Raw genomic sequence first — 62,453 nt, 5'->3', positions numbered from 1 at the left:
GGGATAAAGGCCTTGACTCAAATGCAGATGTGGAATCCATCAATGCCAGGTGCAGTGTTGTAAGTGGTACAGCTCTTTCTCCTCTCTTTATAATTGCCTCAACAATCTCTGTTTAATCTCCACAGCTCATCCATCAGTGGAATGAGATCTGGGGATAAAGCAAGGATATGCACCACCAAATTTGAGCCATTTGTAATAAACCCTCTGCTTGCACTCCGGCCCGGTGTACATAAATCTCTGGGTTTGTGGTGGTGGTTGTTTTTAAAAAGCCCACAAAGACACACAGAAACATGCAGGCTTTCTCGCAAATATCAGGCTTTTAATAAAATCTTGCCCATCAGCTCTGAACAGAAGGGATTTTTGCCATCTGTTGAGCTGCAGACGCAAAGATTGACAAGGTTATTATTGCTGAGACAGAAATATTCGCTCTTTGTCCTTTATCTTTTCTGTATCTTCTAGCCAAGGGGGAAAAAATACAAGGGGTGTTTTATTGCTGAAATACATCTTATTTAATGCTGCTTGCCTCAAATCAGCAGCAATCATGAGAAATTGCAAGGTCAGGAAGAGTGGAAAGCGAGATGAAAAGAGGAATTTATGGCAATGGAAGCTTGTGCTGAAGAGGCGAGGGACTAGACTGTTTGGGCGAGATGTTTATTAAGAGCCCAGCACCTCCAGTGCCCTCAGGATACAAAGGGGAACAGATTTCTGCTGCTTAGAAAGAAAGAAGGCAATAAGATTCCAGCAATTGAAGCTGCTATGGGCTGTTTAAAAGTCCACCATCAAGATATACAGAAGCAACAACAAAGGGACAAACAGAAATTACTCACAGGATGCAGAGGAGCTTGAAAGGGGGAGCAGAAAAGCATGCCAAAGGCTGCCGTAATTAGAATTAATCAGACATATTAATTTCATACAAATGATATTAGTAAATTCCTGGGTGCCTGAAGAGCACAACTAGAATACTGTGTCCAGTTCTGGGCACCACAATTTAAGAAGGATATTGACGAGCTGGAACGTGTGCAGAGGAGGGCAGCCAAGATGATCATTCCCAGAATTTGCTGATGAAAACCGTGAGAATAAAAAAAAAATGAAAACAAAACCACAATAAGGTTTTTAGTGTGGGTATGCCCAGGGGCGTAGAAAGGGGGGTGCAGGGGGTGCGGCCCACCCTCGTGTCATCCCTGAGGGGGGTGACAAAATGGCACACCACAGGGGGGGGTTGGCACTTACCCGAGGCATGCGTCCCTCCTGGGAGTGACACAGTGGCTCGGGGCCCTGCGCTGCCCCAAATGGCAGCGTGGGGCTTCCATCCACCAGGCGGACTCTGTGGGAAGCTCGCTATGGCTCCCCCGTGGGCGGATCACCCTTCCCCCGCGACTCCGGATGTCGGAGCAGCTAGCTACGCCCCTGGGTATGCCCTCCTGAGATCATGATTTTGCTATGCTAGTGTCAGGGTCCGTGCTGAGGAGGGCTGCACTGAGGAGGAATGTTCGGAGCTCCCCCCCCCCCCCCGGATCCTTAATCTTCCCAGGAGCAGAAGGACAGTATAGATTTGGAACAGTGGTTTGCAGAGGGGCATAGTTCAGAAGGCAGAAGCTAGGAAATACTGGATGGGGAACAGCTATGAGAAGATGCACCGGGAGAGAGAGGGTTAACAGATTCGCTTTCTCTGGAAAGCATCCATCCGCTCAGCCCAAGGTCAAGAAGAGCAGATAAGGTGGCAGCGCAGAAAGCACAGTGGTTACAAGCTCAGGTTACAAAACGTGGGTGAGTAGGGAGGAAGTGGGTGAAACCCTTATTTGGGAGCACCGCCATTCCTAGGAAGGGATTCATTGTTCTCTCGCTGTGATCATTAAAGTTTCTAACTGGTAAGAGGACGCCTTTTCCTTTGTTCTGCTTATCTCCTGCCAATGGGGGGGGGGTGCGGGGAGGGGGGAGCCAATTCCCTGAAGCCTGACAGCTAAAGTCTGTCAGCAGGCAGCATTTTGAAAAGTCACATGGGCAAGGAAGGTGCTTTCTCCCACCCAATCCTCTATTTGGAGGTGAGACAAAAGCGAGGCATTCCTAGTCCACAGAGCTGGATCCTGAACATAAGGTTAGCTGCAGTGTCCATCCCAGTGTGTAAACAAGAAGGCTGAGCCTGTCCCCGTTAAGAGACCAACCCACAAGTCTTATCATCACTGTCAATGAACTTGGGATGGGTGTGGACAGAGTAGGTCTTCAAGGACAGCTTCTTCCGGCGTTCATGCTCTGCTTCTTTCTCAGGATCACGGTCTCCCCTGAGGATGGCAATTCGGTCTGCCGTGCCCCTGGGTTGCGGGCACAAAAGATAGTCGTATAGCATCATGGCTACAATGGCACCAGCTAGCGGCCCGATCCAGAAAATCTATGCAGAGAGAAAGAAAGGATGCTTTGGTCAAAGCTAGGGCTAGGACTTGGCCAGCAGCTGCTGCTTGGGTCTAGCTGCAAGGGCCTCACTTTGAAAGATGCTTCTCCAGCAAGGCGCACCCCATCTCTTTCAGAACAGAGGCAAATCTTCTCTTACCCAGTGGTTAGCAAAGTTCCCCATGACCAGAGCTGGGCCAAAGGATCTAGCCGGGTTCATAGAGCAGCCAGTGTAGTAGATCTAGGGAAACACAAAGAGGCAGCTGAGAGGAGGGAAAGAAACAAAATACAGTGGTACCTCTACTTACGAATAACTCACGAATGTTTCTACTTACGAATAGAGCTCCGTCCGCCATCTTGGATGCAGTTTAGATAGGATTTTTTCTACTTACGCATTTCTAGATAGGGTTGCTTCTACTTACGAATTTTTTCTCCCAATGCATTCCTATGGGATTCGACTTACATTTTTTTTCGACTTACGAATGTACGTTCGGAACGCATTAAATTTGTAAGTAGAGGTACCACTGTACATGGCCTCCAACATTTCTCCAATGGAAATAAGGACGTCCTCTTCCATAATAATAATAATAATAACAACAACAACAACAATAGTGGCAATTTTATTATTTATACCCCGCCCCTCTGACTGGGCTGCCCCAGCCACTTTGGGTGGCTTCCAACATGTATAAAAGCATAATAAAACATTAAACTTTTTTTAAAAAAAAACCCTATATAGTACAGGGCTGCCTTCAGATGTCTTCTAAAGGTTGTACAGTCGTACCTTGGAAGTTGAACGGAATCTGTTCCGGAAGTCCGTTCGACTTCCAAAATGTTCAGAAACCAAGGCACAGCTTCTGATTGGCTGCAGGAAGCACCTGCAGCAAATCGGAACCCGCGTCGGACGTTTGGATTTCAAAAGAACGTTCAAAAACCGGAAACTCCCTTCCGGGTTTCAATCGTTTGGGAGCTGATTTGTTCGGGAGCCAATGCGTTCAAGATCCAAGGTACGACTGTATAGTTATTTATCTCCTTGGCTCGGGGATCGCATACCCTCCAACATTTCTCTCATGAAAAAAGGGATGTCCTAAGGGAAAGCAGGACATACCGGGATCAAATCACAAACCAGGATGGCTTCTGTAAATCTGGGACTGACCCTGGCAAATAGGGACACTTGGAGGGTCTGCAAGCAGTTTTCACTGCATGTGACTAGTTGCGCTTTGCTTTTGTGGTTTTCTGCCCCAGCTGAGCGGAGAACCTGACGCAGCCAAATTTCCTGTTGTTCATGTCCTCATGTAATATTCTCCAGCATCCAGTACCCATTGCAGCCTAACGCAACCCCAAAAGCAGGCATGGAACTAGCCAGAACTTGCTCCCAACTGTAATCTTTTCATTTGATTTCATTTCACTTTTAATTTGTACACTGCCTTTCTATATTACTATACACAAGGCGGTATACGTCAACAAAATACACAACAAAGAACGCACACCTTATAATCTGATCCAATACAAAAAGTCATAATAAAACATAACTGCTAAAACATGAACTAATGCAATGTGCTCTAGGTATGGCTACCTTTGAAGGTGGCCTGGAAACTACAACTAATCCAGAATGCAGCAGCCAGACTGGTGCCTAGGACCAGCCGCCAAGACCATATAACACCGGTCCTGAAAGACCTACATTGGCTCCCAGTACGTTTCTGAGCACAATTCAAAAAGTGTTGGTGCTGACCTTTAAAGCCCTAAATGGCCTGAAGGAGCGTCTCCACCCCCATCGTTCTGCCCAGACACTGAGGTCCAGCTCCGAGGGCCTTCTGATGGTTCCCTCCCTGCGAGAAGTGAGGTTACAGGGAACCAGGCAGAGGGCCTTCGAGTAGTGGCGCCCACCCTGTGGAATGCCCTCCCACCAGATGTCAAGGAGGTAAAGAACTATTTGACTTTTAGAAGACATCTACCGGTAAAGGCAGTCCTGTTTAGGGAAGTTTTTAATGTCTGATATTTTATCATGTTTTTAATATTTTTTTGGAAGCCGCCCAGAATGGCTGGGGAAAACCAGCCAGATGGGCAGGGTATAAATAAATTAAAATTACTACTACTACTACTACTACTACTACTACTACTACTACTACTACTACAAAAATCCATGTAAAATTACATAATTCATGTCATATGGTTCCTCTTGTGCCTGCCATAGCTAGGGCTTTCCTGTTTACTCAGTTTCCCTGATGAGCATGATCGACAACAGCTATCAGTCCGTCAATCACCCATTTCCACCACCCTTCTGAGTGATACCCCCCCCCTTTCCCTACATAAGCGCCTGGGGACTTCTGCTTCAGTGTATCTGAAGAAGTGTGCATGCACACGAAAGCTCATACCAAAATAAAAACTTAGTTGGTCTTTAAGGTGCTGCTGGAAGGAATTTTTTTATTTTGTTTCGACTACGTCAGACCAACACGGCTACCTACCTGTAACTAAAGCATGATTGAAGTCAGTGATTCCCAACTGGTGATCTGCGGACCCCCACATAACCCACCTGGGGGGCCTGTGACACCATACACACACACACACACACACACACACACACACACACACACGACCCTGTATGCCAAGGTCAGTGTTGATAAGACACCCTGGACTGGAGTTGCCACAAAACACAGCCTAAAATGTGAGATCAAATTGCAAGTTTACAACTGAGGATCTTTGAGGGAAGAGCTAAGCATTTTGATATAAGCAGTTGATTTTCGCAAGAGGGACCCGTGTGTGTCTCTCTCTCTCTCTCCCCCTGGTACCCACCCCTATCAGGTGTCCTGCAGTGACTGACAATCCAATGGACAATGCCGGGAAGCCAACGCTGTCCGTCCTGCGGCTGTCGGTGGACGCAAAGACGCAGAGCACCAGCTGGAGAGTGAGGAACATCTCAATGGTCACAGCCTGTCCTGCCGACGTGGTATTCTGGAGCTGGAAAAGAAGGGGACGTTGGTGAGAAATGTCCCGAATTGCACTTCCCTTTGGAGGCTGAAGGTCTTTTGAGTGGTGGGCTTTTGAGTGGGTCACACCAGCTGCATCGGTTGCGAGGGGCTGACACGGTGAACCCCTTCCACAACGTAGCGCCATCTGCAGTGAGGGCATGGGGTACGGCAGAGGTGTCCAACTTCCAAGAGACTGCAATCTGCTCCCACTATAAATAAACTGGCAGTGATCTACCCATTGGATTGACCAAGGTTTTTGAGCATTTGGGGGGGGGGAGGATGACCAGGGTTGTTGAGCTTTTTACAGGGAGAGAACAGAGTTGTTAAGCTTTTCTTCTTTTGGTCTATCACTGAAGATCAGGCGATCCACCAGGATTGACCAGGGACAGCCCGTGATCAACCGGTTGGACAGGCCTGGGGTAGAGGAATAGGGCCCAAGGTTTCAAGGAAGTGGCCCTCAAAATCACATTTTGCATTTGGGAAACGTTGCCAAACTTTGAATTTGTGTGAAATGTGCTTGAATGGGAGGAAGGGAAGTCTAACTGTTAGAAATAGGTGGTATCTTAGAGGTGGAAGGAACAAGGAAGAGACAGGCCCGACCAGAGAAGAATGGCAAACCGAGTTGAAGGACTAGGCTGACATGGTAAAATTAACTGGGAAGCTCAGAAATCAAGAAGCCAAGAACTTTAAAAAAAGAATGGGGAAAGTTTTTAATTTATATACGAGATCATTGTAAGCAGGTTAAAACATGGGCAGGATTTTAACCACACTTGTAACAGAATGTAGGGATAATTTAGAAAGACAAAAAACTGGAGAAGTATTGATATGCAGTTGAAAATATTATCGAGAGGACCCATGGGGAGTGGGGAGTCAGGAGATTCAGAGTAATCTCGATATTTGGATTCTGTATTGGTTTTTGATGTATGTTTATATTTTTGAAAATCAAATAAAATTTTATTTACAAAAAAGAAGAAAAAGAAAGAGGTGGTATATTGACACCACGAATGGGCTAATCGGCCCGTTTTAATTTCTCTCAATTTCTCAATTTCCCAGTCTTAAACTCAGTTCTCCACATTTCTGCATTTATTTATCAAGTCAATAAACAAAAAAAAGGACTTAACTAAAAGTAGAAATGATCAGAATATTTGAAATCAAAATGCTTGCTGAGGTCACCTGGATGATATTGTGACTCATTACTCTTCTTGCAGAGAGTGAAGACTTGGCTAAGGTTGAAAGTGACAGGGCAGCATCTCAATGCATTGGGGAAAAGGAGGAATTTGAGAAGGAAGTGCTGAAAAAGTTTTCAGCAAATCCAAGAAAACTTGTTTTAGTTTAGATTAAATAATAATGTTGATGATGATGATGAAAAAAGGTGTGCTCTTTGTAATTTTTCCAATTATACTTGTTAAGTACTCCCCGGTGTTTTTATTTAACTTCCTAGTTTTCAAATGACTGAAGATTTTGACCAATTTTTCTGAGCACTTGGGGTCAAAAGAAAGCAATTCAAAACCACTGTTGTCGAGACGTTTCATTCCAAATCTGCTAGACAGAGCCAGACGGAGGATTATGGTGACAGGTGGGTGTCCTGCCCCCACCCCACCCTCAAATCCTGGCTATGCCCATGGTCACAGAGTACTGCAGTTCTCAGCAAAGAGAATCTGAGTTGAAGTGAATGGAAATTGAACAGGAGGGGGGGAATCAGGGAGCCAGGGCAGGGCATGGGAGGGGCCAGGCTTGCCTTGCATAACTGGGCAAGAGGACAAGAGGCGACGCTGGTATTAGTGAGAGCCGAGACAAAAATATACCGGTACCAAAGATTTCGGGGTCAGAGATCACTGGCGGTGAAGTAACCTTCCGACTGGGCCCTCTGTGACTTCTCTGCAAAACAACAAAGCCGATGCAAGAGAGTTCTGTTTCATTTTAACTTCGCCCAGCATTTAGAATTGCCTCCTCCAGGCAGATTCTGCCGACAGACTGATACCGGTAATTCAGTCTCATAACAGACTTCCAGAAAAACAAGCCAGTGGCTGAGGTTAACCGAAGGGACTTGAGAGAGAGAGAGAGAGAGAGAGAGAGAGAGAGAGAGAGAGAGAGAGAGAGAGAAGGCCGTACGGTAATTTGAAATGTTTAAAAGTTCCGCTGTTTGATCAGATCGGTTCCAAAGGCTTAAATCTGAGGCACAGTTTAGTACTATTATCAATTAATTAAATTTGTATAAAATCACGACATAAAATCACAATATAATATGACAACATGAAATCAAATAACAACAACAATTGATTTATATCCGGCCTTTTTCCTTGACAGGGACTCAAGGCGGCTTACAGGAAAAATAAGAACAGCTAAAAACATAGGGAAACCATTAAAAAAAATTAATAGAATTAAAACTATTGATCTATGGTCTATTAAGAACATAGATAATTACAACAAAGACTGTTAAAAGGTGTCAGTTCCCAAAAGTCTTCTGGAATAAGAAAGTCTTTAGCAGCCAATGGAAGGACAACAAGGTGGGAGCTAGTCTAACTTCTCTAGGGTGTTCCAGAGTCTGGGAGCAGCCACCGAGAAGGCCCTGTCCTGCTTCTCTACGGTACCAATTGTGCCTATAAGGGTGGCGGGACCGAGAGAAGTGCCTGCCCCAAAGATCTCACAACCAGGGCAGCTTTGGATGAGGGAATGCGGTCTATCAGATTTTACCAGGGCTCTCTGGCCTCCCCCCAACATAAACCTGCGTTTAATGCAAGGATGCAGTCCCAGAACACACAAAGCAATGGTAAAAGGAGTGTCTCTGAACATGTGTAAAGCACATTTCTCTTACCATTCAGCAACGTCCTCCCCACTACACTGCACATTTCACAGGGGCAGAGACAGCAGTTTGCAGGAGAGGCTATATTTTAGTAGATCTTTTAATTTCCAGATTTTGACACCAGACCTTTCAAGAGTCCCCGTTTTCCAGGGACAGTCCCGGATTTACAGAAGCCATCCCTGTTTCTGATTGGACCCCGGAATGTCCTGCTTTTCCTTAGGATGTCCCTATTTTCATCAGAGAAATGTTGGAGAGTATGATGTCCCTATTTTCATCAGAGAAAAGTTGGAGGGTATGGAGTTATGTGACCAAGGAGATAAGTAAATATACAACCTTTAGAACACACCTGAAGGCAGCCCTATATGGGGATGTTTTTAAAGAAACGTTTAATGTTTTATTATGTTTTTATACATGTTGGAAACCGCCCTGAGTGAATGGGGCAACAGTCAGATGGGTGGGGTATAAATAGAATAATAATAATAACAACAACAACAACAATAATAATAGGGCAATCCAGTCAGATGGGTGGAGTATAAATAGAATGGTAATGATGATAATAATAATAATAATAATAATAATAATAATAATAATAATAATAATAATAATAATTGTTGTTGTCTTTGTCCATGGAGTTTTCTTGGCAGGGATACTGGAGTGGCTTGCCAGTTCCTTCTGATCGCCGAAGAATTGATGCTTTTGAATTATGGTGCTGGAGGAGCCTCTTGAGAGTCCCATGGACTGCAAGAAGATCAAACCTATCCATTCTTAAGGAAATCAGCCCTGAGTGCTCACTGGAAGGACAGATCATGAAGCTGAGGCTCCAATACTTTGGCCACCTCATGAGAAGAGAAGAATCATTGGAAAAGACCCTGATGTTGGGAAAGATTGAGGGCACTAGGAGAAGGGGATGGCAGAGGACGAGATGGTTGGACAGTGTTCTCGAAGCTACGAACATGAGTTTGACCAAACTGCGGGAGGCAGTGCAAGACAGGAGTGCCTGGCGTGCTATGGTCCATGGGGTCACGAAGAGTCGGACACGACTAAATGACTAAAAACAACAATTGTTGTTGTTGTTGTTGATTAGGGTATAAATAATAAAATTATTATTGCTGTTATTATGGAATAGGACGTCCCTATTTTCATTGGAGAAATCTTGGAGGGAATGTGACACTAACCCTATACCTGGTACACACACATCACCATCATCCCCGATCTTAGGAGAATTAAATGTCCAAGAATCTCCCGTCATTCCTAAGCATATTAATAAATGCACACACACGAGCTCTTTCACTGAAACACACCAACAGAGTCTCAAACTGCTGTGCAGGGAATGAGAGACAGTCAATGAAGGGAGCTTCTGCTGTTGCTACCAAGGGGAAAGGATTCTGGCAAAGCAATAATAGCAAAGAAGAAACACAGCTCCTTTCTCCATGGATTTGGCTGCTCAAAGGCACCCAAAGCCCCGCTTTGTGACCCATCAAGTGTCTCCAAAATCTGCAGAAGAAAATACGTACTTCTTTTATTTTAAATTCACAGCAGGGTTGAAAGGGCAGGGGCGTGTGCAGGAATGCCAGAATTCAGCGAAGTTTTCAATTAGATGGACGAAATTCAAATTCAAGCCCATATGAATAACTGCAAAACATAAAGAGGTTGCTGTGGCAGCATCCCAAAAAAGGATCGGAAAAGGTAAGCTTTGGTTTTCAAGAAAGATGGAAAACGACTGGGGCAGCCAAATAAATCCAGAGGTCCTTTGGACTCTGTGGTTATATAGTAGTACCTCGGTTTTCGAGCATCTCGGAAGCCAAACGTTTTGGAATGCTTCCGTTTTGGAATGCACCTCAGAAGTCAAATGGCTTCCACTGCGTGTTTTTCAATTTTCTCCGTTGAACTTTAAATAATCCCTTTGTGCCTCGGTTTTCGAACGTTTCAAAGGTCAAACATTCTTCCAGAACAGATTACGTTCGAGAACCGAGGTACCACTGTATGTTGTCATTCATCCTACAAAGCACATTTCCTTTGCACACTGCCTGGCAATCATCTTTTGTAGCCTATTCATCACCATCATCAACAACAACAACTATTATTATTATTATTATTATTATTATTATTATTATTATTATACTATTTATACCCCACGCAATCTGACTGGGTTGCCGCAGCCACTCTGTGAGGCTTCCAACATGTATAAAAACATAATAAAACATTAAACATTTTTTTTTAAACTTCCCTATATGTACAGGGCTGCCTTCAGATGTCTTCTAAAGGTTGTAGAGTTACTCATCTCCTTGGCTTGGAGGTCACATAACTCCATACCCTCCAACATTTCTCCAATGAAAATAGGGATGTCCTAAGGAAAAGCGGGACATTCCAGAATCAGATCAAAAACCGGGACGGTGTCTGTAAATCCGGGGTTGTCCCTGGAAAACAGGGGCACTTGGAAGGTCTGAGCTCCCCATCAGTGATCATTGTCGGACTCACCCCATTGACCCCCAGGCTTCCGTGGACCTCACTGGGGGTCAACTCATACAGAAGAGCGGCTCCCACCACGGCTCCGAGGAGCTGAGCGAGGACGTAGGAAGCAGCTCTGCACAGGGAGATGCGAGAGCCCAGCAGGAATGCGGTGGTCACTGCAGGGTTGAGATGGGCGCCACTGACATGGCCCAAGCACTGGGCCAAGGTGCTGATAGCCAGGCCAAAGGCGAGAGAGACCTGCAGGATCGAAGGGGAGGCCAGGGGCCAGGGCAGGGCAGAGCCCAGGCCGACGAACACAAAGACCGTTGTGCCAATGAATTCGGCCAGGAAGGTATGAGTCAAGGCCCTTGAGCACAGTTCCCGCTTCATCGTGGCAGATGTGCAGAAGGCTGCAGGAATCCACGCTTGCCTCTGAGCCCGCAGGCAGGAGAGAGAGCCTGGGAAGCCTTTATATGTCTCCTTGCCCCAGGCAGGACGAACCTGGCCCAGCCTCGTAAGAACCAGGTGGAACACTTTCAGAGTGTCACCCCAAACACCGCATAGCATGGGAATGAGTCAGGCGGGGGCCTGTCTGAGCCTGTGATGTACCCTCCCATCCACGGGGATTTTTTTTTAATAAAACACGGGCTGTCAGCTTCTGAACTGATGTTTCCTGCCAAGGGAAGCCGCTATCCAAAACCCGAAGGGAGCTAATTGTGCCGCACCCGAGTCCCATTTGTCATTTTTTTAATGCAACTGTATCCCGTCCGCCCTCCGAGGAAACCAGAACCTTATAGAGGGAGTTATGCCGTTCCCCTGCTTCGCTATTTCCTTGTGAAATAGGCTGGGCTGAGAAATTTGCAATCTGCCTCTGGCCATCATCAGTGAGATTCGCGACTGAGATCCTACAGCCGTGATCCTGTGCTCACTTACGTTATAAGACTGCTCCTTTTCCCTTATGAGGTATCCAAGAGCCTGTATAGAGTCCTTAAGTGGGTTCCCTATCAGTAGCAGAAAATAACAGAGGCCGACCAGAGTATATTGAGAAGCGAAACGACTAGTAAGCCTGATCTTTTTTGCAGTAGAAAAGTTGCAACAGGGTCCCCACTTCCCACACACAGGAGGGAGGAGAACCCTGAACAATGGTGTGCTAGCCCTTATATAAGGGGTCAGCAAAGTTTTTGTAGCTTGGGCCGGTTCACAGTCCCACAGATGCCGTGGTGGGCTTGAGTGTGTGTGTGTGTGCACACATGCATCTGCAAACGCTCTTTCCGGCACTCTTTCTGGCGCAGAGGAGGCGTGTGCAGGAGCTTCCTGCAGCCAATGGGAAGCCGGCCAGCGTCGTAGAAGGCGGTCCCCGCTCTGCTCCGCGCCGGTTTAGAGCAGCGCACAGGAGCAGACCGAGCGGGCACCGGGGGTCCATGGGCTGGTTAAATGACCCCCAGGGGGCGCTTGTGGCCCATGGGCCTTAGGTTGGCGACCCCTGCCTTATATAGACTTTCTGAAATTGCCCACCCTGTAGCCCAAGACCACGCCTCAAAACATCATACATACACCACAGAAGGAGGCTGTCTGCAGCAGAAATCCTGTCTGGCAGAATACCTGACAATGGTCGCTGATTGCATTACCTGGGCAACCCTGGCCATTCTTTTGTGATGGTTAATACCAGGCATCCCCAAACTTCGGCCCTCCAGATGTTTTGAACTACAATTCCCATCTTCCCCGACCACTGGTCCTGTTAGCTAGGGATCATGGGAGTTGTAGGCCAAAACATCTGGAGGGCCGAAGTTTGGGGATGCCTGGTTAATACTTTAGTTCCTGAATCCAGATCACAGGCTCAAACTATACATACACAAATACGCCCTTAAGACAGGATTTGTAAGCAAAAAGACAATGGGAAGGCTCTCCTCATTTGCCTCCCTTACTGCAGAGGAATATTTGAGGTCAATGGGAAGAGATAAAATGGCTTCAGGATTGCTCTCCCATACTATTTCAGACACATGGTTTACATACCTATGTGCTTGCCTTGTACATTTATGAACATTTAATTTATATTTGAGACCTTAAAAGGTAAAGGACCTCTGACAGTTAAGTCCAGTCGCGAATGACTCTGGGGTTGCGGCACTCATCTCGCTTTACTGGCCGAGGGAGCCGATGTTTGTCCGCAGACAGTTTTTCTGGGTCATGTGGCCAGCAGGACTGGTTTCTGGCAAAATCAGAGCAGCGCACGGAAATGCTGTTTACCTTCCCGCTGGAGCGGTACCTATTTATCTACTTGCACTTTGACGTGCTTTCAAACTGCTAGGTTGGCAGGAGCTGGGACCGTGCAACGGGAGCTCACCCCGTCGCGGGGATTCAAACCACTGACCTTCTGATCGGCAAGCCTTAGGCTCAGTGGTTTAGACCACAGCACCACCCGTGTCCCTATCTGTGACCTTAGCATTCTTAGAACACTTAAATAGAAGTAAGCCTCCTAGAGTAAAATGGGGCTTACTTCCACATAAGCACGGCTAGGACTGTGCTGCAGGTCTCCCCAGTCCAATCCACTGTGCCACATCATCCCATCATCCCAATGACATGCATTCTCTCTTATCTAGAGTGTCAAAGGGCTAAGCCAGCAGTGATACGAAATGAATCCTTCTTGCATTTTAAATCATGCATGCTTTCTTAAAAAGAAGCAGCAGCAAATATCATCCTTGGGACTGGAGGTGGCGCCTCATGCCTGTGATAATTATCAGGGTTGTAGTGGGCCTGGAGGGGGGATTTAACCCTTTCCTCCCCTCCTGCGATCCTGAAACGAAGCACCCTCCCCACGGAGCTGCTATTTGCAGCAGGAGGAAATCCCCAGCGACTGCCAGTTCTCATCCATGCAGGCATATGGCTCACGATCCAGGGACAAAGTGGACTGGGACCTGTATATAACCTGTTTTTACCGGGACCTCCTTAAATCATTAGAAGGTATTGACAGACGTTGGCGGGGGAAACTGAAGCAGAAGAAAGCATGAAAGTAATATGGCACTTTTTAGTAGATGGGAGCTCTGAATTAGCTCTGCCTAGGGCAGTGATGGCGAACCTATGACACGCGTCTCAGACGTGACACGCAGAGCCCTCACTGCTGGCATGCGCCCCATCGGCCCATTCACGCTGTTGTTGTTGTCCTGCCCCCCCAATTGTTCTCCCACTCCTCCTACAGCTTGTCTCCACTAGAGCTTGTCTCGCTGTTGCTGGTAGCCAGAGATTGCTTTTTTAACCCTTTCTGTGCTGTTTTTTTTGCGCTTTGGCAGACTATGATTGGGTTAACAGCGTTCATTTTTTAACCCGTTCTGTGCTGGGTTTTTTGGCACTTTGGCAGACTATGTCGGTGCTGCGTGTTAGTTCCAACGAATGTATTATTCGTCATTTATTTCTGTTCTCTCCCCCCCCCCAAAAAAAGCACAGCGGCTTTGGGGTATCCCCCACAAAAAAGAAGCAAAGCAACTTTTGCACCCCCCCAAAAGAAACCTCCAAAACTTTGGTTAGCAGCTCCCCCAAAAAAGCTCAACAACTCTGAGCACTTTGTGATAAATAAGGGGTTTTGGGTTTGGTTAAATAATTAGTTTTTGGTTTATTAAATACAGTTATATATTACAATTATACATTTTTTGTTATTTAAACTATAAATATCGCAAAATTATGGTTTTTTTCTCGAAGTGACACACCACCCGAGTTATGCTTGGTTTTTTGGCGAATTTTGACACACCAAGCTCAAAAGGTTGCCCATCACTGGCCTAGGGAGTAGTTGGGATAATGCCTAGGGATCTGAAACGTTTTAAGGACATTCCCTCCCATCGCACCCATAAGGGCTATTGGTCCTGTTTCCTTTTAGGTAACAACAGGATTCTTCACAATGGGAAGAAGTATGGCACCACCTATTGGTAAATACACAGCACAGTCCAATGCTCCTCACTGTATGTGCTGCTGATAGGCTGGGAGAAGATTGATGGCAGAAGATCTCCCCATGTGTGCGTATTTGCAGTGGGGTTGTTGATATTGATCAGAGAAGCAGCACTGGGGGGGAGAGGAGGGCATTACCTTCCACCACCCTCCCTATGAGGCATATGTAAACAGCAATCCCTAAAGCAGCTTATTATCTAAAAATGTGTGTGTTTCTTTTTCGGAAGCATTGTGTGAGAGAAGGGGGGTGCTTCTTTTAAGAGGGTGATATTTACCCACATTTAAAAAACAAATAAATTTTATTCAGGTTTATAAAGAAAAATACAAACCTTGATACCCCCCTTTTTTATTCTTCTTCTTTTCTTTACCAAACCAGGACAGTTATCTAGATACAGTGGAACCTCGGGTTTTGAACATAATCTGTTCTGGAAGACCATTCAACTTCTGAAAAGTTTGAAAACCGAGGTGCAAAGGGCGGCCTGCAATTTCAATGGAGAAAATTGAAAAAACCTCAGCGTAAGCCGTTCTACTTCTGAGGCACAGGGCCGGCGCATCCATTAAGGCGAACTAGGCATCTGCCTAGGGCGCCAAAATGGAGGGGCGCTGGCTGGCCTGCCCCCCCCGGGCTGCCTGGGGCTGCCTCCACTGCGCCTGTCACTGTTGAGCGGCTTCAGGCCACTATCCTGAGGCTCGTGCATGCGTCCGGAGAGTGACCTGAAGCTGCTCAACAACAGCTGACAGGCGCAGTGGAGGCGGCCCCAGGCTCGCGCTTCCCACGCGAAGCTCCGGAGGCGCGTGGGGTGCACGAGCCTGGGGCCACCTTGCCATGCCTCTCAGCTGTTTTTTATTTTATTTTCATTTTTATTTTATTTTTTCTACTTGTTCTTTTTTTCTATTTTTTCTATTTTCTATTTTTATTTATTTATTATTAATTGGGGGGGGGGCAGAAGGTGCCTAGGGCACAAAAAACCCTAGCACCGGCCCTGCTGAGGCACGTTCGAAAATGGAAGCAATTTCTTCCGGGTTTTCGACGTTCGAAAACCGAAACGTTCAGCTTCCGAGACGCTTGAAAACCGAGGTGCCACTATACAATAGAAACACAAATGGGGGGGGAAATAAATAGAGATAGAGAAAGAGAAATAGAGAAAGAAAGAAAGAAAGAAAGAAAGAAAGAAAGAAAGAAAGAAAGAAAGAAAGAAAGAAAAGAGATTAAAAGAAAAAGATAGAAAAATAAGATTCAGAAATTAAAGAAATTTCTGAAGTACGGTATATACCCACAATGTTGGTGTTAAGATAATTACATTTAAAATAAAATAAAAAATCTGCCTGATTAACTGGGGACCTCTTTAGTAAATCATAAGTGCATAAATTGATTTATCAACTGAACACAGTCCCAGTGTATGCATCCATGAATCAACCCATAGCAGGTTGCTGTTGGGTATATCCATCATCATCTGCTTATTTGTATCTACAGCATAGCAGCCTGGCCTTTTCATTCAGTGCAAGTATATCCACTTTGTAAATAGCCAAGATGGACTGAACAAAGTCTCCCCCCCAAAGGAAATTATCGCATTTCTCTTCTGTGCACTAGAGCTGTTTGTTTCCACTTGAGCCTGGGGGCAATAGCACAGTCAAGTTGGAACAAAGCCAGATCCAGTTGGTTGGAGGCCCTGGTGCCAGAGACACCCGATTACTCCCAAGATTGAGGGTGCCTGGCACATGTTGTGTGTGTGTGATGTCACACAAAGTTGTGACATCTGGAGGAGGCCGATCTTTCTGGTGGAGCCGGCCTCCAAAGCTGTGATGCCCAATGTGTGTGACGTCATGCGTGCGCCGTGCATGCCAGGCCCCCTCAACATGGAAGGGGCACGGTCCCCTTCTGACAAAATTGAGGGGGCTGAAGATACCTCAGGCCCCTAGAGTTGGTGTGCCTGCCTGGTGCAGTTCCCAAAATAGGGACCCCCTTCTCCAAAAAAGAATGCATGAAGTAAGGTTGTTTTAAATGCCAACCAATTTAACTTTCATGCACTACAAAAATGAATGAATCAATCAATACTCTGAGCACATGCAGTTTCGCAACGCTCAGCAAAACACAACAAAAAACTTTTCAGCAACCCTAATCAAATGGTTGGCTTATTTTACAGAAATAATTTAGAAAGGAGCCTGCACATTTTGCTTTATAACTTTCCTTCCACCAGGACTAGAGGCTTACTATTTTTTATTAAGAAATCTTAGAGTCTGGTCTCTTGCAGGCATGGGCCCTGCTGCAATTGCTCCCAAGAGAGGTTTCAGGCAAAGTGTCCTTCTCTAGCTTTGGAGATGAGAGAGAAGAGTAGCTACCCGGTGCAGTGGATTCACTGATGAAAGCCCCACAGGGTAGGCGCCACTACCAAGAAGGCCCTCTGCCTGGTTCCCTGTAACCTCACTTATCACAGTGAGGGAATCGCCAGAAGGCCCTTGGAGCTGGACCTCAGTTTCCGGGCTGAACAATGGGGGTGGAGATGCTCCTTCAGGTATATTGGGATGAGGCCATTTAGGGTTTTAAAGGTCAGCAGCACCAACACTTTGAATTGTGCTCAGAAACATACTGGGAGCCAATGTAGGTCTTTCAGGACCGGTGTTATATGGTCTCGGAGGCCACTCCCAGTCACCAGTCTAGCTGCCGCGTTCTGGATTAGTTGTAGTTTCCGGGTCACCCCTCAAAGGTAGCCCCACATATAGCGCATTGCAGTAGTCCAAGCGGGAGATAACTAGAGCATACACCACTCTGGCGAGACAATCTGCAGGCAGGTAGGGTCTCAGCCTGCGTACCAGATGGAGCTGATAGACAGCTGCCCTGGACACAGAATTGACCTGCGCCTCCATGGACAGTTGTGAGTCCAACATGACTCCCAGGCTGCGCACCTGGTCCTTCAGGGGCACAGTTACCCCATTCAGGACCATGGAGTCCTCCACACCTACCTGCCCCCTGTCCCCCCAAAATAGTACTTCTGTCTTGTCAGGATTCAACCTCAATCTGTCAGCTGCCATCCATCCTCCAACCGCCTCCAGACACTCATACAGGCCCTTCAGCACCTTCACTGATTCTGATTTAAAAGAGTTGTAGAACTGGGTATCATCTATAATCAGAAGCCCCTGGTGCCATGGCAAATGATGCAGAAGATGAGCCCGGTGTTGCTGACCATCCTTGGACCAGGCTATTTCCTAACCCTACAGCCCCTTCACTGGAAAACAGGCAAGCAAAGGAAAGTTGTCATGCCAGTTAAAGGGATAGGATGGAGCACAGGGTTGCAGGTTCCTTAGGTCCAGGAGGATGCACATTTGACCTTTGATTGACACCCTGCACAGGTGTGCCCTCCTGGGAAAACAATGGGACTGGCTTTCATCCACATCAGAGCTCTGATCCAGGATTCCATTCCCCTTGCAATCCATTCCCTCCTACCCTTGGCCTTTGTTCCCCAGAGAGCCCATCCCAGGGAGGAACGGTAGTTTCTGGAGTTCGAATCAGTGCAAATCACTGCCTGTCATCCATTCAGCCCATCCCCTGCGAGGAACTTGTTGCCCATGAGGCAGGCAGAAGAGTTCACAGCGGGGGCAGTGGATCAGGCAGGGGCAAAGCTGGCAGGCACCCACACTCTGCTTACCTGAGTACTTGTCCAACTTGCGATGCTTGGAAGTGGGCCCGTTTAATGCACGGCCACAGCAAGTGCTCTGTGGTGTTCTGTTCCCTTTCAAAATGTAGATACCCAATGCCCCCGTGTGATTGCTGATCAATGTGATCCATTGCTACACCCAGCATGCGCAGGTAAGGCTGTCCCAGAGCAATTATTCAGTGCCTGTGTCGTTGTTGTTCGGCTCTGTAATAATAGTGGAACATGTTCCAAATCAGGGGTGAATCTTTGACCATCCAGATGTCGCCGAACTATCATTTTTGACAAAAAGTGGAAAGATTTTATTCATTGAGTTTGCATACTGCCCTATACCCAGAGGTCTCAGGGCGGTTCACAGAAAAGATCACAACATATATAATCAGAATAAAAACAGCAACCCAATAACTAACACACACACACACACACACAGAGAGAGAGAGAGAGAGAGAGAGAGAGAGAGAGAGAGAGAGAGAGAGAGAGAGAGAGAGAGAGAGAGAGAGAGAAAAGAGTCACATTTTCAAAGGGTATAGGACGTCAAACCGATCAACCCAAGGCCTGGTTAAAAAGGAACGTTTTTGCCCGGCGCTTAAAGGTGTATATTGAAGGCGCCAGACGAACTTCCCTGGGGAAAGCATTCCACGGACAGGGAGCCACTGCAGAGAAAGATGGAGCAAGGCATTGAGGTAAGAAGACATAGCGAACCCACTGCTCTTCCCCACTCTCCCTAGCTCTTCCCAAGATTGCTTGACCCTCAAAATAAACAGATATACTCAAAGACACACAACATGCTCATGCCATTGGGCTGAAAGTTTTACATCTCACACAGATGGCTGCTGCACACTCTGGGCCTGTCCACATTTCTCCCACAACTTTAGGTTTGTGTAATCAAAGCGCTCTGCCATCCTGGCACAATGATCCTACTATAATAATAAGACGCCACCTCTACAATCAGACTTTTTGCAGCTTGGAATTTACAGGGAAATGCATTTTAAAAATGGGGAAGGAACAAATGAATTAACTGGAAGCTGTATAAGCACCCAGCAAACAGGATGAATGTTCCTTGCCATGTAACTGCTACGTAAATGAATTGAAATGAAAGCTCAACAATTGGACATCATCTCATAATAATCATAACCCCTGTGTAAATTTTGTGCAAGGTAATCAGACTGAATGCTGTACAAACAGGTCTTCCAGCGAGAACTAACCCCAGAAACTCATGAGGCACACTTCTTCCTTTACGCTGGCAATCTCTGTAAAGGTAAAGTAAAGGGACCCCTGACCATTAGGTCCAGTCGTGACCGACTCTGGGGAATGCCGTTTACCTTCCCTCTGTAGCGGTTCCTATTTATCTACTTGCATTTTGACATGCTTTCGAACTGCTAGGTTGGCAGGAGCTGGGACCAAGCAACGGGAGCTCACCCCGTCACAGGGATTCGAACCGCCGACCTTCTGATCAGCAAGCCCTAGGCTCAGTGGTTTAACCACAGCGCCACCTGGGTCTGTACTTCCCTGTAAATTCAAAGAGAAGAGGGCAGCTGCAGAACTGCTTTATCCCTCTTGCTTTCATAAGGCCAGATTAGATATTCATAAAGTGCTTTGGCGATGATCTGCAAGGGGCATTATCATCAACGCAGATCCCCCGCCGTGAGAATGAGCCGGGAGGCTGAGTGGGGGCAGCTTTTCTCTGAGAGAATCATGCCACATTGATTCTCCAAGGAGGCCATCCTCGGAATATCACGTCCTTAATACAGGGTCTACTGCTGGCCTTCTTATCTCCCCATAAGCTGGGATGTTATTGCTACTTTCTTTGTCACGAATCCCCGCAATTAACACCGAGGGCCTTGTAATGTGCCGTTTAGCCCAGTTTCGCTTTAGTGCTGAACAATGATTTCCACAGTAATTATGCCTTTGAAAGAATGGCAATAATTAAAAAGTATAAATGTAATGAGGCTAGCACGCTGCGATGAGAGGAGAAGGCCAGGAGGGGAGAGCGGCGGGAGAAGTTATTGAAATGAGAACTGCTCATGTCGCTGCTGTTTAGGCTGAGTTAGATGAGAGAGCTGTGTAGAGTAACTTGTAAATACTTTGCTTTGGCTTTGCTCTGCTGTATATAATAAAAGCAACTGGAGCTCAAGCTACTGTTCCCGAAGTTCTGTTCCTGAACCAGTGCACTGGGCTGCAGAGTCTTGCAGGGTGTCCGCTGCGGGAGGATCGGCGTAAGACCCACCAATACTTAATTTGTGGTGCCCAGAATTGGACACAGTATTCCAGCTGGATAGGCCAATTGTGTGACTCAGCGTAAGGCAGTTTCCTGACTTCCTATTCCATGTGTGAAAGCTGACCAGATGGGCACTTGAATCTGACTTTGGTGCTAGCAACAATGGGACAGTGTCCTTTGATGTGTCTGAGGACAGCAGGCCAGTTTCAGGGGCACAGGCCAGGCCATGTGGTGCAAACAACATTCCTCACCCCTCAGTACGTGCCGCCTGAGGTGGCTGCCACATTCTGCCTCATGGCCACTGATTCCCCATCCCTAAGATGAGGCAAAGAAAAAGAATGACCCACGTTTTGTTTAGAATCCATTCAAGAAGCTATGTACACTATACCTTTAAAACACACAAGCTGATTAAGTAAATGGAAAACATAAGGAAGTTAGGATATGGTATAGAATCAAAATGATTAGGAAAAGCCTAGTAAAATTGTATGTGAGAGAGAACCGAATTTAAATGTTTGGAAGTTAATATTTTTTTAATCTGTAATTTTGATTTTGATGTTGTTTTTTCTTTGTTTCTTACCTTTGCCCTTTTTATTTTTTCTTCTTTTGTCTTTTTCTTCTTTTTGTCCTTTTTTATCATTTTTGAAAATTATGTTTGATTATATCTGATTATGTTCAATTATGTTTGATTATGTTACGTTCTACATTATATTATGTTTTGTTGGTTTTAACCTGAAATGAAATAAAGTTATTAAAACACACACACACACACACACACACCCATCCAAGAATTCTGGGAACTGTAGTTTACCACACATGCAGAAGGATTTCACAGCACCCTTAAACTACAGTTCCGAGGCCAGGGTTTTTTTTGGTGGGGGGGGGGGGGAGATGCGCTTTAATGTATGGTGCAAATGCATCCTTGGCTGTAGCGGCCCCATGTTTTTCTCTTGAAGGCCATCCACAATTACCTCAGTACTCAAGTAAATTGTGAGCAAGCATTATATTCAAAGCCACCCACCTGAATGTAAAAAGCAGGTTTCGGAAGGGGAAAAATACAACTGGGGTGGGGGATGAGGAGAAATGATGAGTGAGAAATGGTTTTGTCTCCTGTTCACAGCCACAGAGAGCGATCCTGCTCTCTTTCTCCCTGGCAACGTTGCAATCGAGGCATGATAGAGATTACGCTGGTGTGAAGACCTTTAAGGAGATACTAGTCTTTGTTTAAAAAACTCGAGGGAGGCCTGCAATTTGTAAAGACGGCAGGGTAGGAAAGAAAGCGAGGCTTGCGAAGATGCGCGGCGTCTCTTCTGGCATGTGTGATCAATGCCGGCATGGAATTGAAATGCCAATACCATTTATTAGAGGGAAGGGATTTCGATAGTTTTGCTTTCACATTGTGATTCTGCAGCTCGCACTGCTCAGCACCGGGCACGATAGGTTAGCAAACAGGACTAATCTCTCCTGTGGTGATCTAAGAGGACCCAAAAGTCAATGGGGGTGTGTGTGCAATTTGTACTCACATGGGGCAGGCTGAAGGGTGGTGGATGTCTTGCGAGAGGAGGGGGGGGGTATGAGAGGAAGCTGCTGGATTTGCATATGCTAATTAATTCACACACTTGCACATGGTGGCTTCTTATCGATTAAATGAATGGTTTGGAAACCACTCAGGTGACAACTGTTTTAAAGGCAAAGTTATCTCTCTCTTCCCCCCCCCCCCCAAGAAACGCTTTAATGAGTTGTTTCTTTGGTTATCGTCTCACCCCACCTTGCATCTTCCCTTCGGTAGCCCACAGAGAGAATTCAAACTATTAACTATTGACAAATCCCTTGCCTCTTAATTAAAGGAAATGTCAGTTATAGATGGCTGGTGTTGTATAATGAAGTAGCTCAGGACGTGAGTGGTGAAATCTCTTGGCTTAAAGTTAAACAATGCTGCCGCCATCGAATCACTAGTGGACCCCTGGCAAGGCAGGATCTAGCAAGGAAACTTTTGAAAACTCATTGACCCGTCCTCCGGAACGCCACAGAACAGGTGTGGGGAACCATTGGCCATCCAAATGTTGCTGGCCTACAACTCCCAGCATTCCTGATCATTGGCCACATTGGCTGGTCCCAATGGGAGTTGTAGTTCAGCAACAATTGGTGGGGCAAAGGGCCGACAAGGAGAACAGGTCGCTCATGGGATCAGAGAAAGAGAGCCACACACTTGGCTAACTTACAGTTAGGCTGCCAGTAACTAACTGCCAGTAACACATTTTTTTTAAAAAAAAACGTTTCAGAAAAATGCATTGTAAACCTCATAGTGGGAAATCACGTTGCCGGAAAATGGAACTCTATAACGGCATCTGGTGTCACAGCTTTATAAAGCATTTAAAATCCTTTCTTTTCTTTTCTTAAAAAAAAGTAGCTGATTCCTCTGTTTCTTTATTAAGGAAGCAGAACAGAGAACATACAGACATCTAAGGCAGGCATTCCCAAACTTTGGCCCTCCAGATGTTTTGGCCTACAACTCCCATGATCCCTAGCTAACAGGACCAGTGGTTGGGGAAGATGGGAATTGTAGTCCAAAACATCTGGAGGGCCGAAGTTTGGAGATGCCTGATCTAAGGGTTGCTCCTGTCTAGCAGAAGCAGTTGTCCGAACTGGCTTGTAACTCCCCCTTCGCTCCCTAGCCCTCTGGGTCAAGCCCCTCCCTCTGTTTACCACAGTTTAGCCCCTCCCAAACTTATTTGGCCTACTGCCCTCTTTTTAGAAATTTATTTTTACTCGGCACCCCCTGGAAATCTACTGTCTTTAAGCAAAGGGGCAGGGCAGCACAGCAGCCCTCCTGCCAATGGCCAAATAGGCAGGCAAGCTACCATCCACTTCCTGGGCCTTGGTGAAGCTGAAAAGGGTTCACGCGAGCCCAGGAAAACCCCTTGCCTCCAGCACAACTGCCGGATCCAGGGGGGGGGCATTGTTGCCATCCCTCAATTCTATGCGCCCCAATTGCACCTGAGGCCACTACTGCAATGGCTTGGACTACTGCCATGCACTCTACATGGGGCTACTTTTGAAGGTGACCCGGAAACTACAACTAAGCCAGAATGCGGCAGCTAGGCTGGTGCCTGGGAGCAGCCGCCGAGAAGACATAACACCGGTCCTGAAAGACCTACCGTGTTTCTCATATTATAAGACATGTCTTATATTTATTTTTTCCTCAAAAAAACACACTATGGCTTATTTTCAAGGGATGTCTTATTTTTTTCCTCCTCCTCCTGCCGCGGCCGGCATTGCTGCTGCTCCTATCACTATGTCTTATTTTCGGGGTATGGCTTATATTCCTTGAATGCTTAAAAATCCTGCTATGGCTTATTTTATGGGGATGCCTTAAAATATGAGAAACAGGGTACTGGTACCTTGGCTCTCAGTATGTTTCCAAGCACAATTCAAAGTGTTGGCGCTGACCTTTAAAGCCCTAAACAGCCTCCGCCCAGTATACCTGAAGGAGCGTCTCCACCCCCATCGTTCAGCCCGGACACTGAGATCCAGCGCCGAGGGCCTTCTGGCAGTTCCCTCGCTGCGAGAAGCCAAGTTACAGGGAACCAGGAAGAGGGCCTTCTCGGTAGTGGCATCCGCCCTGTGGAACACCCTCCCAGCAGATGTCAAGGAAATAAACAACTAACTGACTTTTAGAAGACACCTGAAGGCAGCCCTCTTTAGGGAAGTTTTTAATGTTTGATGTTTTATCACGTTGTTGTTGTTGTTGTTGTTGTTGTTGTTGTTGTTGTTGTTGTTGTTGTTGTGCTCTGAAGCCAACTGAGAGCTCCCCGGTAGGCTCCACCCCGTTTTATGCTTAAAGAGCGGACCCAACCCTTACTTGGTCCGCTCCCCTGGCTATGCCTCCCCAGTCGTGATTGGTTATTTGAACCAAGGGGTCATTTTTGGATGTCACACTTCCCTGTGCTGCTTATGTTGGTATGGAGTTAGGCAGAGTTGTTCAGGCTGCCACTCTGGTCAATGTTTGATCCCTTTTATTTTGAGGAGCTCTGTCTATACTAGGTAGAAAAGCTTATTATAGACGGAGCTCGCTCACATTCTTTGGTTGCTGCTGCTGCTGCTGCTGCCATCATTTAACAAAAGAAACGAAATCTCCGTGGATAGCAGTAACCTTTTCACCGCTGTGATAAAACAAATTTGAACAATGTGCTCTGTGCAATCTACATTTCCACCAGTCTCCTGTCACTGTAATAAAATGCTGCCTGATACAGAAATTTATCTTTCTTTGTGCGTATACACAGGAGTCCGCTTAAGGCATGGGTCGGCAAACTAAGGTCCGCGGGCCAGATCAGGCCCAATCGCCTTCTGGATCTGACCCGCGGACGGTCCGGGGATCGCCATGGGGATCGCCAGCGCGTGCATTCTTTTCCTCTCCTTCCCTGTCCCTCACATGGCAGCAGTGGTGGCGCCTCCTCCCTCCCTCCTTCTGGCTTCTCCCTGCCCTGCCTAGAGGAGGAAGGGGGCTGGGCTTTGTTGAGCCATGGTTGGCTGAGCACCCCTCTTGAGCGGCCACCATTTAAAGCAGCCCCTCTCCAGAGCCAGCCCTTTTGCGCGACGCTCATTGTCGCCCCCCCCCCCGCTGACGCCGCCAGCCCCTGCCATTCACAAGACACAGGCAAGCCTGCCTGGTGCTCTTGCATCATCCCCCCCCCCGCAAAAAATTATAATCCAGCCCACCACAAGGTCTGAGGGACAGCGGACCGGTCCCCTGCAGAAAACATTTGCTGACCCTTAAAGGTAAAGGTTCCTGCCAACCTAGCAGTTCGAAAGCACGTCAAAATGCAAGTAGATAAATAGGAACCGCTACAGCGGGAAGGTAAACGGCGTTTCCATGTGCTGCTCTGGTTTGCCAGAAGCGGCTTTGTCATGCTGGCCACATGACCTGGAAGCTATACGCCGGCTCCCTCGGCCAATAATGCGAGATGAGCGCGCAACCCCAGAGTCGGACACGACTGGACCTAATGGTCAGGGGTCCCTTTACCTTTACCTTTAAAGGTAAAGGTAAAGGGACCCCTGACCGTTAGGTCCAGTTGCGGATGACTCTGGGGTTGCGGCACTCATCTCACTTTACTGGCCGAGGGAGCCGGCATACAGCTTCCGGGTCATGTGGCCAGCATGACTAAGCCGCTTCTGGCAAACCAGAACAGCATGCGGAAACGCCGTTTACCTTCCCGCCGGAACGGTACCTATTTATCTACTTGTACTTTGACGTGCTTTTGAACTACTAGGTTGGCAGGGACCGAGCAACAGGAGCTCACCCCGTCACGGGGATTTGAACCACTGACCTTCTGATCGGCAAGCCCTAGGCTCTGGGGTTTAACTCACAGTGCCACCCACATCCGTTGCTGACCCTTGGCTTAAGGCAAAATGAGAAATGCTGCCCTGGCTTGCCACTGCTGCTGCTGCAAGCCACAAACCTGCTGTTGCCACAACCTGAACGACTCAGTCTACCACAACCAGAGCTGGTGGGAAAGTGTTGCCACCATCACCGCCTATTTCAGGCAAGGTCAGACCGATTTAGGGTGAGATCTCACAGGAAGTAGTGTGAGCTCAGCAAGGTATCGTGCAGTTTCAGGGAAGATCTCGCCCCAAACGGATGCGATCTCATTCGTGCCAGTGCCGCCTTTTCTCCCTGGTGGAAGTGTTAAGGCAGACAGGACATCCTCAGGCAGCAGAAGCTTCCGAGGCGGCACCATAGCTGCCAAGTTATCCCTTTTTTTAAGGGATTTCCCCTTATGCTGAATAGGCTTCCTCGCGAGAAAAGGGAAAACTTGGCAGCTATGGTGCCGCCTCGGAAGCTTCTGCTGCCTGAGGCAGCGGGCTCACCCTGCCTAATGGCTGGGCCGGCCCTACACACACACAAAAGGCTACTGCTTATTCTTAAGTTCATAATAAGCTACACAGGGACGTTTTAAGCATATCTGGCGCCCTGGCGCCGTGGTGCGAAGATCCCTCCAGCGCCCCCCCCCCCGGTTTCCAAGCGCGGCCGTCTGGCGGGCCGGCGCCCTGGCGCCCTGCACCACCCAGCCTTGCCGTACGGCCGGCCCTGAAGCTACATCCTGATGGTCTTCAAGAAGCTGTTCACCACTGCCAGACCTCCAGGGTTGACCTGAAGTCTCCAGGCTTCCCTGGGTGTCTCCAGGTGGCAAGGGAGGGCCTAAATCACTAGGTGGGTGAGAGTGCCTTAATTCCTTCTTTGAAGAAAATTATGCATGCAGTTTGCAAGCTTCAGCCTGGCAGTAGCCAGCTACAAATTATTACATAGACTCTTTAGGGCAGCGGTCAGCAAACGTTTTCAGCAGGGGACCAGTCCGCTGTCCCTCAGACCTTGTGGGGGGGCAGACTATATTTTGGGTGGGAAATAAACGAATTCCTATGCCCCAGAAATAACCCAGAGATGCATTTTAAATCAAAGCACACATTCTACTCATGTGAAAACATGCTGATTCCTGGACCGTCCGTGGGGTGCATTTAGAAGGCGATTGGGAATGCCTGCCCTAATGCATTCCTAGGGATCATGGGAGTTGTAGGCCAAAACATCTGGAGGGCCGCAGGTTGGGAATGCCTGCCCTAATGCATTCCTACCTTGTCTAGTAGCCAGAACAACGGGAAGATAGAACTGGTGTGGTAACCTCTCTCAATTTGCCAAAATGGCTGGACAACCCATGAACCACAGGGTAAAAAGTGGTGACCAATGGCCAAGCATCATTTATCTAGGCACCCCCTGCCATGTTAGTGACTAGGAAGGGTTGTTTAAGATGGCTTTGAGTGCCTGGAAGTGGTACATGCTCTAGTTATCTCCTGCTTGGACTACTGCAACACGCTCTACCCGGGGCTACCTTTGAAGGAGACCCGGAAACTACAACTAATCCAGAATGCAGCAGCTAGACTGGTGACTGGGAGAGGCCGCTGAGACCATATAACACCGGTCCTGAAAGACCTACATTGGCTCCCAGTACGTTTCTGAGCACAATTCAAAGTGTTGGTGCTCCTGACCTTTAAAGCCCTAAATGGCCTCGGTCCAGTATACCTGAAGGAGCGTCTCCACCCCCATCGTTCTGCCCAGACACTGAGGTCCAGCTCCGAAGATCTTCTGGCGGTTCCCTCACTGCGAGAAGTGAGGTTACAGGGAACCAGGTAGAGGGCCCGCCCTGTGGAATGCACTCCCATCAGATGTCAAGGAAATAAACAACTATCTGCATAGCTGCCAAGTTATCCCTTTTTTACAGGGATTTTCCCTTATGCTGAATAGGCTTCCTCGCGAGAAAAGTGAAAACTTGGCAGCTATGACTATCTGACTTTTAGAAGACATCTGAAGGCAGCCCTGTTTAGGGAAGTTATTAATGCTTGATGTTTTATCGTGTTTTAATATTCTGTTGGGAGCCGCCCATAACGGCTGGGGAAACCCAGCCAAATAGGCGGGGTATTATTATTATTATTATTATTATTATTATTATTATTATTATTATTAGGATTTGGGGGAGGTGGGAGCAGCCTGTATGTGATGCTGTATCCTTAGTATTCCTTTTTCTGCACCTACTTTCATATGCAGGCAACATTGTACAACTTGGAGGGAAAAGGGGCCTCCATGACCTTCTGAAATGAGAATGCCATGTGCCATCTAACTGGGGCAAGTAAGGGACTGAATAATACAGAGCAGATAATGGGAAATGAATAAAAATTACTTAAAATAAAATAAAATAATACAGAGCAGAATCTGGTTATGTAACCAGCAGGTTTTGCAATGCTCTGTGTAGAAAGAGAGCGAAGTTCCAGATACATTTCATACAGGACAAAGGAACAGCAAAAGAACAGCAAAAGGAGCTGGGCTTCGCTGTTGCATCCTGTCCATGTAGGGAAGCTACCCCAAAGCAGGTTTAGGATCAAGATCACTATCACCACCTGGGTTAGGGCCATAGCTGCCAAGTTTTCCCTTTTCTCGCGATGAAGCCTATTCAGCATAAGGGAAAATCCCTTAAAAAAAGGGATAACTTGGCAGTTATGGTTAGGGCTCTCTGTCAGGGCCTCTCTTTGCTCTCTAACATGTGTTCTAGGCTCTCCAACATATGTTCTAGGTCACTCTGCCATTCCACAGGTTGATTGAAGGCTCCACAATGAGGAAAATGCAACAGGCAACCTGTCTACCACTGCTTATCTTCCCTTGCAATCATTGGTGTGTGGTCAGTAGCCTAGGGGAACTAAATGTCCCCTGGCGTCTCTTTTCCAAAGCCCGGGAAGCTTCTGCCCAGTTTAAGGAGGGAGGTGTGATGCTTGGACAGGGTCCAAAAGCCCTCCTGCCACCTTCCCAAAGCCTGCCCAGTTTTGGGAAGAAGGCAGGAAGGCTCCAACATCCTATCAGAGGCCTGGCACCTCCTTCCCAAAGCCCGGGTTAGGGAGGGAGGCTGCAACTACAACTCCCATCTTCCCTGGTCATTGGCGACAGTTGCTGCAGCTGCTGGGAATTGTTATCCAGCAACATCTGGAGGGCCAGAGGTTCCCACCCCTGCAGGAGAGACACACAAAATCAGAAATGGCTAGGAAGAGTAAGAAACCTTACTTAATACAAACCTGAGAAGGCAGCTGGGAAACGCAACAATCAGCCCGTTTCAAGCAATCCAATAGTTCATTGCACAAAGATCCTGATGCAGCTCATCATGATGACATGTCCAAAACCAATGGAACAAGTTAAGACACGAGTTATTACAGACCCACTATTTTCAGCTGGATTCAGCCACCTTAATCTGGATTGGAGCTCTTAGCAGAGAATTCTCCATGGGAGTGCACCATTGACCAATGCCTTGTCCTTCAGATCAGCCTCCATAGGTTGGAGGAAAATAGGGACACTTTGAGGGTCTGGCATTGGTGTTTCCTGATTACCAGAGCAAGGGCTATTGTGCTAACCTAAAGGAAAAAATAATGGTTGCACAATATGAAATCCAGCTCTCAACAGTTGCCCTGGTGGAAGTTGGTTGTGCAACTGGAAATATCAGGGCTGCAGCAATCTGTTGAGCAACCTCCTATGAGAACCCGTGCTTTCTTCCTGCACCATTTCTTGTGCAAGCCTTAATGCGCTGCTAAGGGACTTCGTAAACTAGCACTTCACTGAAATCCACCCATGATGGTTTCTAACTCCAGTTAAATTAGCCAAAATGTATAAAACGCAGGAAAGCAAGTGTTGGAAATGTAAAACAACAGAAGGGACATTTTTTTCACATGCGGTGGGATTGTAAAATTATAAAGGAATATTGGGAAATGATTTATAATGAAATGAAGATGTTTAAAATAACCTTTGTTAAAAAACCAGAAGCTTTCCTATTAGGTATCACAGGAGTGGATTTACCAAGATCACAAAAGAACTTATTTATGTACTGTATGCAACTACAGCTGCACGGACATTATTAGCCCAACATTGGAAAGAAGAAGGTGTCCCAGCTAAAGAAGATTGGCAACTTAAATTAATGGAATATGCTGAAATGGCAAAACTGACAATGAAACTAAGAGGAAGAGATGACAATGAGTTTAAGGAAGAATGGAAGATGTTTATTTCATATATTCAGAAGCATTGTAATACATTAGCAGGGTTTTAGAAATACTTCTAATTTGATTAGGAATGGATAATAGGTTATACAAATGGATTACAAATTTAACAATGAACATGTGGTATGTTGATTAATAATGGAACCAAGGAAGGGACTAGGGGGAAGTCAATTTGTTTTGTTTTGTTTTTGTTGTTTTTGGAAAATTAATAAAATGTTATCAAAAGGGGGGGGGAGAAACCCACCCATGAAATTGAAAGCACTCATGCACAAAGGTGCACAAATGCGCTCATGGAAACAGCCACCCCACGTAGACACGAATGCCCTCGTGTGGACACAGCATTGTTGAGGAATATTTGGCGGTTGTTGAATCCATCTCCCATAGCTGAGATCATTTGAATGACCTGATTCAGGGGCAGCATCACTCGGACAACTTGATCCAAGCCCTGGGTGGGCAGAGGTTGCTCTGATAACCTCACCATGTAGTTGTTGTTGTTGATGGTGGTGGTGATCATTGAGGTTTGAAGCCAAGACGTGGTCTATCTAGTTCAGGCATCCCCAAACTTCGGCCCTCCAGATGTTTTGGACTACAGTTCCCATCATCCCTGACCACTGGTCCTGTTAGCTAGGGATCATGGGAGTTGTAGGCCAAAACATCTGGAGGGCTGCAGTTTGGGGATGCCTGATCTAGTTCTTCCTATATATCCTTTGCATGGCCCTCTTGCACTCTTTTTAACCTCGGCACTCTAATGACTAGTTTGCTTTCTGCAGGCAACAAGGGGAATAAAAGCCCTAGGGGGAGAAAAATATAATTAATCACTGTAATTATTACTTAATCCATTGGCTCCTCTAATGGCTTTCGTGACTGATAATTAGTCAAAGCAGAACCCCGCGTAATTGCCACGTAACCACTAAACAAATGGCGAAATGGGGGAAGCTGGCTGGCAGCTCCCCAAGAGACACAGGGAACGGCAGGTTGAGGCGCACAGAGAATTATTGCACAACTGTAATTATATGACCCATCTGATTTCGGTGTGTTGTTACAACACAATGCAGAATTTCAGGGCAATTAATTGTTTCCAGCTCCCTCCCCCCCCCCCATTTCTGCCAAGACTGAACAATCCTACCTGATCTCACCTTATTCTTGTGTTTTGTTTTTTAAAGATATAGAACGACAAAATAGCAATTCCTTTCCATTATAACTTAGTTCCGTTACAAGACCTTGCTTGGGCTAGCTGCATTTGGACAGGAGCCTAATGCAATTTGTTCTCCCGTGGTATGTTTATTATCAGGACCTGCATACAACGTGCTACAGAATCTAAGTGATATATGAATGCAATTAAGCTCAGATTGGCTGGAGATTCATTTATTTGTCATATTTTTAAACCTCCCTTCTGCCGAGGTTCGCAGGGCGGGCTACAAATCATAATAAAAAACACGGAGTGAAACATCCATCACGAAACCATAGGAATGCAATTATCTTAAAACCAGCAACGGCAGAGCATGAAATCCCATAGGAGTGGGAAGTGCGAACCCTCTTATGAACCTCCAATGTCCTGATGGAACAAAGATGTCTTCAGTAAACGATGAAGAGAGGCCAAGAAGTGGGCAACATATCTCTAATGGGATGGAATCTCCAAGCAGAGAGCCACAACAAGAAGACCCTGCCATGATGAGGCTCAGGAGGCCTCAGTGGTCCAGAGTGCCTTCCATCAGCTTTGGTTGGTGGCCCAGCTACGTCCCTATCTGGACAGGGATAGCCTAACTACTGTTGTCTATGCAAGGTTAGATTACTGCAATGCGTTATACGTAGGGCTATCTCTGAAGACAGTTTGGAAACTTCAGCGAGTGCAGAATTCAGCGGCCAGGTTGCTCACAGGAGCAAGACTGTTTGAACATATTGCACCAATCCTGGTCCGCCTGCACTGGCTACCGATTAGTTTCCGGGCCCAATTCAAAGTGCTGGTTTTGACCTATAAAGTAGGGTTACCAGATGCCCCTGTTTCCCGGGGACAGTCCCCGGATTTGCGAATATGTCCCCGGACAAATTCCATTCCCGGAATGTCCCCAGATTTCATCTAATGTCCCCAGGAAACGCAGCAGCGGCAGCCTCAGCAGCCTGGAGACGTTGGCTCTGGCTGGCTTCAGGAGCTGCTCAGAAGTTCCCATACGATGGTGGTGCAGGGGCTCTAAGACGCAGCTTCCAGGCTGCCTCCACCTTCCCCCAGCAACTAAGCTGGGAAGGGAGGCTTCATGCTGCCTATCAGAGCTTGCTTGCAAGCAGGAGGGGGCAGGGATCTCTCCGTTAGGCAACGGGGAAGCCTCCCTTCCCAGCTGAGGGATCCCCGCCCCCTCCTGCTTGCATGCAAGCAGGAATGGGATTGGGGCTGGGAAGGGAGGCGGCATCGCGCTGCCCGAGCCTCGCCGCCACCGCTCTCGGCCCTCCTTCTCCGCCTTCCATGCCTGACCCACCGCACACTGCTTCCCCACCCCCACCACCAAAGAACCAACAACTCGGGCTCATGGAGAAAGGATATAGAAGCCCCGGAGGAAGGGGAAACGTGGCGGTTGAGGTCAAGGCGGCAGCCACCCCTCTGCCACCGCCATCGCTGCACCATCAACATCCCGAACGTGTAGTATTGTTGTTATTTTATTTTATTTTTCTATCTATTTATTTATTTTGCCCACAGATTCATTGAAAAAAAAATCTGGTAACCTTTACTATAAAGGCTCAGGACAGCAATACTTCAAGGACCACCTATTTCCATATGAACCCACCCGGACCCTGAGATAATCTTCTGAGGCCCTTCTTCGTGTGCCTTCTCCTGGCAACATGAGAATGGGCCTTCTCTGCAGTGGCTCCCCATCTGTGGAATGCTCTCCCCAGGAAAGTTCACCTAGGCGCCAGGCAAAAACGTTCCTTTTTAACCAGGCCTTTGGTTGATCTGATTTACATCCTATGCCCTTTTAAAATGTGGGTTTTTTGTGGGGGGAGCTATTGGGTTGTTGTTTTTGTTTTTATTTTGCATTTTGTGGTTTTATATCTTGATTTTATTCCGTGAACTGCCCTGAGACCCCCAGGTATAGGGCGGTATATAAAATTAAATGAAGAAGAGGAAGAGGAAGAGGAAGAGGAAGAGGAAGAGGAAGAGGAAGAGGAAGAGGAAGAAGAAGAAGAAGAAGAAGAAGAAGAAGAAGAAGAAGAAGAAGAAGAAGAAGAAGAAGTTGTCATTACATCTCTGGCAGGTACAGAAAGAACTGCTCCTTTAAGTACTCAAGTGTTTTACGCACCTCGATGAGCACCTTAAATGCCACCCCGTGGCAAACAGTGCAACTCTTTCAACAGTGGTGTCACATTATCACACCTAGTTCTGTGGCTCAACCATCTGTCGGCAACATTTCGCACCCAACCGTCTTCAAAGGCGAGCACACTGTAGTAGCAGTCTAAATGGGAGGTCGCCAGTGCATGTATTATTGTAGCAAGACTACCCTGGTCCAGGAAAGGGCAGTGGCTGGTGAACCTTCTCCAACTCCTTATCCCACTCATCGCGAAGATCCTGAACATCCACTTTACGATATTCCAATAAATATTTATAAAGACCAAGTACAGACCTGCCGTTCTTTAAATATCCAATTATTCCCTCTAGCAATCTAGGAGATACTGAAGCACTCAAAGCTGACCATCCATAAATAGACACCCAAAGACTGTAAATTTGAAGATATTGCCATTCAGCACTTGCGGATTGGTGGTTTCTTAACAGCGATACTGATACTAATGACAAAATAAAAATAAAAAATACTCCATCCAATCCTATTAACTGGTCTGATGCATAAATACCACTTTCAGTCCGTTTCTCAAACAGGTCTTCCTCTCTGTCTTCAAATCTGGGTTACCCCATAGACTTAATTTAGCATGAACACATAGGTCAAAATATAACTGACGAAGCAATATAATCAATGCCTTTCCAGCTGCTAAAACTGCAGGGGGAAATACTCCTTTCCTTTTTATATACATAGATTCTAGCGCCATCCATCCATAAAGTGATGTACATCATTTCTGTGATCAGGTCTTTGCAGGGGGGGGGGGACACTTACCAATCACTTGTATGAGCAAAAATATATTCCTTATGGTAGAAGGAATATAACCCTAAAGGCTTTCATCTGATGCCGCTGGGCAGGTGTCCCAGACTCTGAGCTTTCAACAATAAAAAAAGGAAAGTATATAGACCTAAGAGAAACTTTTGGGGCAAAATGTTCAAAATCTAAGTGATGTCTGTGAAATGAGAGCGAGTGTGATGTAATCACCTTGTGAATTTTTCCTGATACTGAGCAATGCTCCATGTTGCCTTTAGACAGCAACAACATCAGTGTGCCTGTGCGTGTGTAAAATCAATATTTTTGTGATCCCCACAGTCTTGACTAGCAGGACATAGCTGGCTTGCAATGGTAAGCATGTTGTTGGGGGTGCCTGTCTCTGTAATTTTGTATTATGCCCTGTACCCCATGGCAGCCATTTTGTGTTATGCCCTCTCTCAAAATTCCAAATGTGCCCACTGGTCTAAAAGGTTGGTAACCTTGGTATGAACTAAGATAGCGAATATTAATTCCTCATTTCAATATGGAGAGCTGCATTTTTAAAGAGAGAAAAAATGAGGTGGAGAAGTCCCTCAAATACACTTCTGAAATACCGTGTTAAATTTTTGAAAATATACTTGGGGAATGTATAAAAGAATACCACATAATTTTTCCATGGCAGGATATTCATATTGTGTAGTAACCATACTCCAAATACTAAGCCTAAATAACAGCCACCTTACTAAACTGAGAAATATCTCTGCCATCAATCTGTTTAGATTCGATTTGATCATTCGAGGACCTGAATCATCTCTAGGAACCAAAATACCCATGCTTTCGTTGGCTACTTGTGGCAAACTCTCTCCATACTAAACCTTGACATTTTTCTTCCTCTTCACTCTAACATGGCTGCTTTGACCTTTTGCACCCACAAGGACATCGAGGTCGCTCCATTTGGCCCTTTCACAATGTGAAATGCATTTGGCCGGGGCGTTCCCACAGAGGGACTTAATGGACGTGATTTGTTGCTTTCGCTAAAACAACAGCACGCAAGGGCCTCGTGCCAAAAGCAGAGCTGAATTCTGTGCCAAAGGCTTCAGGCTGTGACCCTATACTCGCTTCCCTGGGAGTGAGTTTCACTGAACTTGGTGCGGCTCACTTCTAAGCCTAATTCAAAATAATCCAAATAGGATTTGGCTATTACAGTGGTACCTCGGGTTAAGAACTTAATTCGTTCCGGAGGTCCGTTCTTAACCTGAAACTGTTCTTAACCTGAGGTACCACTTTAGCTAATGGGGGCCTCCCATCGCCACCGCCACCGCCACCGCCACCACCACCGCGTGATTTCTGTTCCCATCCTGAGGTAAAGTTCTTAACCCTGAGGTACTATTTCTGAGTTAGCGGAGTCTGTAACCTGAAGAGTCTGTACCCCGAGGTACCACTGTACAGTGGTACCTCTACTTACTAATTTAATGCGTTCCAAACGCACATTTGTAAGTAGAAAAAATTTGTAAGTCGAATCCCATAGGAATGCATTGGGAGAAAAAATTCGTAAGTAGAAAAAACCCTATCTAAAAATTTGTAAGTAGAAAAAATCCTATCTAAACCGCATCCAAGATGGCGGACGGAGCTCCATTCGTAAGTAGAAACATTCGTAAGTAGAGTTATTCGTAAGTAGAGGTACCGCTGTATATCCCTGTAGCGTTCCTGCTCACCTGTGGGTGCCCTCCAAGCACCCAGATCTACGCACTAGACTTCCTTTCACACAGCGGATGAATGCATGGTGACTGAGGTTGGGGCTAGCAAGTGCACTATGGGGCTGAGGGCTAAGGAACACAATCCCACTGCCCCCAACATGGCAACTGAAGATGAGGCAGGGGGCAGAAGTCCCCCCAGCAGTGCAGCAACAAAACTGCTAGCATACCCCTCAACTGTCCTGTTTTGAACAGGGCATCCCAGAATTACAGAAGCCACCCTGGCTTCTGATTGGATACTGGGATGCCCCCTTTTGATCCCCATGAGAACATGACCTCAAAAGACACCCATTTTGGGGGGCTGTGCTCTCTTGAGGGTCACCTGGCTGCCACAAGAGTGCAGCCCCGAAAAATGTGCATCCCAATTTTCCTCTGCAACATTTTGGAGGGTCTGTTATGCTAGAACATGGATAGGCAAAGTAAGGCCTGGATCCGGCCCAATCGCCTTCTAAATCCAGCCCAGGGGAGGTCTGGGAATCAGTGTGCTTTTGCATGAGTAGAATGTGTGTTTTTATTTAGAATGCCTCTCTGGGTTATTTGTGGGGCATAGGAAATTCATTCATTGTTATTTTTTCAAAATATAGTGCGACCCCCCCACAAGGTCTGAGGGACAGTGGACTGGCCCCCTGCTGAAAAAGTTTGCTGACTAGAAGGATTCCTTCTGATTATACCACTGACTCCTATCAAAGACTTAAAACTGTGGGGGGGGGGGGACAGGAACCTTCGGAGTCTATCTGAAAAACAAACAAACGTAAAACAGGTAAACAAAATCAGTCTGGATGCAGAGTATGGCCAGATGGACCGGGAATAATAATAATAATAGTCATCATGCAAAATTTAGCAGTCCTTGCACAATTATTTCCAGACTCTCGGAGCGCTCACAGACTGTTGCTATTTTCAGGTGGGTTTCAACCTGGCAAATTTGGGTTGTGCAATTATAATGGATTGGAGCTCTTGTGCAACAAACCCACTCCCCTCCTTGCCCAAATCAGACTGTTTGCTGGAAGGAAAGTAATGGAGAAATGCACTGGAATGCGCACATAATGTCTGCTTGGTCCAATGCCATCTAACTTCCCCCATAAACCAATCAGGAAGAATGCTTGAAAAACAACAAGAAACAGGTGGCCTGGAAGCAACCTTGAATATGCTTGATGAAGTATATCATCTTGTGATATTCTTATATTCTTGATGAAGTATATGAACTTGTGACCCAACAAGAAAAACACAGCCTGCTGGCTGTGTGCACTGTGGCCTGGCAGGTGCTTGGCAATGCCACTGAGTTGTTTTTTCCATCCTCTGATGGCAGGCAGCAAAACCAGCACTAATGTCCCTGGCAAGCAGCCATTCAAAACTGGCGAGCAGCATTTACCTTGGTGGGCCACGGGCTCGGCAGGTCTGCGTTATGCAAAGGGACTGAGAGGATGCAAATCGAAATCGAAGGACGCTTTTCGGGAGTTTTCTTTGGAAGAATTCAGCAGGATCCTTCTCAGCATGCAACTGAAAGTCAAACAGGGTCATAAATCACCAAGCAACAAAATGGCACAGCTGAGTATTACTAACAAGGAAGGTCAGGATTTCAGAGGCAGGAAATGGGCGCTTTCCGAGGAACCGCTTCTCCACTTCCCAGTCCCACCCTATTTTTCATCCTTTCCCTAGATATATATTCCGCCCATCCTTCCTTTAGCAGAAGGCAAGATCGTGGTGATCCCATTCTGCACCGTGGCTTGACTTCCCCATAGCTGCTTCCACCATGAAGAATGAAGCTTGCTCGCTGGCCTTTTTCAGAGCCGTCTTTGCCGAGTTCTTGGCCACCATGATATTTGTGCTTGTCGGGGTGGGCTCGGCCTTGAATTGGCCGTCGGCACTCCCAGGGATGGTGCAGATTTCCATGGCCTTTGGCTTGGCCATCGCCACCCTCGTCCAGTCCGTGGGCCATGTCAGCGGGGCTCACATCAACCCAGCGGTGACAGTGGGCCTCCTCGTTGCACAAAAGATTTCAGTCGTGAGATCGGTGGCCTACGTTGTGGCTCAGATGGTGGGAGCGATAGCTGGGGCAGGAGTGATCTACCAGCTCGCTCCACCCGATGTCCGAGGGACCCTGGCCGTAAATGCGGTAAGTGCTGCTGACACATGTATTACTATTGTCCTGGATGAGAAAAATGACAAGGGGTCAGTTCATCATAACATGTGAACCATCCCCTTGCCTAAAGCCAATAGGGGTAGGCTGGAGAGGAGATAGCTGGGGTGCTGCCAAAAAAGGCTGAGCTTCAACTGCAGAAGGTTTTTGGCAGCTACGGTATACAAAAGGATGTGGAGTTCAGCCAAGGGATTGGGCTTCTCCTCAGCTATCATCAGAGCAGTCGAAGTTGCTTCTGGTTATTTCAGTGGCCCGGCGAATCTAGATCATCTACAGGCTCCCCAGCAGAGTGCTATGAAAACTTTGTTACACCGGCATGGTCTTGATTCCATGGTCTCTTTGAATCTTTAAAGGTAAAGGGACCCCTGACCATTAGGTCCAGTCGTGGCCGACTCTGGGGTTGCGGCGCTCATCTCGCATTATTGGCCGAGGGAGCCAGCGTATAGCTTCCAGGTCATGTGGCCAGCATGGCAAAGCCGCTTCTGGCAAACCAGAGCATCACATGGAAACGCTGTTTACCTTCCCGCTGTAGCGGTTCCTATTTATCTACTTGCATTTTGACGTGCTTTCAAACTGCTAGGTTGGCAGGAGCTGGGACTGAGCAACGGGAGCTCACCCCGTCACAGGGATTCGAACCGCCGACCTTCTGATCAGCAAGCCCTAGGCTCAATATCACCATCCCAAGGGAATGCATTCCCTTGTTTGACAAAGTGGAAAGGGATCTTCCCTGGCAACGGCAGCCATAAATCCAGAAACAGAATGAAACATCACAGAAGTGACTAAGGGCTTCTCCAGACTGGTGTGCTTTATTGTGGACATCTTCTGCAACATATTCTCAATGATTTTTCAAAAGAACACTGCAAAGGGAAAGCAGTATACTTATAGGGCTGTTGCAACCCATACACAGTTTAAAACTGAGGATTGATCAGCTTAAAGATGCTGTTGGGGTGTCTCCACTCCCCATCGTTCACTGAGGTCCACCTCCGAGGGCCTTCTGGCGGTTCCCTCACTGTGAGAAGTGAGGTTACAGGGAACCAGGCAAAGGGCCTTCTCGATAGAGGCACCTGTCCTGTGGACGTTAAGGAAATAAACAACTATCTGGTTTTTAGAAGACATCTGAATGCAACCTTGTATCGGGAAGTTTTTAATGTTTTATTATATGTGCTGGAAGCTGCCCAGAGTGCCGGGGGAAACCCAGCCAGATGGGCAGGGTATAAATAATAAAATTATTATTATTGAGACATAACGAAACCACCAGAAACCACGCTTTTTAATCTCCAAAGTGCTCAAAGAGGTCAGTTACAGGTTTTCCTTCAAAGAACAGGGGATGTCGGCCAACGCATCTTGCCAAAGAAGAGTGAGGGAAAGCAGCACTTGCCAAAATTCTGTGCAACTGGGACAGGGGGGGGGTCTCTGTCCTCCATTGCATCCAGCCCACCCTAGAGCAGGGATGGGGGCAACCTGCTGTTCTCCTGATGTTGGCACTCTCCAATTCCCAACAGCACCAGCCAGCATGGCCCGTGCCATAGAGAACCAGCACTGGGTGCTTCTGGCGATGAGGAAACTCGCCGACAGGTTAGCAAGTGTAGAAGCTTCTAAGCGCACTTGTTTTACCCAGATACAGTACTCCTCTTTCCTTTAGAGGTTAGCTGCTGGCAGGGCTCCAGAGAACACCAGCACGACTTAATTACTAGACTCTCGATTTCTCCTTTGGTGCTGATCCTGCCAGAAAAAGACACAGCCATTTGGGCCTGGGAGGGCTTGCGAGACGATCAGGCGCATGGGCACATAATTAGCTCCATCATTCAGCAGGGCAGCCCGTCCATGCTAAGCCGGCAAGTTGGTGTTCTATGGTGAGCCCGACCAACCCTTGGAATTGTCAGCTGTCCCTGGAAATCTACCCCATGGGGGCCAGCTAACTTTTGTTCACTAAATGCTGCCACCCGGGGGGTGGGGGGGTGGGGTGGATGGATGATAATTGTGTCTGCTGTCTCTCTCAAAGGCTGCCTCTTCCCATGCTTTCTCCTCCTTCACAACTTCCCTAATCTTTGCAGCTGCACAACAACACAGGAGCAGGACAGGCAGTGGGAGTAGAGCTGATTCTCACCTTCCTGCTGGTCCTCTGCGTCTTCGCCTCGACGGACAGCCGCAGAACTGATGCTGTGGGCTCGCCAGCGTTAAGTATCGGGCTGTCAGTCACAACCGGCCATTTCCTAGGGGTGAGTGTTGTTATCTCAGCCGGGCAGAGCAATGGTACAGGGTGTGATCCTCAGATGAGATGGCTCCACAGTTCTTTACCATTGCATTCCAGCAGGGGATGCTATGGCAACTGGATTGGGGGCATACATGCCAAGTTCCTCTCTGAAAAATAAGGGACCGGACCGGAAGTAGCATGCCGGAAGTAGTGCGACGGCCATTTTGGAACTGGGCGGAGCATGCTCAGAAGTGACTTTTGATGCTGCTGTGCCCAGTTCCAAAATGGCCGCCGCACCAGAAGTCGCGCTGCAGCCATTTTGGAACTGGGCAGAGCAGCATCAAAAGTCGCTTCTGAGCATGCTCCGCCCAGTTCCAAAATGGCCACCGTGCCAGAATAAACTGGGAAAAAACAAAAAAATCTGTTTTTTTGGCTGGGGACAGCCGGAAAAGCGGGGGTTTCCCGGGGAAAACAGGAGACTTGGCAGCTATGATTGGGGGGCGGGGGAGGCAGGTCCCTGGTGCCCCCTATTAGCCAGTAATAAGTGTATGGAGGGACCATGTGTGTAGAACCAGTGGCCTGGTTCCTTCATATAAAAACTATCCAGCATTTTGCTAGTGAAATGGTCAAGAAGGCCATGCTGTAGAGGGAAGTGAGGACAAGATGGGGCTTGTCAACCTGGGAAGGTTGCCCATCTAGGTGAAGGAAAACTCTAGTCCTAAACCTCCACTGCCTTGAGGGATATCTTCAGGAGAAGAAAAGGCTAAGGAAGGGGTCAGCAAACTTTTTCAGCAGGAGGCTGGTCCAGTGCCCCTCAGACCTTGTGGGGGGCCGGACTATATTTTGAAGGGAAAAAAGGATGCAAGAGCCCCACGAGCCCCACCCGGTGGCTGCTTACCTGTGTCTTGCGAGTGGCAGGGGCTGGCAGCAGTGGAGAACAATGGTGGCTGCTCGAGCGCTGCTGCAGCTGGCCCCAACAAAGCCCAGCCCCCTTCCTCCTGTAGGCAGGGCGGGGAGAAGCTAGGAGGAGGGAGGGAGGAGGCGCTGTCGCTACCACCGTGTGAGGGAGAGGGAAAGAATGAACGTGCTGGCGATCCACGCGGCAATTCCTGGACCGTCTGCGGGCCGGATCCAGAAGGCAATTGGGCCTGATCTGGCCCGCGGGCCTCAGTTTGCCGACCCATGGGCTAAGGGGTAGACTCAACACACATCTGGAGTGGAGGTCCTAAGACGGTTGGATGGCATCTTGCACGTCTCTTTCCAGCAACTCCTGCTTCCAAGCTGGGCCAGACGTATTGCTCTGCTTTCCTTTGGATCACATCAGCGAGGCCGAGAGGGGGCTTCCTGTCATCTGGGTAACCCAGGACCTCCATACCCACTGGCCAGACTTGTGCTCCAGGGAGGTCACGTCAGCGCTACTATTGCAGCGGTTTGACTTCACCCCTGGAGGCGCACTCCGTTGTTTCTGTGGGTGCCCATAACGACAATTACTGTTGTTGCTATTTGATTTTTGTACCTGTCCTTCACCCAATGGAAGCTGGTCCACTGGCGTGAATGGGGCACTCTGTCTGCCCCTAACCAGCCCCCCACCTGCCTGCTTTCCAAGCTTCATCTAAGGCTAGGGGTGGCACTGGTTGTCATATTCTTCCTCCTTTCTGTTGCCATCATAGAACTCAGCAGGAAGGATGGGAGCAAAGCCAGCATCAGTTGGCTCTGCCTGTCATTGGCTCTTTGGCGACACCTACAGTTGACCTCCCTGCCGTCTTCCCTGCCAGTCGCAATGGGCACCAGGCCAGGCTGCCACTACCTTCACCGCTAGGCCCCAGGGCGAGTTACTTACAAAAACATTGCAATAAAATATGGAAAGCTGTTAGAACCTTTTTTGCTCTACCCATCATTACACGATGACATTTCCCCACCATTATTACCTTCCAGATCTATTTCACGGGCTGCTCAATGAATCCTGCACGGTCTTTTGGCCCCGCTGTCATAATGGCAAACTTCCAAGATCACTGGGTAAGTGCTTCCTTCCAGTTGCCACCTGAGGCTTCAAAATCAGGCTTGTGATGGGCCCTGATATTTCTAGGAGATGAAGGACACAAGTAGACATTTCTACCTTGCCCCACATTTTCCAACGTTTCTCCAATGAAAATAGGGACATCCTGTTGCATAATCATGGTAATTTTATTATTTATACCCTGCCCATCTGACTAGGTTGCCCCAGTCACTCTGGGTGGCTTCCAACATATATAAAAGCATTTAAAAAAAATCAAACACTAAAAACCCCTAAAAAACTTCCCAACACAGGGCTGCCTTCAGATGTCTTCTAAAGTTGCTTATCTCCTTGGCTCAGGGGGTCACATAACCCTCCAAGTGTTCCTATTTCCCTATTTTTCTTAGGATGTCCCTATTTTCATTGAAGAAATATTGGAGGGTTGGGAGTTATGAGACCCCCCCCCCCCAAGCCAAGAAGATAAGTAACTATAACAACCTTTAGAAGACATCTGAAGGCAGTTTTTTTAAAATTATGTTTTATTATATGTTGGAAACTGCCCGGAGTGGCTGGGACAACCCAGTCAGATGGGCAGAATATAAATGATGATGATTATTGAATACAACGTCTCTATTTTCATCAGAGAGACGTTGGGGGATATGCCATATCGTCCAACATTTCTCCAAAGAAAATAGGAACGTCCTACCATACCCTTCAACATTTCTCTGATGAAAATAGGGACATCCTGAGAGAGAAAGGGACATTCTGGGATCAAATCAGAAACCAGGACAGCTTCTGTAAATACACAACTGTCCCTGGAAAATAGGGGCACTTGGAGAGTTTGATTTTCTACCACCCTCATCTTCAATTAGCATCAGATTTCCAGGGTGCTAGAAAATGGGTGTAGAAAGGGCAAGATCCTGGCTTCCAGGCCCTGGCACACAGATGAATGGCCGATGCCTTAATTAGATGTATACAAACAAGACTCAATTCTTGTCGGGCTCTGCCTTAATTAAAATCAGTTGTTTATGAAGTACGGGTGTGGAAATTGATAGATGAGCTATGGGCCTTATCTTAGGGCCCCCGTTTAGACAATCTGTTATCCTGAGATAATCATTCCTCCGTTTGCTTCAGCCTTTAATTTGCTTACATGCTCAAGTGATAAATTAGATGCTGGAGTAATGTGAAAGGAAGTCAACCAACTCTAGCAAGATCAGGGACTCGATGTGGCTCACCTTTCTTTCAGCCCAGAATAAGAACCAGAAGAATCTTGGTTCACTGGAATTCCTTAATGGGTAAACAATAGTTTCCAGAATTCTGGGAATTGTAGTTCACCTCTAACAGAGCTGCAAGTCACAGTACCCTTAACAAACTGCATTTCCCATGATTCCTTGGAAGAAGTAACGTGCTTTAAATTATGGGGCGGGTCTATGGTCTAGGACTCTAGGTCTTCCACTATGCTTTTTCACAAAAGGGTGCTGGGCTCAGAATTGTTGTTTTTAGAGTCTCCTGTGATTATACAGAATTGGAACAAATAGTACTGTTGTGCCCCGAGAATTGCATTATAGGGATCACAGAGACATTTCAAGGCTCAACTCCTCCCTAGGGGTAAAATATATGCAGTGATTATACGGCAGTGGCACAAGAGGGATGCCATTATGAGCTCAGGGGCATCAGTCAATTGTCTATAATCTCTAGCAGCAGCTCCAGTTGATAATGTTGATTTGTGATGTCAGGAGCTGACGTTGGCCATAAGTAACAGGAATAATGAGCACAAAACGTAAGAGAATTTCAGAGTATAGCTACATCGTGCATGGATCCAGAACCATTTCCTTTGAACACCTTGAGACAGTTCCTTAGCCATTTGACTCTGCTCTGGCCTACTGCTATGTCCCAATGGGATGGGCTATAGCAAGACTGCATTTGGCAGCAGAACATGGGTAGCATATCTTGGCTCCTTGCCCCATAATCCCATTAAGCATTCTGAGCAGAGGATGGAAACCAGAAGGACCCCCAAGGTCCCTTCCAACTCTATGATGGTGTGGTATACCTCAATAGCACCCCTACTGGCCGAGAAGGGGGAAAACAGCTATGTAGCGGCTCCAATTGGGAATTATTCCATTGAGGAGTGACTCACCAAAAATCTATGTTTTGTTTGCACTTCTTCAGATCTTTTGGGTGGGACCTCTGGTGGGCGGTATTGTGGCCTCTCTGATCTACAACGTCATCCTCGCTCCTGACACAAGAAGCCTATCCGAGAGGCTTGATGTTCTGAAAGGGACCTACCAACCTGAAGATGACTGGGTGGAGAAGAATGATCAGAGGTACTCAACGGAACTGGTGGAGAATCGCAGAATCATGGAATCATAAAACTGTCGAGCTGGAAGGGACTCCAACGGTCATCTCGTCAAAACCCACTGCCAAACATCTCTTACTGTCAGAAAGCTCTTCCTGTTTCGTCAGAATCTCCTTTCTTGTAACTCTCAAATCTCCTCTAAATCTCCTCTCATCCAGGCTAAACGAACCCAGCTCCTTCAACTGTTCCTCATCAGGCTTGCTTTCCAGACCCTTGATCATCTTGGTCACCTTCCTCTGCACACGTTGCAGCTTTTCAATATGCTTCTTCAATTGTGGCGCCCAGAACTGGACACTGGTGTGGTCTGACCAAGGCAGAATAGAGAGGGACTGTAACGTCCCAAGATCAGGAAAGGAAGTAACTTTGTGCTGCATGAAGAAGCACTTTTGTCTGGCCCGAACCTCCCAATGTTCAACTTTCTTGGATGCCCATGAATTCTAGTGTTACGAGAGAGGGAGAAAAACATTCCCCCACCCACTTTCTTCATACCATGAATAATGGAATGAACCCCCACCATTTCTCCCCTTACTTGCCTTTTCTCTAAACTAAAAAGTTTTAAGGTGGAAGGGAGTAGGTTAAGAAGGAGCTACTCTGCACCACCCCTCCAGGCAGATAAAGGACCAAACAAAAACAGTACTCACGCCATCCCTTACAGACCTGCAGATCAGCTCCCAGCCCTGCCCTCATCCCTGATTTTTCCTACCATCTCCCTAGGGTGTTGCATTGGCATCCTTTCATATACTGAGCGGGTGCCTTTGTTTAATAGCCTTCTATGTGCCTGGAGCATGGGAAGTCTCAGCTCGACGTCCAACGTCAACTGAGGCATCTAGTCTTTTGACATTCCCAGGGCTCTCCTTCCCGGCTCTGTTGTTCAGTGAATGTAGATTGTAAGCCCTTTGGAGGCAGAGACTCCGTTACTTCTGTTCAGTGTCTAACACACTGCTAAGGCTAACCTAAATGTTAAATGGCAGTAATAACAATAAAACAGTAATAAGAAATGGGGCAAAGGCAGCAGCAGCATCAAACTTGCCACCACGCAACAAGCCCATGCCGGATTTACATATAAGCTAAACAAGCTATAGCTTAGGGCCCCACTCTTCTTGGGGCCCCCCAAAAAATCTAAATAAAAAAACCCACTGGATGTATATTTCCAAAATATAAGGTAAAAAACAAATAAAACAAAACTTACATACAGCAACAGTGTTTTGTGTTGTGTAGGCTCCTGTGATGTAACCTATGGGCTCCACCTGCTGGCCTGCTCCCTAAAATACCACTGGTTTGCTCATTTCTATATATAGGGTGCCTACATTCTGCGTAGACCGGTTGCAGGGCCACATGTAGAATGCAGCTGCAGACTGCAGTGCAGCCCAGTTGAATGTCGGTCAAGCTGTTCTACCTGTTATCTACCTTAATATTAAAGAGTGCTTGTAGACTGATGGTCAGGCAGCAAAGACTAAGGGTATGAGTCTTATGCTTACTGATTGATTTCATGCAATACATTACTTATTTTGATCCATAGCTGCCAAGTCTCCCGTATTCCCCGGGAAACCCCCGTTTTTCCAGCTGTTCCAAGCCGGAAAAATGGATTTTTTTTGTTTCCCCCCGGTTTATTCTGGTGCGGCGGCCATTTTGGAACTGGGCGGAGCATGCTCAGAAGTGACTTTTATGCTGCTTTGCCCAGTTCCAAAATGGCTGCAGCATAGCTTCTGAGCATGCTCCGCCCAGTTCCAAAATGGCCGCCGCGCTACTTCCGGTCTGCTACTTCCGGTCCAGTCCCTTATTTCAGGGCGGAACTTGGTAGCTATGTTTTGATCTCATTATGGCTTTAGATAACTAATATTAGGTCCATAAATTACCATGTAGCATATATTCAACACAAAAAACGGCCACAATTTGTTGTTGACAAAGGACAGCTGGACATATAAAGGGCCCCATTACCTTCAGTAGCTTAGGGCTTCATCAAACCTAAATCCCGCCCTGACCCCAGGTGGTCCCAGGGCAGCCCTGCACCTTGCAGCCCTCATGCAAATCAGACCTGGTAGAGCATGAGATTCTTAATCTCAGGGTCATGGGTTCGAGCCCCACCTTGAGCAAAAGATTCCTACATTGCAGGGGGTTGGACTAGATGACCCTCGTAGTCCCTTCCAACGCCACAATTTGAAGCCGTTGAGCCAGCAGAGAAGATAATTGCCTTCAAGCCCTGTTTCCTCATGCAGAGGGTGGGGGCCTTCCACTCACTTAACTTCAGTCTCTCCAGCACCTTGGAGCAGCCTCCCCCAGTCTGGTGCCCCCCCCCACGATGTTCTGGACTACAACTCCCATCAGCCACAGCCAAGGCGGCGGAATGCCAGGGGTGATGGGAGTTGTAGTCTTTTTAAAAAAAAGACATCTGGAGGGTACCACATTGGGAAAAGCATGCTTAGAGGGGCAGAAAGAATGTGCTGGGACTTCAGTTGGCTTCTAGAGACTGTGTGGATGGGGCAGCCCCCCCCACCCCCCGGGTATATGGCCTTTGAGCAGCACCAGAAACAAAACAAAGGCATGGACTGGGAATGGTTACAGCCAGTACACAGAAGAGACATATTTTTTGCAAAAACGCTTTCCAGCTGGACCAACCGGACTACCAGCAAAAGTAATTTTTCGGGGCTTCCTGTTTCCGGCGGTGGGAAATGGCTGGCTCCCACATGACCGGACCTCAGCCGTGCTGATAATTCAGGGTTGACATGGGGGTAATTAGCCCTGGCAGACTCCCCAGGGTGGGGGAGGACTGTCTCATAGACCCACAGACCGTCCGAGATTGTCAGCTTGCATCAAGGCGCAAGTGGCAGGATGCTGGGTCCCAAAACACGACACGGCTGGCACTCTCCAAAGCCACTCTCATAGCCAGAAATATCTGTTTGATAAAATAATTAGATTTGGACAATAAACAGACATAGTCTGGACCGAAGAAGACTGAGAAAAAACCTGCACAGTCCCTGGTGTTTAAACTCGGACTTCAAAGAGATTCTCATCATGGTGTTTGGATTACAGAGGTGATTGGTACGTTCTTCTTTTTCTTCTCAATATCTACAATTGTTTTTCCATGCCAAGCCTCATTAAGAAACCTTTTGTTGTTGTTGAGAAGTACAGATGGACTTGTATTTATAATTAAGTATTCAATTGTGCAGCTTTGCTTAGACTTGATAAAGACAAAAGAAGAAACAAGATGGCACTTGTTAATATGACGCAGCATGGAAAAATGAGAATTCCTCCCTTTTTCGAGGGAAGTGGGGAATACTTGCTAGCTGACTTTATAATGACTTGAGACAACAATTTGGGATTACATACAGTGCACCTGTTTGCAGAATTTCTTCATTATGAGTGAGAGAGAAGGCTAAATGGATGTCTAGCAGCCCCCCTTCTAGGGGCCGGGGGGGATTGTGTGGTCCCCAGGAAAGCTGATCGATTGCCAAATAACTTATATCTGTGGAATGAAGTTCATTTATACTGCAGTATTGCAAACAGCATGGTCAACAATCTAACGATGGGAAATCAGTAACAACTTAACAATGTGGAAGTTACTGCATCATTAAATTTAAAACGACAGGCTTCGACAACAGCCCAGATTGGAATAATTTAACAACTTGGGAGTTGCTGTGTGTGACGGATTGGGCTGGCTTGAGTAGAACTCCAGGGTGTTAAGTGTTAAACCCAGCCTCTTAGTTGATTGACACATTCCATTCCATGAGGGGCGGGGCAGCCAATGGTTTAAAGGGGATGGGTAGCCATTAATTCAGTTGAGAGGATTTTGGGAGCGGGAGCGTGTGGGAGGTTGTGGTGTAGGTTACTCGAGTAGAGTGTTAGAGAGGGATGCAGGAGCTGTATTAACAAGTCTGTGTTATATGAAAAGAAGATGATGAACTAAGAGCTTAAACAAATGAAACCATAAAGAAATATACATGTTCTCCAGTTGAATAAAGCTTTCATCTATGTTGTGTCAAATGGGATGTTCCTCCTTATCCCAGCAACGTTTCTAAACTCAAAAGGGTGGTGACTTGAAGAGGGGAGATAAAACTAAGCCTGAGGAGCAGGTGGATAGTTTACATCTCAAAGTCACGCACAGGGGAGGCAAGTGGAGGGAAAGAGTGCCAGAAAGTAGCTAAAGGGCTGAGGCAAACAGCTGCTGAGGTGAACCTGAGTTGAGAGGGAAACCTTACTGAGGGCACAAGGTTGTTCCTGTAACACTTGCCTGGAGTTTTTACGGACACAGAGCCACGTTATTTGGAAAGCTGGAACTGTACTCTATGTACTAGCAAACCCCTATAAAACAGGGAGTTTACTTGGGAGAAAGAAGGAAGGGTGGGTTGTTTGAACGATAACTGAATTCCTTCTGCACACTGCTAGTAACAGAGAAAGGGAGGTACATTGCACTGTGCCATTAAACTTCAAATGATAGACTTGGACAACAGATCGGATTGGAATGAAGTCAGGAAAAGCTGCAGCTTTTTGCAACTTTTCAACAGGAAAAGTTGAAAAAACATATATAAACAAATAAAGCTGTACTCGATGGATGAAAGGATATATGATTTCTGACATGATTGAGAATTGCAAAGCCAGGGGCGGAGAACTTTAAAGCGTTAAGATCGGAATGTGGAAAATATGAGAACAACAGAAAGAAGGCAGGAACAAAGATATAGGCGATATTCTTCAGAGGTCCAGACTATGGGGAGCCCGGAAAAATTAATAATAATTTGGATTGTAATTTGTTTGGTTTTTATTTTAGTTTATTGTTTTTAATTGGATTATGATTATGATTTGATGGATATTTTAATTGGCTGTTTTTATTGGAAATTCAATAAAAATGATTTTTAAAAATCCCCAAAACAGCAAAAATAATTTTTCATTGAAACGGCACAGCATAAGGAATCTGTAGGAATGTGCCGCTGGATGCAGAGGGAGGGCAGAGGTGCAAGCCACTTGACAAAAAAGTCCATTTTCTTAATCATTCCAAAGAAATGGGCTGTCATTTTTCTAATATGAACTAAGCTGGGAAGACAGCGGGTGAATTTGCAGCCAGAGATAAATTGTCTGCAATCGGAACATCCTCGTTCCCCTGGACTGTCCCTGCTGTCAATAGGGCAAATGAAATTTCAATTCCATGCGAAAGCTGTCTCAACAGGACTCTTGGCACTGTAAGAAAAGAGAAATCTACAAAGCGGGGGCGAGAGATTGTAAGTGGATTGCGAAATAAGGGCTGGCATTCGGTCGGCCTCAAAAGCGAACATTCTTCCCCTTATTGACATCGATTATATGGATTTTAGGAAGGGCTGTCTTCATTCTTCCAAACTGCTCTGAATCATATCAAGATGAATGATTTTTCTTTTTGGTAAAGGAGCCAGTATCCTTTTCTAACCATATTGTCTCTGTTATATCCTGGTGGTGAAAAGAACTTGGAGCAGCCCAGGGGGGTTGGGGATACAAACAATAAAATTATTATAAAGTTGCTATGAAGCCCCTTTATAATAAACAAAATAGCATACTTCTTCACACACATTGCCCAGTTAAACTAAGGTGGAATCTAGACACATATAAAAAAGTATGAAAATGCCTTTTAAAAAAGAAAAAGAAAAAAAATGTTTTAAAGAATATATTGAATTTGCCATAAGCTCGCCATCACCACCTAGTGTCACATTTGTATAATGCACTTAAAACACACTTAACACGTTACTTTTGCAGCTGTATAGCTGAATTTCTGCAAGATGCCGTGAAGAGAACCAACTTGGATGTTTTTTCAAAGAGAATGAGCCAGTTCATGGAAGTTAGCCCCAGTAGTCATGATGGCAGTATTTTCTCCAGTCCATGTGGAACTTAATAATAATAATAATAATTTTATCATTTATACCCCGCCCATCTGGCTGGGTTGATTCTAGTATTACAAGAGGCAAAGGGAAAACCACTTTCTCCATTCCCCCCCACACACCTTGCATAATTTTAAACATCTCTACCATGTCCCTCAACTGAAAAGCGTTAAAAGTTTGTATCTTTCCGCATATGGGGGGGGGGTTGCTCCAGCCCTTGGTCATTTTGATTCCAAAGCAAAGCATTTGCTCATATTCCAAAGCAAAGCATTTGCTCATATTAGAAGCATTTGCTCATCTACCCTCAGGCAAAACCCAGCCCAGCCGAGACCTAATATTCTGGGGAAATGCAACAGGAACTGAAATGCCCACCAATGGCTGCGAGTCTCGCTTTTATGTAAACAGCAACATTGTCTTCTAAATGTCTTGAGTGCTGCGTTCTAGCAAAACACCCATCACCGAGATTGGCATGAGAGGAATGCCACAAGGTTAACAACACAGGCACAACTTCTGTGTTTTTAGCGGTTTCCTGACACACAGGACACACGCTGTCTTAGTGAAGTGTCTCTCCTAGCACTTATCACTGTGCCATTAAAAGCTTTGCCTGCTTCATTATGTGCATCAGGAAATGGCCGTAAGGAAACACGATGGAAATAAGGTGGCCATCAAAACATGGAGGGTTTGCAGCATCTTGCAGGGGTTATCTGGGTGCACAGAACTGGGGAAAGAACTTCCTTTCTATGTGCTTGGCTTGGAGGGAAGCACAACCTTTGAGGTCTCTCTCAGCAGAGTCTGGATCACCTATTCTGGGGGGACAAATCCTATATTCCTATAAAGATCACCAGGTCCCTTAGAAGATCTCCAATCAGGCTAGTTCTCTGGAAGTCTGCAGCAGACAGACATCCTGTTGTTGTTTTATTCCCCAACAAACACCCTCAAGTTAATCTACCCCCCTTTTTTTTATTACATTGCTTCTAGTCAGACCTGGCTAGCCCTTTTAAGTGCAGGGTTTATAAGGAGGTTGATCTAGCTTCTAAATAAAGTTCTGATTGGCCACAGAGACTACTGACATCAGCCACTGAGCATAACTCACCAACAAAACAATAGTCTACCTCTGTAAAGGGCCCTTTTTTGTATTACTTCTCAGATTTCCCATAAAAATGGGACGTTTGACTCTGGGGTTTCGGTCTCCTGAAATCAACTCAGCAGGATTCTGAAAAGGTACTCAGTCAGACCGTACTTTCTGTGAGAAACTCTGTGCATGCTCTGAAACCCACCTGTTATGTATTCAGTGGTGTGTGTTTGCTTGAGCTTGAGTCTGGACTAAGGATTCTGAGCGCTGTGTTCTGATTCGATACATGATATCCAATCACAGAACAACTCAGGATTTGGGCCTCTGCCATTGGCCCTTAAACTCTGAGTTACGATTCGCAGCTTGGAAGTGTAGATAGCCAATCACGTTGGGAGTGGGAGTGGCCCAGGCCTTCAGAAATGTATATAAGCAGTTGCTTTGCCCCTGTTGTCCGGTTCTGTTAGTTAAGTAAAGGTTCTTGCTGTTATCACTGTATCTTGACTCATAGGAACCCACTTATATTTCACTGCCTTTGCTTAAGTATATAACATGTAACTAGCTAATTTAGACTGAGTTTTTTAAATTTCATATTAAGTCTCTTTCCCCGAGTATTTGGCTTCACTGGCTTATATTATGCACAGCAAAGGATGCACTAGAACCTCCTTCGATCATTGTCCTTCTGCCATGCCAGCAGTAAAGGTCTCACGACTAGGAAATCACTAATAGACAAGAGCCTCCCTGATCCTTCGACAGTAAGCTAAGGAAAGAGACTGGTGCGCTCAGTACAATGTATGAGTTTGCACCATGTACAATTTGTGGTGATTTATATGGTGGGTGACTGCATCAGTAGAGGTAAAAGGTAAAGGACCCCTGGATGGTTAAGTCCAGTCAAAGGCAACTACAGTATGGGGTTGTGACACTCGTCTCTTCTTCAGGCCGAGGGAGCTGGTGTTTGTCCACAGACAGCTTTCCAGGTCATGTGGCCAGCAGGACTAAACCGCTTCTGGTGCAACAGGACACTGACGGAAGCCAGAGTGCACAAAAACGCTGTTTACCTTCCCACCGCAGTGGTGCCTATTTATCTACTTGCACTGGCATGCTTTCAAACTGCTAGGTTGGCAGGAGCTGGGACAGAGCAACGGAAGCTCACCCCGTCGTGGGGATTCGAACCGCCAACTTCCTGATTGGCAAGCCCAAGAGGCTCAGAGGTTTAGACCACAGTGCCACCCTCATCAACTGAGGCCCTATCGGAAGTCGCATACCCTCCAACGTGTCTCCGATGCAAATAAGGCTGTCCTAAGGAAAAGTGGACATTCTGGGATCAAATCAGAAACCGGGATAGCTTCTGTAAATCTGGGACTGTCCCTGGAAAATAGGGACACTTGCAAAGTCTGCAAGTCAAGACCCTACTGCTCACAGTCTAGTTCAGGCTTCCTCAACCTCGGCCCTCCAGATGTTTTGAGACATGTTTTGCCGCCATGACATCAGGGTCTACCAGCCATGACATCACCAGAGGCTGCCCCTAGCCATCAGGTTTCGGCCTTGAAATCTCAGGGTCTGAGATGTTCCTGACCTGGAGACCCTAATGCAGGCATCCCCAACCTTTGGCCCTCCAGATGTTTTGGACTACAATTCCCATCATCCCTAACCACCGGTCCTGCTAGCTAGGGATCATGGGAGTTGTAGGCCAAAAACATCTGGAGGGCCAAGGTGGAGGAAGCCTGGTCTAGTTGGTTTTGCACAGATGATGGCAGACTTAAACATAGAGAGCATCATAATTGCTACCTTAGCTGGCAGCCAGTGGCGGAGCTTCATGCTCCGGCACCGGGGGCGGGGCACGTCTCCCGGAGGGGCGGGGCATGCTGTGCCTCCTGGAGGGGCATGGCGCACGTTCTGGGGTGGGGGCGCACCTCCCGGAGGGGTGTGGGCCACGTTCCGGGGTGGGGCGCGCCTCCCGGAGGGCTGTGGCGCACGTTCCGGGGGTGTGGCACGCCTCCCGGAGGGGCGTGACACGCGTTCTGGGGGCGGGGCGGGTGCCTGTGATGGCGCTCCTTGGAGCCCGTCGCTCAGGGCGGCCCACCCCCACCGCCCCCATCTTCCTACACCCCTGCTGGCAGCATTCACCGTCACTGGGTGCCATAAGCGATAGGCCTCCGAACAGGCTTCCTCTCTGCCCGTCCACTGCATTGCATACACATACCCAATTCCTGCTGGCCATACAACACCACAGATCCATTCTTATTGTCTGGGGCTCCTCTTGCTAAAAGAGTCGTAAATTTGGCACTGTGCATATGCAATCTGACTTCAGATTTCAGAGAAAAGGCACCTGGGGCCCTCTTGTGGCCAGAGAGAGAGAAGAGTGGTTTCTCTTCAAGAGTGGTTTCAATGTTCTTCTATGGAATGCTCCTAGGAGTCTAGAGTCTATGTACAAGGCTGGGCATGGGCAGAGATACAGAGTCTGTCGGCTGGTCTTTATCCTTCTCCAAAGGTTCTGCATCGTAGCTGCCCCTGCCCCTGAGAATAGCCAATCGTTCCGCAAAGGTCTTTGGGTCGTGGTGAAGGACAAAGGTATAAAGCACAAAGGCCAGGATTGCACCAGCCAGTGGCCCCACCCAGAACATCTGCAGGGACAAAGAGAAGAAACAGTTTGTGCTGATGGAAGGCTAGAGGAGGATGCAGTTCAATTACCCAAAACATCACCTGCTCCCACTTCATAGGGGTAGAAAAGAATTGCGTCAGAATGAAAGGAAGGGGCCCTGATCCAGGGAAGTTAGGCCACATTCACCCCATAAATTCAACTGTTTTTGCAGCAGAATTTTTTGAAGCCGACCCTCAAGTACAGCCGAAGGCAGTATTATTCAATCTCGCAAAAGTGAAAGCGCCTCTGTATTTCAGAATCGTTAAATTATGCAAATAGGATGCCTATAGTGTCAAATGACTAGGAGGACAATAATCCTACCATGGATAAAATTTCCTTATTGTGGCCAGCTCATTCTGTCGCTCGATATCATACAGGCTCTCCTATATAGGTTCTGTGAGGAGAATCGGGGCCTCTTTTAAGCCTGGGGCCATCCCAGGTAGTGGCTGAATCTTCACCCCATAGACACAATCCCCGCTCCCTTCTGGCTTCAAGGAAAGGGTCAGAAAGGAGGCGACTTACCCATTGCTTTGTAAACTTCCCGACTACAACTGAACGGCCAAAAGATTTGGCTGGATTCATGGAACAGGTGGTGTAGTAATGCTAGGAAGGAGAAATGGGAAGAGAGGTGTCTGGACAAGCATATTTTGCTGGGTTCATCCTCCCCCCTTCTCTGAATCTCCATTAAGTGAAGGGCATCAGATGCACGACTTTGAGCTGCAATAATTTTGGAGAAAACAAGCATGCCAAGAGCTGAGGGAATGGAGATCCTGCGGCCCTCCAGATATTGGTGAACTGCAGTGCCCATCACTCCTTACCATTGGCCATACTGGCCGAGGCTGATGGGAGTTGGAGTCTCACAAACAACTTGAAGAGCCACAGGTTCCCCATCCCTGCTATAGCAGGTCCCCGGATATTGACTTTTACAAGTCACTTACAGTCAGAGCTCATCCACAATTACATTTTGCCCTATGCTTTTTCTAGGCACAGGCGTGTGCTTGTTTTTGTGTCGTCGTCGTCTGTCGCCCCAGGCGCTTTCCTCCATGAAAATCCATTCTTTAATGCTAAATCGGAGCAAACGGCAGTTCAGGTTCCCCTCAGATTACCATTTGTTCCAATTCAGAGATAAAGAGTGGGTGTTCACAGGGTGTTCACAGACACAACACTTTAAAGCTTGGACCTGTGCCTAGGAATGTGGCACAATAGGAAGTCCAGATGAGCCCTTACTCATTAGGACTGGAGTCATCAGAAACAATGCTGGATTTACGTATAAGCTAAACAAGCTATAGCTTAGGGCCCCACTCTCTTGGGACCCCCAAAAATGTAAAGAAAAAAAAAACCCTGGATGTACATTTCCAAAATATAAGATAGAAAAACAAATAAAATAAAACCTACATACCTATGATGTAAGTCATGGGCCCTGCCTGCTAGCCTGCTCCGTAAAATATCACTGGTTTGCTCTTTTCTATATATAGGGTGCCTACATTCTGCATGGACTGGTTGCATGACAACATCTGCAAACGGCTTTAGATACCTATTACGTAGGTCCATAAATTACCATATAGCATACTGTACAGTGGTACCTCGGTTTATGAACACAATTGGTTCCGGAAGTCTGTTCATAAACTGAAGTGTTCATAAACTGAAGCGAACTTTCCCACTGAAAGTAATGGAAAGTGGATTGATCCGTTCCAGACGGGTCCGCGGACTACTTAACCTGAAGCGTACTTAACCCAAAGCATGGGTGTAATTGGTTCCAGAAGTCTGTTCATAAACTGAAGCGTTCATAAACTGAAGCGAACTTTCCCATTTAAAATACAGTGGTACCTCTACTTACGAATTTAATGCGTTCTGAACGCACATTTGTAAGTCGAAAAAATGTGTAAGTCGAATCCCATTGGAATGCATTGGGAGAAAAAATTCGTAAGTCGAAGCAACCCTATCTAAAAATTCATAAGTAGAAAAAAAATCCTATCTAAACTGCATCCAAGATGGCGGACGGAGCTCCATTCGTAAGTAGAAACATTCATAAGTAGAGTCATTCGTAAGTAGAGGTACCACTGTAATGGAAAGTGAATTAATCCATTCCAGATGGGTCCGCGACGTTCGTAAACTGAAAATTTGTAAAACCGAGGTGTTCATAAACCAAGGTTCCACTGTATATTCAACACAAAAACCAGTGACAATTTGTTGTTGACAAAGGACAGCTGGATATATAAAGGGCCCCATTACCTTCAGTAGCTTAGGGCCTCATCAAACCTAAAACTGGCCCTGATCAGAAGACTTCTCTGTAGGTTCCCCACCTCATGACTGACTTCTGAGAATGAAGTAGGTTAGCCTACTGGCAGAATTGCTGCTGTGCTTCCCCTCTCTTGTAATCAATGGGCTCACATTATTTCTGCACATGTCTGGAAGATCCACACGCTGGAATCTGTGGTGCCCTCTGCACTCTTTGGGTAAGGTGCTCTCCAGGATCTCACCCATTAGAGAGTTACCCCATATCTAGATTATGTCTATAAATTCTCAGTCGGGGAGGCCCCAAATACCAATGATCATAGGATTTGGGGGCTCATTCTTACTGCCACTCAGAGGCGCCATCTGGGGAGGGGGGTGAGAGGCCTTGGGCCTGCCTGCTGCCACTACCCCCCCCCCAAAAAAAAACAAAAAACAAAATTGCCATCTACCACTTCCTCTGTGTGGAATTTATAAACCAATCCCTCCACTAAGCCTGGGTGGTTTGTCATAAAATTAACACGTTTCCTGTTTAAACTTTACTAACACCTTGCTTCTTAAGAGCATTCAGCTCTTTAATGGAGCACCTAGTTAAATATACAGGTAACTTTCCCTTCTGATTTTTATTTTGCATTTTGTAATTTGAGCATCTCCTTCCAGCATTCTACAGATTGCAGTAGTTGGTCACCAGCAAAAGTTACTGCCTCCTTTGCTCATCAGACCCCCTGAGGTTTTTAAACTGCCCCAGGCCCAGGTCCTCCACTTACCCCAATTAAGTGTCCCAGGGCAACTGAGACACCGATCATGATAGCTGGAGAACCTTTGTTTCGGCTGCTGTCGGTGGACACAAAATAGCTTAGAACCAGCTGCAATGTCAAAAGGAGCTCGATGGACACAGCTTGTCCGGATGAGACGTTGACCCTCACCTGGGGAGGAGGAAGAGGAAATAGTGAAAGAGCTTTTGGGGGACCACAGTGTACCACCACCAAAGCTGCCAATCTCTTAGACTTGCTCACTACCAGATGAAAAGTGAAAACCTCCTCACCTAAAAAGTAAGGATGTGAGAGGGAGGGATCTGGAGGCCTTGATTTTCCTTTCTGCCAATCTGGGCAGCTTCCAACATATATAAAAACACAAGTAAACTTTAAACATTAATGAAGAAAACTTCCCTATATAGGGCTGCCTTCAGATGTCTTCTAAAGGTTGTAATGTTACTTATCTCCTTGGCTCAAGGATCGCATAACCCACACCCTCCAACATTTCTCTGATGAAAATAGGGAGGTCCTAAGGAAAACCAGGACATTATGGGATGAAATCAGAAACCAGAGTGGCTTCTGTAAATTCAGGGCTGTCCCTGGAAAATAGGGGCACTTGGAAGGTCTGTGACTGTTTTGGCCGGGACTAATGGGAGTTGGAGTCCAAAAACATCTGGAGAACCACAGCTTCTCCATCCCTAATGCTACCTGGAGGGAACATGTTATGCCAGGGGTCAGCAAACCTTTTCAGCAGGGGGCCGGTCCACTGTCCCTCAGACCTTGTGGGGGGCCGGGCTATATTTTGGGAAAGAAAATGAACGAACTCCTATGCCCCACAAATAACCCAGAGATGCATTTTAAATAAAAGGACACATTCTACTCATGTAAAAACACGCCGATTCCCGGACCGGATTTAGAAGGTGGTTGGGCCGGATCCAGCCCCCAGGCCTTAGTTTGCCTACCCATGTGTTATGCCCTCCCCTGGCTGGAAGCAGCGGTGTAGCGAGCCGCCGCGACACCCGGAGCGGCAAATTGCTATGCACCCGGGGGGGGGGGTGGCATCGTAACAACACATGCACTGCTACGTAACGACGCATGCGTCGTTACATGGCGGGGTATCACTGCCCCCCGTGCCTCCAAAAAGGCCTTTTACCTGGAGTTTGTAGCTGGAGGCGTGCGGCTTTGGAGGCGCCGAGGGGCGGTGATACCCCGCTATGCAACACGCATGCGCAGCATCCTGCGGGGTATCGCTGCCGCCCCGCTGACTCCAAAGCCGCGCGCCTCCAGCTCCAGGTAGAAAGCCCGCTCGGCACTGCGCCCACCCCCATGACTCCCAAGCCGAGCCTCCCAATAAAAAGTCCACTCGGCGCCCAGAGTGGAACCCGGGGCGGACTGCCCCCATCACCCCCCCCCATTGCGACGCCCCCTGGCTGGAAGAACATAATACCTTAGGGCACTTTGGAGGGTCTGCACTCACCAGTTCAGACCCTACAAGCTTATATGTGAGATTAAGGGTGGTTGTTGTTGTTGTTGTTGTGGCAACAACGTACACATGCTTGCATTGAACTAAATCTGCCATTTTGCCACCCACTCAATGACATGTGTGACAGCCCCATGATTACTGTGGCAACCACAAAGTCCTGAGCTGCCCCAGAGTTGGAGTCCTCAGCATGGAGGTCCAAGTCCGCCAGGATCAACCATCTGGGAGTCTTCAACACCACCTTCAAGACCACCTCCGACAGCTCAGGCAGGGTGGTGAGGTGGGCAAGTAAAGCAGCCAAACCCCCTAGTCTGTCCTTATTGCCCAGATGCCCAGAACCAGGTGAGACCCTCTAGATCCCCACCCAAGTGGAAAAGAAACATGGAAAGCGTGGTGGCATGCCTACAGACGACAGAAACTTCCCCTTCCCCATCCCACAGCTCTGCTCTGATGCTGCGTTGTGCACCACTCAGCTTATTGACCCGGACTTTCTTTGGATAAATACCATGATATTTGGCCCCGTATACCTGAAGGAGCATCTCCACCCCCATCGTCCAGCCCGGACACTGAGGTCCAGCTCTGAGGGCCTCCTGGCGGTTTCCTCACTGCGAGAAGTGAGGTTACAGGGAACCAGGCAGAGGGCCTTCTGGGTAGTGGCGCCCACCCTGTGGAATGCCCTCCCACCAGATGTCAAGGAAATAAACAACTATCTGACTTTTAGAAGACATCTGAAGGCAACCCTGTGTAGGGAAGTTTTTAACGTTTAATGTTTTATCATGTTTTTAATATTCTGTTGGAAGCTGCCCAGAGTGGCTGGGGAAACCCAGCCAGAAGGGTGGGGTACAAAATAGTTTACACAGAGTAATATTAAATTATTGACAATTAGATGTGTATTAGGATAATAAGAATATACACATCTGTATATTAAGGTATGGTGATGTAACCATTTTCTTTCTTTCCTTCCTTCCTTCCTTCCTTCCTTCCTTCCTTCCTTCCTTCCTTCCTTCCTTCCTTCCTTCCTTCCTTCCTTCCTTCCTTCCTTCCTTTCTTCTCTTTTTAGGACCCAGGTGGCGCTGTGGGTTAAACCACAGAGTCTAGGGCTTGCTGATCAGAAGGTCGGCGGTTCGAATCCCTGCAACGGGGTGAGCTCCCATTGCTCGGTCCCAGCTCCTGGCCACCTAGCAGTTCGAAAGCACGTCAAAGTGCAAGTAGATAAATAGGGACCGCTCCGGCGGGAAGGTAAACGGCATTTCCGTGCGCTGCTCTGGTTCGCCAGAAGCAGCTTTGTCATGCTGGCCGCATGACCCGGAAGCTGTCTGTGGACAAACGCCGGCTCCCTCGGCCTATAGAGCGAGATGAGCGCCGCAACCCCAGAGTCGGACACGACTGGACCTGATGGTCAGGGGCCCCTTTACCTTCTCTTTTTATGAATGACATTCTTCTAATGAAATATTATTATTTTTTAAATGTAACAGAAACAACAGAAACAACAGACTGGCTGTTTTAGACAGGCCTTGCCTCATCCTTGCCTTTCCTGGAGACGGCAAACATTCAGAAGACAGAAACTGAGACAGACGTACCGTACTGGCGCCTAAACTTCCCCGTATGTCCTCAGGAGTCACCGCATAAAGGACGGCTGCTCCGGCAATGCCTCCGACCACCTGGGCAATTACATAGCAGGCTGCCCTCACCAATGAGACACGAGAGCCAAGCAGGAACGCCAGGGTCACCGCCGGGTTGAGGTGGGATCCGCTGGCATGCCAGGCTATCTGGACAGCGGTGGCCGCAGCCAAGTTGAAGGTGATGGCAGTCTGCAGGACAGAGGGCTTCTCTGGCCAATTCATCTCCGAGCCCAGGCCAAAGAAGACAAAGATGGCGGTGGCCAGGAATTCTGCAAAGGCAGCCCGGTAAAAAGCCACCATCAGCAGTTCCCTCCACATCCTGAAAAGAGGTTGGAAGACGGTTCTGTGTGTGTATTCTGCCTTGCCTCTTGATTCCTTTCCTCCTGATGGTCAAGCACGAAGCAAACAAGCAAGTGTTTGCAACATACTGGGCTGGACCAGGAAACTTCAGGTTTATATCACAGCAGCCTTTATTTTCCCACCTCTCTGTATGGCACTGCCCACATTCCTGAAGGGATGGAGATATTAGGAAATTTGAGGGCTGCTGGCTCCTCCTTTGGAAACACAGGGAGAGGCAACACAGGTGCCATATAATAATCCATTCTGTACTTGTAAGGAATCAAACTTTTAGGGTGGCAGTGCCTACTTGGGAACCTCCCTGCCTATTGACAGCTGGCAGGCACCTTCTGAACTCGGCACCTCCTTAAAATCCTTCCGTTTAGGCAAAAGCCAATTCAGATGTGCTAAAAAGTTACATGGGTTTTAATTTCATTTTAGCTATCAATTTCAGTTCCGCTTCTAATGTTCTAAACACCCTGTTTTCTGCTGCTACTTATTGATAATTTAAATGATTTATTCTCCTTGTAAACCACAGGGAGGTTTTATTTGCAGATGTAATTTTTGCAGAATAAATAAAGCTTTTTCCTGGAGAGGAAACAGCAGCGGAGATTGCTGAGAGACTCGCCTAAACATAAAGTTCTGTGCGTAAGCATCATTGTGTGTGTGTGTGTGAGAGAGAGAGAGAGAGAGAGAGAAAATATTGGTGAGAACCAGGAAGTCTCCATATCTCACCTCAGCATATATGTTTTTCTTATAATTATAAAAGTATTTATATGTTGCTGTCTCATAAAATGCCGCTGTGCTAGCATACAGCAATATAAAACCATGAAAACATTAAGAGCTGTACAGAGCAATCATGAAGCAAACATTGTCTCCCTCACACTTGTCAAAATAGCCGCCATTATTTCCCACCTGACACTCTCCCTGGCCCCATCCCTGGCGCTTTCAACGCACCAGAAATAGATGCTTGGTGTTACTGAAGACAGCACAATAGATACAGCGCCTGTTTGAAAAAGCTCTTCCCCCCTTTTTTTAAATGAAGGTCACACACATCTCCAGTTTTGATAAAAGAGCCATTACAGCCATGTCATTGAAAAGCTGGTGGGCTGCATCATAAAGAGGAGGTTTTACGGCTGCAGAGAATGTACCTGCTATTGGCAAGGCAGTCTGCCCTTGCTAGAGATTAGCACAATGCGAGAGGGGAGAGAGGCAGTCCCTGCCCTGCCCCATGGCAAAAAAAGAGACAGCAGTGGCTGCTACCCAGATTCGAACCGCCAACCTTTTGATCGGCAAGCCCAAGGCTCAGTGGTTTAGACCACAGCACCACGCGCGTCCCACAGAAAAATGTAATTAGATGCATATATATATATATATATATATATATATATATATATATACACACACACACACACACACACACACACACACACACACACACACATATATATATATATATATATATATATATATATATATATATATATACATACTGTATAGGGACCCAAGTGGCGCTGTGGGTTAAACCACAGAGTCTAGGGCTTGCTGATCAGAAGGTTGGCGGTTCGAATCCCTGCAACGGGGTGAGCTCCCGTTGCTCGGTCCCAGCTCCTGCCCACCTAGCAGTTCGAAAGCACATCAAAGTGCAAGTAGATAAATAGGGACCGCTCCGGCGGGAAGGTAAACGGCGTTTCCGTGCGCTGCTCTGGTTCGCCAGAAGCAGCTTTGTCATGCTGGCCACATGACCCGTCTGCGGACAAAAGCTGGCTCCCTCGGCGTATAGAGCGAGATGAGCGCTGCAAGCCCAGAGTCGGACACCTACTGGTGTGTGTGTGTGTGTGTGTGTGTGTGTGTGTGTGTGTATATATATATATATGGAAAAATTGGAAACCGGGGTGGGGGTCCAAGGGGTCTAAGTAATCCCAGGAGTATAACAATTGAAAATGATGTGAATGTATAAAAACACTGCTTAAAAAATTAAAATAAAATATT

The 62,453-nt window shown here is 47.1% G+C and overlaps 3 protein-coding genes across 3 annotated transcripts; 1 reads left to right on the top strand and 2 right to left on the bottom strand.

Moving 5' to 3' along the window:
- Nucleotides 1-328: 328 nt before the first annotated feature.
- Nucleotides 329-11,109, bottom strand: LOC118081591 (aquaporin-5-like). Its single transcript, XM_088661336.1, has 4 exons — nucleotides 10,633-11,109; nucleotides 5,176-5,340; nucleotides 2,546-2,626; nucleotides 329-2,386 (listed from the first exon to the last, which is right to left on the bottom strand). Exons 1-4 carry the CDS (start codon nucleotides 10,993-10,995, stop codon nucleotides 2,150-2,152), a joined length of 846 nt encoding a protein of 281 aa, XP_088517462.1. The 5' UTR covers nucleotides 10,996-11,109; the 3' UTR covers nucleotides 329-2,149.
- Nucleotides 11,110-37,559: 26,450 nt separating this feature from the next.
- Nucleotides 37,560-44,503, top strand: LOC148686733 (aquaporin-5-like). Its single transcript, XM_088664382.1, has 4 exons — nucleotides 37,560-37,922; nucleotides 40,001-40,165; nucleotides 42,076-42,156; nucleotides 44,303-44,503. Exons 1-4 carry the CDS (start codon nucleotides 37,560-37,562, stop codon nucleotides 44,501-44,503), a joined length of 810 nt encoding a protein of 269 aa, XP_088520508.1.
- A 4,641-nt stretch (nucleotides 44,504-49,144) lies between these two features.
- On the bottom strand, nucleotides 49,145-61,073 carry LOC148686732 (aquaporin-6-like). Its single transcript, XM_088661337.1, has 4 exons — nucleotides 60,084-61,073; nucleotides 57,036-57,194; nucleotides 54,559-54,639; nucleotides 49,145-54,019 (listed from the first exon to the last, which is right to left on the bottom strand). Exons 1-4 carry the CDS (start codon nucleotides 60,441-60,443, stop codon nucleotides 53,813-53,815), a joined length of 807 nt encoding a protein of 268 aa, XP_088517463.1. The 5' UTR covers nucleotides 60,444-61,073; the 3' UTR covers nucleotides 49,145-53,812.
- Between the last annotated feature and the right edge of the window lie 1,380 nt (nucleotides 61,074-62,453).

Source organism: Zootoca vivipara, chromosome 2, assembly GCF_965207765.1.
Source record: "Zootoca vivipara chromosome 2, rZooViv2.hap1.1, whole genome shotgun sequence".
Taxonomy (NCBI): Eukaryota; Metazoa; Chordata; class Lepidosauria; order Squamata; family Lacertidae; genus Zootoca; species Zootoca vivipara.
The sequence above is the reverse complement of the archived record's forward strand: the minus strand, read 5'-3'. Positions and strand labels throughout refer to the sequence as shown.

What these genes read in the sequence shown, in the direction of transcription:
- LOC118081591 (XM_088661336.1), bottom strand. Translation starts at nt 10,995, where the DNA reads ATGAAGCGGGAACTGTGCTCAAGGGCCTTGACTCATACCTTCCTGGCC. An exon ending in GAAGCCTGGGGGTCAATGGG is followed by an intron (nt 5,341 to 10,632) that starts GTGAGTCCGACA and finishes CTTCTTTTCCAG; the next exon opens with CTCCAGAATACCACGTCGGC. An exon ending in CTGCAGGACACCTGATAGGG is followed by an intron (nt 2,627 to 5,175) that starts GTGGGTACCAGG and finishes GTGTTTCCCTAG; the next exon opens with ATCTACTACACTGGCTGCTC.
- LOC148686733 (XM_088664382.1), top strand. Translation starts at nt 37,560, where the DNA reads ATGAAGAATGAAGCTTGCTCGCTGGCCTTTTTCAGAGCCGTCTTTGCC. An exon ending in GGACCCTGGCCGTAAATGCG is followed by an intron (nt 37,923 to 40,000) that starts GTAAGTGCTGCT and finishes TAATCTTTGCAG; the next exon opens with CTGCACAACAACACAGGAGC. An exon ending in CAACCGGCCATTTCCTAGGG is followed by an intron (nt 40,166 to 42,075) that starts GTGAGTGTTGTT and finishes ATTACCTTCCAG; the next exon opens with ATCTATTTCACGGGCTGCTC.
- LOC148686732 (XM_088661337.1), bottom strand. Translation starts at nt 60,443, where the DNA reads ATGTGGAGGGAACTGCTGATGGTGGCTTTTTACCGGGCTGCCTTTGCA. An exon ending in CCCTGGGACACTTAATTGGG is followed by an intron (nt 54,640 to 57,035) that starts GTAAGTGGAGGA and finishes TCTCCTTCCTAG; the next exon opens with CATTACTACACCACCTGTTC. An exon ending in GGAAGTTTACAAAGCAATGG is followed by an intron (nt 54,020 to 54,558) that starts GTAAGTCGCCTC and finishes TTGTCCCTGCAG; the next exon opens with ATGTTCTGGGTGGGGCCACT.